At 38.1% G+C, this 63,652-nt stretch overlaps 2 protein-coding genes across 2 annotated transcripts in view; both read left to right on the top strand.

The window, feature by feature from the left end:
- Window positions 1-5,184: 5,184 nt before the first annotated feature.
- LOC145770599 (NBAS subunit of NRZ tethering complex-like) lies at window positions 5,185-49,492 on the top strand. The gene is made up of 48 exons (XM_082582287.1): window positions 5,185-5,281; window positions 13,733-13,825; window positions 14,249-14,391; window positions 18,234-18,405; window positions 18,698-18,936; window positions 19,788-19,932; window positions 20,085-20,165; window positions 20,675-20,870; window positions 21,672-21,871; window positions 23,253-23,404; window positions 23,863-24,058; window positions 24,619-24,755; window positions 25,200-25,337; window positions 26,232-26,345; window positions 26,626-26,760; window positions 27,309-27,515; window positions 28,270-28,534; window positions 28,856-29,011; window positions 29,464-29,625; window positions 29,915-30,056; window positions 30,432-30,596; window positions 30,817-30,884; window positions 31,402-31,606; window positions 32,103-32,278; window positions 33,500-33,621; window positions 34,124-34,274; window positions 34,513-34,552; window positions 35,466-35,527; window positions 36,902-37,066; window positions 38,586-38,768; window positions 38,980-39,063; window positions 39,942-40,106; window positions 40,484-40,578; window positions 40,846-41,049; window positions 41,256-41,361; window positions 41,714-41,917; window positions 42,380-42,480; window positions 42,720-42,801; window positions 43,237-43,331; window positions 43,763-43,922; window positions 44,053-44,198; window positions 44,610-44,802; window positions 45,098-45,203; window positions 45,923-46,049; window positions 46,361-46,481; window positions 46,657-46,785; window positions 47,043-47,188; window positions 48,985-49,492. The coding sequence occupies exons 1-48, from the start codon at window positions 5,219-5,221 to the stop codon at window positions 49,121-49,123; spliced, it is 6,876 nt and encodes a 2,291-aa protein (XP_082438413.1). The 5' UTR covers window positions 5,185-5,218; the 3' UTR covers window positions 49,124-49,492.
- Window positions 49,493-59,752: 10,260 nt separating this feature from the next.
- LOC145770136 (uncharacterized) overlaps window positions 59,753-63,652 on the top strand; it is a 7,723-nt gene continuing 3,823 nt past the window's right edge. The window contains exons 1-4 of the mRNA XM_082581723.1: window positions 59,753-59,962; window positions 61,416-61,541; window positions 62,573-62,706; window positions 63,284-63,472. Coding sequence (XP_082437849.1) covers window positions 59,849-59,962; window positions 61,416-61,541; window positions 62,573-62,706; window positions 63,284-63,472 — 563 coding nt within the window. The 5' untranslated portion in view covers window positions 59,753-59,848. The remainder of the gene's footprint in view (window positions 59,963-61,415; window positions 61,542-62,572; window positions 62,707-63,283; window positions 63,473-63,652) is intronic.

Raw genomic sequence — 63,652 nt, 5'->3', positions numbered from 1 at the left:
AAATTCAAAGTAATTTTTCAAAAATTTCTGAGGCATTCCAGTCCAGACGCTGGGTGTCGCCTTCGGCGAACACGCCGTCAAAACCCCCTCCCCTTTCAAATACCTAGCTACGCTACTAAATTGGATCATTGTCATTAGGGCCCGCAAAGCATATTCCGCACAGGGCCCGAAATACCCTAAGACCGGCACTGCCTACATTGCATTATGTCCAAAGAAAAAGAACACTAGCAGAGGAGAAAAGGGTATTCAATTCCAAATGGGAGTTGGGTTATTTCATGATGGAGACGGCAGCGCATACTATGATGTGTCTAATATGCAGTCAAGTGGTTAAAACTGTTAAAGGAAATAATGCAAAACAGCATTTTTGTCGTCATATGTCACACCATTATGCAAAATTGGAAGGCGAGTCGAGGAAAATCTGTGTCGAAAATTTGAAGAAAAGTGTGAGTCTGCCTTTTCACGAATGAAGTACCTACAAAAACGAGTACCGAACAAATCAGGCTAACTGAGACTGGTGTCTTAACTGGTGCTCGTATGCAAAATCAAGGGAGTTGCAATGTCGCAGACTTTTATTGAATAAATTCATTTCAAAATGTTTGATATTTCATGGTACTATTAGGTATAGCCTAAGTATGATAAGTTTAGTAAATATTAACGAATACATTCTTCTCTTAGATAACGCAAATTGAAAAAAAAAAAATCATTTAAAACTCACTGGAGGCGTGCTTTATAGAATTAATCGGAATGCGGCCGGCAATAGCAAAAAGGTTGTGCACCCTTGATCTACACGAATCAATTGGCTACAAATCCAAAACAAGTACCATCTTTTTCTTGTGATAACTTAAACTTCACCAACTTGTACCGATTCTCAGCAATTTACTTTATACAATAAAATTATTAAATATTTGCAAATTGAAAGAGTATGTCTTACTTTATTCACATGAAAAGTTTCAAGTTTATATCTTATCTACAAAACTGGCAATCGTCGTTCAAACGTAACATTTTTTGGTAATAGAGCTAAGTCGCTATGTTTTCTTGTTGCGTATTCCTGGTTGAGATATTTGAATGTTAGGTATTGGCAAAACTCGCTCTTTTAATGCAGTTTCGTTTAAAATTAGGCAAACTTTGTTTTAGAGACGTAAAGACTGAAAGCATCATTTTCAATATCGTGACGTCACACGCGTGCTAATCGTGACGTCACACGCAACCCCCCCTCCCTTGGCTACACAACTGGTAGGAAGGCTATGAGCTACCCTCCAAACAATCCCAATTCAAAGGGTTTAAATTGTGTTGCGTGTTCTTTGAACTGGACGAATGACAAAAACGGCTAGCATCTTGCTCTTTTCCTAGATGTAAGATGTATCAGTGTTGTCCAAATACGAAGGACGATTGCTCGCTTTATAGATAAGACATAAACCTGAACTTTTCAGTTGCATGAAGCAAGACATACCCTTTCAATTTGCTAAGGTTTAATGATTTTATTGTAAAAATTAAATTGCTGAGAATCGGTACAAATTGGTGAAGTTTAAGTTATTACAAGATAAAGTTAGTACTTGTTCTGGATTCGTAGCCAATTGATTCGTTTAGATGTATGATCTTCCTTTCCAACGATGGCAAAATTGTTAAAATCCGAGCAGAAACGAGAAAACTACGGCAAGTTTAGTGGAAGCACTATTTACCGATCACAGCAAACAGGGGGTGGCGTATACTGAATAAGGATCGATTCGCCTTTACAATGCATTGAAAAAAAGCTTCGCTGGGCGGTTAAGTTTGAACGACGATTGCTCGTTTGGTAGATGAGATATAAATCTGAAACTTTCTAGGTGCATAAAGCAAGACATACTCTTTCCATTTGCAGAATATTAATGACTTTATTGTAAAAATTAAACTGCTGAGAATTGGTACAAGTTGGTGAAGTTTAAGTTATCACGGGATAAAGCTAGTACGTACTTTGTGCTTGTGTTTAATTGATTCAAGTAGATATATAATTGCACTTTCCAACGATGGCAAAATTGTTAAAATCCGAGCAGAAATGAGAAAACTACAGCAAGTTTAGTGGAAGCACTATTTACCGATCACAGCAAACAGGGGGTGGCGCATATACTGAATAAGGATCGATTCGCCTTTACAACGCATTGGAAAAAAGCTTCGCCGAGCGGCTACGTTTGAACGACGATTGCCAGTTTTGCAGATAAGATGTAAACTTGAAACTTTCTAGGTGCATAAAGCAAGACATATCCTTTCAATATGCTAAAGTTTAATAATTTTATTGAATAAAGTAAATTACTGAGAATCGGTACAAGTTGGTGAAGTTTAAGTTATCACAAGATAAAGCTAATACTTAGTTTGTGCTACTGTTTAATTGATTCGTGTAGATGTATGATCGTGTTTTCCAACGATGGCAAAATTGTTAAAATCCGAGCAGAAACGAGAAAACTACCGCAAGTTTAGTGGAAGCACTATTTACCGATCACAGCAAACAGGGGGTGGCGTATACTGACTAAGGATCGATTCGCCTTTACAATGCATTGGAAAAAAGCTTTGCTGGGCGGTTAAGTTTGAACGACGATTGCTCGTTTGGTAGATGAGATATCAATCTGAAACTTTTCAGATGCATAAAGCAAGACATACTCTTTCAATTTGCAAAACAATAATGATTTTGTTGTAAAAATTAAATTGCTGAGAATTGGTACAAGTTGGTGAAGTTTAAGTTATTACAAGATAAAGTTAGTACTTACTTTGTGCTTGTGTTTAATTGATTCGGGTAGATATATAATTGTACTTTCCAACGATGGTAAAATTGTTAAAATCCGAGCAGAAACGAGAAAACTACAGCAAGTTTAGTGGAAGCACTATTTACCGATCACTGCAAACAGGGGGTGGCGTATACTGAATAAGGATCGATTCGCCTTTACAATGCATTGAAAAAAAGCTTTGCTGGGCGGTTAAGTTTGAACGACGATTGCTCGTTTGGTAGATGAGATATAAACCTGAAACTTTTCAGGTGCATAAAGCAAGACATACTCTTTTAATTTGTAAAAGATTAATGATTTTATTGTAAAAATTAAATTGTTGAGAATCGATACAAATTTGTGAAGTTTAAGTTATTACAAGATAAAGATAGTACTTGTTCTGGATTTGTAGCCAATTGATTCGTGTAGATGTATGATTGTGCTTTCCAACGATGGCAAAATTGTTAAAATCCGAGCAGAAACGAGAAAACTACAGCAAGTTTAGTGGAAGCACTATTTACCGATCACAGCAAACAGGGGGTGGCGTATACTGACTAAGGATCGATTCGCCTTTACAATGCATTGGAAAAAAGCTTCGCTGGGCGGTTAAGTTTGAACAACGATTGCTCGTTTGGTAGATGAGATATCAATCTGAAACTTTTCAGATGCATAAAGCAAGACATACTCTTTCAATTTGCAAATATTAATGATTTTGTTGTAAAAATCAAATTGCTGAGAATTGGTACAAGTTGGTGAAGTTTAAGTTATTACAAGATAAAGTTAGTACTTACTTTGTGCTTGTGTTTAATTGATTCGGGTAGATATATAATTGTACTTTCCAACGGTGGTAAAATTGTTAAAATTCGAGCAGAAACGAGAAAACTACAGTAAGTTTAGTGGAAGCACTATTTACCGATCACAGCAAACAGGGGGTGGCGTATACTGAATAAGGATCGATTCGCCTTTACAATGCATTGAAAAAAAGCTTTGCTGGGCGGTTAAGTTTGAACGACGATTGCTCGTTTGGTAGATGAGATATGAACCTGAAACTTTTCAGGTGAATAAAGCAAGACATACTCTTTCAATTTGTGAAAGATTAATGATTTTATTGTAAAAATTAAATTGTTGAGAATCGGTACAAATTGGTGAAGTTTAAGTTATTACAAGATAAAGATAGTACTTGTTTTGGATTTGTAGCCAATTGATTCGGGTAGATGTATGATTGTGCTTTCCAACGATGGAAAGATTGTTCAAATCTGAGCAGAAACAAGAAAACTACAGCAAGTTTAGTGGAAGCACTATTTACCGATCACTGCAAACAGGGGGTGGCGTATACTGAATAAGGATCGATTTGCCTTTACAATGCATTGGAAAAAAGTGTTGCCGAGCGGCTACGTTTGAACGACGATTGCCAGTTTTGTGGATAAGATATCAACCTGAAAGTTTTCATGTGCATAAAGCAAGACATATTCTTTTAGTTTGCAAAGATTTAATGATTTATTGCAAAAATTAAATTGCTGAGAATCGTTACAAGTTGGTGAAGTTTAAGTTATCACAAGATAAAGCTAGTACCTATTTTGTGCTACTGTTTAATTGATTCGTGTAGATGTATGATCGTGCTTTCCAACGATGGCAAAATTGTTAAAATCCGAGCAGAAACGAGAAAACTACAGCAGATATAAACCTGAAACTTTCCAGGTGCATAAAGCAAGACATACTTTTTGCAGTTGCGTTAGATTGGTACTTTTATTGTAAAAATTAAAATGCGAGCTGAAATTAGATAGCTACAACACATTTAGTTGCAAACGTTTCATATTTTTATTTTTAAAGTTTAATTGGGTAAATTTTTAGCTGAATTGATGCAATTTGGTAAATTTTATGTCATTCTAGGTAGTTATATTCAACACTCGACGTTGGTTTAATGTTTTTATTGTAAAAACACAGTAAAATTGTCAAAAAATCCATATCCATTCCGCTTTATCACCTTCATTCCGCCGCTTTTCAGCATCCTTTTTTTCACCCCTTATGTAGTAGTTGCGTCCGTTTTGTGACGTCATGTTGACTAGGGTGGCGGATTCTATACTTGCACCAAAAATTTTACATGTCACTAAAGTTGACAAAGTGTTTCGCACCTTTCAGCTATTTTGTACGGTATTATACGCCAGTCGCCATACGCATATGTTTGCTCAGAATTAGATTGTGCCTGTGAAGTGAATTTGGAGTGTAAATTGATAAAATGTTTTGGAGCTGGATTGGAGTGTGGTTTCATGGAGTTGAAGTAAAGTCGGGGTCTTTAAAGTCACATTCGCTCAACACTGGCACAGGACAACTTGTGTTGTGGAATTAGAAAAAGAGCATCACGAAGGAGGGTTCTAAAACTTGTCTCGTTGTCATATGCCAGACAATCATCAGGTCTTTGTAGCTCCTTTATTTCAGCCATATATATCGTTGTAGGTTTCACAGTGACCTGCATGTGATTAGTTGCTATGTCTGAAAAATTGTTGTATGATATTGTGCAATTACTAGAATGGCCACCAGAAGAAGAAAAGGTAAACAAGTTTTTAGTTTCATAATACCTTATATTTTTCTTGTGAGTTTTGTTTTTGCATGGGAACAGTTTACTGTGAAAGGAATGAAGCAGCAAGGAGCTACTTTGACCTTTAAACTCTTTCTGCATAGTGCATTATGGTTGGTTAGTTTTGAATATCTATCCTCGGATGGACAAAGCCTTGAAACGTTATTCCTGGTAGTTTCACGTACTTGTAGACTGCACAGGCTCTTGACGCAGGGCCAGTCACCGAGATTGGCAGAGTGAATTTTTCTGATTGTTGAACTGTTGTTGCCGGGAATTATTTCATTCACTAGGTGCCGCTGAATGTAAAGCAGTCCTGAAATGCGTTGCTCAAGCGCACAACCGGAGAGTCGAACCAGCTTCGTATGATCTTGAGCCGGGCATGTATCATATTTACTAAAAGCTGCTGGCATTCTTTTGTATTAAAATTTTAATTTAAATGCTCATCAGTTTCTAAAGGATGCACCTTAACTTAACTAGTCAATCTAACTTAACTAATCCTGTCAATCATTAGGGTGGGATTACCGTATATGGCTAGAGCGATTTCATGTTCTCTAGTCTAAGTATATTTAAAGCATATCATTAACTAAAATGCATTCTATCTTATATATTGACAGTTTTGAATATACAACATACATTGACCATGGCTGAGGCTATAATGGGTTCATCTTTAGTCAACTCATAGAGATTGTATATATACCGTAATATCCATTGTTTTCTCTTTCCGTGTAGGATTTTAAATGCAATAATACAGAGCCGGTTGGGAAATGTGCAGACATTAAATAGTATAATGAATTGTATTTTTCAAAAATATGTATATACCCTTTTTTAAAATCATATTCACAATATAATACAAATCTTTAACCACTTTCCATCGGCATTCGCGCGCCGTGATCGTGACGCGGTAAACGGCATTTTTTTTTTTTTTCGCGTTTCTGCATTTTGACTGTCTTGTACAAAAAGTAGTGTCTTGTATAAAAGCAAACCTTGTCAGTGATTGACATTTAATTATACATCAAAATAAAAAAAAAACTTTGTAAAATGAATGCAGCAGTGGTGTCTTGTATAAAAGCTAACATTTTTAGTGATTGACATTTCATTTTACATCGAAATAAACGAACACTTTCAAAAATAAAAACAGCAGTGTTGTCTTGTATAAAGGCGAACATTGCCAGTGATTGACATTTGATTTTACATCGAAGTAAACAAACACTTGGAAAAATAAAAGACAAAAATGTCCATCTTCAGCTCTGAGACGGTCAGGGGTGGGAAAAGATCTTTTTCGGCCAGGGTTTAGATCAGTGGTTCCCAACCTTTTAGATCTTGCGGCACCCTATCAAAGAGATAAATAGTTTGCGGCACCCTGGCACAACTGGATCAATTTTATGAGGTTTCTGTATTTCAAATAACTGTATGAAATAACACAGAAGTGATTACCGGTACAGTATTTGCTATGTCGGCAAACCCGGGGGCAAACATATCACAAATTCTTCTACAAATGGTATTATTTGACAAGGGAATCTTTTTTATTTCTTCCTCGGCCTTATTTCCGAGCATTGTTTTCACAATTGCACTGCATGCAGGAAGGATAATGCTCTCCGCTTTGGTGTGAGGCTTTGAGTTTTTAGCAATAATTTCTGCTACTAAACAACTGGCCTCTTGAGCTTTGGTAGATACTTTGAAAATTTGTGTAAATGCCTGGCTTTGCTGTTTTCTCTCAGCTAAAACTCTCTCAAAATGTATTCGAGGTTTATACGAGAGATGTCCATGTTTTTTTTAGTGAAGTGTCTGTTTAATTTTCTTGGTACCGTGGCTTCGTTTGACAATTTTTGTTTGCATAATAGACACTCTGGTAGAGGTTGTGCTTGGTCACCACACCAACTAAAGCCTATATACTCAAACAACTGTCACAGTAAAGACCAGTCTTTTTTGCTTTCTTTTTACTTGTACTTCCTACTTCTGCTTCTTCTGCATCATGATCAACATTGTCATACGCGCCGACTTCCGGGGGGCGGTGCCCTTGTAAATTTATGGTTGAAGGGCAACAAAAATGTCTATTACAAGTGGTGTTTCAAAGATAAAATACTTCGCGAAAAAGATTTAAATCATTTAAACGGATGTAAAGAATGCCGAAAGCGAAAAACAGCCTAACGTTGCTCTTGACTGCAAAACAGCAGCTGATCGCATGGCTTTCTCTGGAACGTGAATTACTGAGAATCTGGGTTTATTTTTTCGCTGAGACTTTTCGGTCATTTGTCCGAAATGACTTGAAAAATTTGGTCATTTTTTATTTTTTTCGGTCATTTTTAGTCATTTTTGGTCATATCTAGTCAATTGACTATTATATGTTTTCGGATATTTTGACCGAATTGACAATATTTTTTTCGGTCATTTTGCTAAAAAATCGGTCAATGACCGATAAATGACCGAAAAAAAAACCTAGACTGAGATGCGCACGTTCACAGTCACACACTGCTTATCTTCCCGTGCGTGAGGAGCAACTTCAAAGTCAAAACGCGTGGTAGCAAAAAAGCGAATGCGAGGTTGAATGTTTATTCTCATTTCACGAGTTATCCAAGCGTCCATTAGATTTTTTTGTGACTTCAAACATGAAATCGATTTTAGCAAACTTTATCGAGTTGAAACTACGACACAACGAACAATTACGTAAATACAGCTTAAAGAAAAAATGCATTTTTCAAAACTGTCATCCGTGTTTTGCTTCAATAAGCACTATATTGATGTAAATATTGTGAAAATATATACATCTCATACACTCATCAATATACACTCATCTATATGAAATATGACACTCCTGCACTACCGTGTAGCCTATACTCGAGTATAGGTCAATCTCGTATACGTCGAACCCCTACTTTTGAGCCGAAAATTGGTATTATTTTCTTCACCCGTGTATAAGTCGAATAGCTTATTCCGACACTACCATTCGATGGTTCATCTAAGAATTGGGATTGACATGAGGTATGGAAATTTCAAAGTAGATCGTGGTGTAACTTACGCTGTTGGAATAGTCACGTAACTATTCACGGCAATATTAAGTAAACCAACTATATTAGACGCGCTATTTTCAACGAGGTCTTCCAGCTGTAAGATCAATTGTGATTGAACAGAACGCATTGTTTTGTTCGCAATGTGTGATTAGAATTAAATCGAAAACCGATAAAAGAAAAGGTGTTTAATGAGCTTGGTCGCAGGTAGGGATGGGCAAAATAGAAGAATAAGCTATTCTAGAATTATTCTAGAATAATTTTTCGAATTTAGAATTTCGAATACCTATTCTAGAATAATTTCTTTTAATGTCAGAAATTGTCAAAAAGCTTTGTTTTTATTCTGATTTTATTGAAGACACATATTGAAAAAGTGGCAACGAAACGAAAAACAGCAGTAACTGCCGAGGAGAGCAAGTCTTTGTGGCAGTGAAGAATGTTTAAAGCTTCTAAATGCTCTCCAGCGAGCTGCAATCGCAGTTTTTATGCTGTTAATCCAGCACTCGAGAAGGATCTTTCTGAGGATGCAGAAGTGGCTAAATACTTCCCCGCAAGATCAAACAACCGCGGGAACTTTTCTTGATTTTTGTTCCACCATTCAATTGCATCGCTGTATGGCACTTTTGCCTTAAGGTAGGATCGGTTTTCTTCGGTAACTCAAAGCTGTTCGTTGTCGTCGTTAGTTGATGCTGAAGTATTCGTCGCTCAATAGATCATCCATTTCATTGGATTGCTGCATTGTTGTGGAACTTACGACACTAGGTGTAGCAGTAGCCTCACCCAGAGTTGAATTGTGTTCCATTCGTACGATGCAAATCCACAGCACAACGGTCTTCCGACGTTTACAAACCGCACTGGTAAAGAGCTGGCTAGCCGTTTTCGCTAGAGCGACTAGCCAATCTATCGCTGAGCCGAATGTAATATTGATCGGCGAAAAATCGATGAAAAATTTGGTAGTCTGAAAAGTGGATATTTTAATTTCGGTTTGGAAAATTCGATTCGAAATGTCATTTCAATTCGAATAATTAGATATTCGGATTGCAACTATTCGAAATTCTATATTGCCCATCCCTAGTCGCAGGTATTGCCTGCATTAACGACGTCTTTTACCGCTATTATCACCTAGCCAACCTGACATCATCGTTTTATGCGGCCGCTAAGGTTTGACATCGACTTCAACGATCATGGAATGTTACGTAATAAGAACGATTATATCTTACACGCAAAAATAAAAAAATCGATCTCTTAAAACAGCTCTTTCCGCTGTTTTGTCTTGTGAGCTTTGCATATTGATTATTGCTCAACAAGTGCATAAAGTTTAGAATTGACAAGAAATCATTAAAATTGAAAATTAAGGTTGAATCACTGTGAAATAAACGTATTCAAAACTTTGCTTCCGCCGACGCCAATTCAACTTCCGTAATCTACGTCAGCAATTTCCCGCAGCAAAAATGCGTTCATTTTGTAAACTGCCTGGAAAAAACAGCTTGTTTCGTGTATAAGTTCAACTGTCTTTTTGAGGTGAACATCACTTGCGAACATCTCGACCTATACTCGACAGTATTCGACTATAAAGACTTTTGATAAAAAACAAGAGAAAACACTTCGCCGTTGTTAACGCTTTGAAGGTAAGTAATTAGCAAAACGAGGTTAATAAAACTGATAGCTGATCATGATTTTTTGCGTTTTATTTCGATAACTTCACTGTCTTGATCGTTGTTATGCCCTCGCAGGAAAGGAAATTAATCGGCTTTGTTTTCTAACTGTTCCAATTATGACTTAACAATATCAATTTTTTTACGTCTAGGCGTCCTGCATGTGTAAAACTAATCGTTTCAAGCAGCGGTTTTAATAAATTCGGTTTGCGACCTAGGTGTCAGTATAAACAAGACAGTAAGCTTAATCAAAGACTATTTTAATTGAGTAAAATAGCGTTACGGTTATGACGTCATCACCTTTCTCGCCCCCCAAAGTTTTTTGAAAAGTCGGCGCCTATGAACATTGTTCCACATTTTTTTCTGTGTAATAAATTTCTCCATCATAAGTAAGTTATAAAGAACAAATTAATTATAACTTAGCCTTTTCTCGATTAGCTATGTATCATGCTTGTATTTGCATGTATCCCCATGTAAAAGTTTCCGATTTTATAATGGTTTGCAAACAATCTTGCTATTTTATAATCCTGCTGGGTCACACAATCCGATAATCCATCACTGCAATTTGACTTTGTGCGCCTTGAAACGCAAAATAAAATCATGAAACCTGGCAATAATGATGCGTTTCAAACGTTTTTATGGAAAGAACAGCAACGAGTCAAAATCTCTTTCAAGTTGTTTTTTGTGGGTGAGAAAACAAAGGCATACCGCGGATTAGAGTTAAAATAAATAAATAAATCGCGCATTTAACGGGTTAAAGTTAAAATAAAGAATGGGCCGCAGTATTGCAATATCTCGCGGCATCGTTGAGCATTGCAATTGGCACCCCGGTTGGGAACCACTGGTTTAGATACTCTGGAATTTCTGCTGATTCCAACATCTCAAGGGCTAGCATGACTTTGAAGTTTGGCAAAGTCAATCGTCCGTGCTCTTGATGGAGCATTTTGAATAGCAGAAATGAATTCACCAATGTTATGTCCACTATATAAAAAAACAACTTTTTGCACTACTTTGTGTGCTTTCTTACAGAGCAGCAGGTTGCTGAAAGCTGATCTGAACGATCAACTCCCCCATCCCCTGATTGTACGAAATCACACAAGTGGGTTTTATGATGGGATTTCCATTGAGGTTGGTTTTACCTGTTGGACATAGTTCTGATGAATGCCATGTAGAGCAGCTTTACGTCCTTCCACACCCAGGGCCGGATTTAGCTGGTGGGGGCCCGTGGCACTTTTAGATCAGGGAGCCTCGTACAAAAATTTTTTTTGCACCAACGACGCGAAAAACCATTTCTACCTCTGCAGTAGCATTAATCTAGCACTGTACAGCATTTTGCAGAAACTGCAAAGGCTGAAAGGAAAACAAAAATAACACAAAATCACATTTTTTCCACGTCGAAGGGCCCTTTAAAAGGGAAGCCCGGGGCACCTGCACCCTCTGCCCCCCCTAAATCCGCACCTGTCCACACTATTGCCATCACACCATTTGCTGTTTTGAACACGTGCTCTCCTCTTTTTAATTTTTTTTCCCGAAAGATTGCTTGGCATGTGCTTCCGCTTCAGCCTAACTGTACCAACTGTGTGGGTTTTGTTTTGCAGCAATGTGCAAAATAACTGTGGACTGCTGTACCAGTTATCGATAAAAAGATAATAACCTTTTCTAAGTACTGTAAATCATGGCATAAATTTATGACCACTTTTGTACTTGCTGGTACAGCACTGTCTCGATCCTGGCCACTGTATAGTTTGGAGTTCCAGGTGTATCCACACATACTCCCACTTGATTCGTAGAGCTTTAGTCCAAACCGTGCCCTCTTGGAAAGATTGTATTGCTTGAACTTTAGCTTGAAGTTTCTGCAACATGCTGTGTAGTGCAGTGCAGTGCTGGATTAATGCTACTGTAGACGTAGAGATAGTTTTTAATATTTTTTGCAAGGGGGGCCCCTGATCTAAAAGTGCCCCGGGCCCTCCATCAGACTAAACCCGCCCCTGTGGAAAAATACTTCGGTTTACAACAAAAGATTCGTGTTGCCACTTCCACAGCTAAGCAAACCACTGGAATACCTTCAAGTCGCTCATGCGAACAGCAAATCTGCTGAAACAACAGGTTACAGTAGCTCAGAAAGCTTACATCACAGGCAAATTTCTCACAAACAAAATTCTGCAATAACACTGATTTATTACAGCTGAATCACTGCCTCAAGATAACAGAACCATTAGGTGATTCCCCTTTCAACTGCTAGCAAAGGACGGCAAAAACAGACTACCCCACTCAAACCAAGAAAAATCTGTCGGCAGTTGCCGACGTCCGACGATTTGGCACGGAAAAAAACTGTCGGCTATAGCCGACCGCCGAGCGGAAGTGGTTAATATTAAATGATAAATCAAATCGTTAAAAAACCCACATATATATACTGTATAATACTAGATTTTGACTCAATTATTTTTTATAAAGTTCAATATCTCTATGAAGTAAACATTGGTAATATAAATTTAACTTATTTTGTAAAAATATAAATCAGAAGGAATATATTTGAAAAAAACATTTTTTTGCGGGGTTTGGAGTTAGGGTACAAAGTATGAAAAGAATGACAAACTCCATGCAATTCTACAAAACGGTTTTGTACAAGTAGATCAGCTTTCAAAAGCAAAGTAGATCCCTGTGGAATATGTGGCAAGAGAGTGATGAGAAATGCAATGCAAGGAATGTGGAAAGTGGGTACATGCAAGATGTGCTAATGTCAAGAGAGCCGCAACAAGATTGGCGAAGTGTTTTGTTTGTGGGAAATGCAGTAAAGGAAGGAATGAAGTGGAAGGCCATGATGATGAGTTCTGCCATGGCATCGAAACAGTGACAGACTTCTGTTATCTGGGTGATCGGATAGATGGAAGTGGTGGATGTGAAGCAGCGGTGACAACAAGGGCAAGATTGGGCTGGGCAAAGTTCAGGGAATGTGGGGAAATGTTGTATGGCAGAAAATTTTCACTAAGGATGAAAGGAAAAGTATATCGGAGCTGTGTGCGGCCTGCAATGCTATATGGTAGCGAGACATGGGTATTGAGAGAGAGTGAACTGGCAATCCTGAGAAGAACGGAAAGGTCAATGCTGAGAGCAATGTGTAGGGTGAAAACGAGAAGGGAAAAAAGGACTGAAGAATTGTTGGATATGCTAGAGATGAGAGAGACCATAGACCAAATGGCAAGGGCAAATGGAGTAAGATGGTATGGACATGGGATAAGGAGGGAGGAAAGAAGTTTTCTTAGAAAGGCACTAGATTTAAAGGTGGATGGGAAGAGGAAACGCGGTCGTCCAAGAAGAACGTGGAAACAACAAGTGAAGGATGAATTTAAAAAAATTGGACTGAAGGAGGAAGATGCAAGGGACAGGGTGAAATGGAGAAAAGGGATAAAAACAATTGCTGCGCGGAAACAATCGGCCACCCCCACTAGTGGGGAACAAACCGACGATGGATTATGATGATGACAAGCCGACCAATATGGGCCCAATTTAATTGGCAAAGCACGCATCTATCGCTGTCAACTTTTGCTACAATTGACTGCCAAAACATGCATTCTATAAACTTACTTTTTAGTTATGAAAAAATGTGTTTTTTCTGGAAATGTTTTTTACCTTCTTGTTATGTTATCTTTGTCTTTGCAGCTGATATGGTTACGGCTGATGATATGCTGAAGCTCAAGTTGACAATCTGCATGGTGGCATCATTTGGCAAATTGTTGATAAAATTCTTTTTTTTTTCTTTTTCAGATTCAAGAAACAAACAGAGAAACAAGCCTTTTGAAAGCTGGTTATGAATTAGTTTCTTTGTCTTCCAAGAAAGCATTGAGTTATTTATCAACTGTAAGTTGATTGTAATGTAGAAGGGGTGATCTACTCGGCAGTCAGCACAACACTGAGCACTCACTAGAGCACAAGCAATTGCCTTTCGCTAACCATGGCTATGTAACCTCCATGTTATGTTAGCCATTAAAACTATGACTTGCTAGAACTGGCTGCTGAGAAGCATATAATCTGTTTCATTAAAAAAATTTTTTTTTATAGTATGGTATATCAGTTTCACACTTTGTTGCACTTAGGTTCTATTTCATTTATCTTTTGATTATTAAGGCTTCCATTACTTGATATTGTTTCACAGTCAAACCAATATCATGCTGTTCAATAAACTTCCTGAAGCTTTACATTGATTTTCTATCTGACGTTTCCACCGTTAAGCTTTAGCGTTTTATTTATACTTGTAAATGTAATTGAAAAAGTTTTTTACAGCTGAGCATTCCACACAAAAAAGCTAACCAACGTCAAGTTCTTGATGCTCTGACCGGTCTAACACAGCGACAAAAGTGGAGATTTTTTGTTAGTCCAGATCACAAATATGTTGTTACTTTGCAAAAATGTCTGTTGGAAGTCAGGTAATGTGTGCTTGATGCAGGGGTTGTGTTGATTGGACACTTTGTTAATGCAAAATAAATCCTTACCAGACCTTTAAGCTCCTGGTGGCCTTGGCTGCCGACAAGTCATTTAATGGCCTCTGAAACTACGCCGGTAGGGTCTGCTACTATTGGGAGAATCCAATTCGAAGAAACCCCTATATTTGGAGACAGCCTTTTTCGAAGAATTGTAAAATCACAGCGGCATATGTATTGTATATTCAAAGGAATTAGCTTACAATAGAGAAATAAATAAAATGAATGATCACCCAATTTAAAAGTTAGTTTTAGCAATCTTGCCTTTTGTTGCTTAACATTAAGATTAACGTTGAAAAAAAATTAATTCGCTTTTTATTTTTCGCAATTTCAATTCAATTGATTTTTCTTTGTCGGAATGCAAAAGAAACATTATTGTGGAATAAAATAAAAAATTTTCTAAATAAACAGAAGGCGTCGTTAAATTTTCAAAAAATCTCAGAAAAAGGCTTTCTCCGAAAAAGGCTGTCTCCAAATCGGGATTTCTCCGAAACAGGCCATTCCGACTCCGGTAAGCCATGTTTGGTCGCCAGCTTTCACAAGCCAAATTAATCTCACTTTGTTGTTATTTGAAACTTTTTATCTTCAATCATGCTCTTATTTCAAACTTTTTTTCCACTTGTATTCATACGTGAAACTTATTTTTTTCACTTGTATTTGCACATTTTTTCACAAACTAGGCAAGATCTCTCACATGCCGGCAAGAAATATTGCTGATACAAGTTTCGCAAAAAGGCTGAGGGCCTGTTTGCGTTGTTCTTACCTGAGTGAACGCAAAACCACGATATCAATTAACGAGTTTTTAACAAACTTATTTTGGCTGCCGGACAGCAAAATTTTTTCGCCACAAACTTTCTGTTACTTTGGATAGAGTTTGTATTAATTCCATGTGAATGCAAACAATTTTCGTTAGCAAGTTTAGTTCAGTGGTTTCATCTTGTGCCTTATGTTCGTGAGGACAACGGTTCGACGCCCATCGAAGTTAGTATTTTTTTCTTTAAATTGATTTTTGCGGTGCACAAAAGCTTTTCAAAAAATAGTAGGGTTAATGGGTTAGGGTTGTTTCTTACTATTAGGGTTAATTTTTAATCAATTCGGAAAGTCTTACTTTTAGAGTGACCAGAATCAATTTCTTTTCTCAACTGTTTAAACTTGGCTAGACTAGGTGTGTCCAGGGCTGCGATTTTTGCCTTTTTCGGTGACGAGGTCACTCGACACGCGCCATCACTATTCGACAAACGCCGTGACTTACGGAAAAAAAAAAAAAAAAACGAAAAAAAAAAATGAAAATAAAAAGGAAAAAAAAATGAGAGGACTAAACATCGTCAGGTCGAGAACAATCGGGGGGGGGAGCATCACGTGATGCAAGCGTAAGAGTGCTGACTTACGTAAACTTTCCTTCGCCAGGTACTTCAAAGCAAGGTCTAAAAGCGACGCTTCACACGAGAAACTCCCAAGGCGTCAGCGCCGCCATTTTGAACACTGCGGTAGAATGCTTTGATCGAAGTTCCAACGCCTGGCATCAAACATTTCGCAACACACGTTTCGTGCTATTCGACACAACGGGTTTCTTTTATAGATGAAATAACCTAGGCTACGTTGAGTTGTCAACATCTATGCCAGTTTGTATTTCGCCGTTTGAGGTAATTAACAATATTGCTCTGGTAAAATGACTGTTGGATACTTGCAATGAATTTTTTTCACATGTAGAAAACAGCCTAGTTTCCGACCAGACGTTCAGAAATACAGATGAAAAAAGCCGCTATTTTTATGGAAAGAAACATTTTGAACACTGCGGGAAAATGCTTTGATCGAAGTTCTAACGCCTGGCATCAAATATTTCGCCACACACGTTTCGTGCTATTCGACACAACGGGTTTCTAACTTTCTTCGAAGTAGGCTACTTTTACTTGTCAACGTCTATGCAAGTTTGTATTTATGCCTGACTTATGCACTTGTTGTTCCAAGAATGGAGAATTTTTTTGCAATGTGAATAAAGAATAGTAGACAGATAAACACGGTTGCAACTCGACTTCCTTCCACTAAAAGGGTTTCTGTGATTACGTAATGAGCGATTTTGCACTTGCATTCACAAAAGCACACAACCTAGCTAGCAAAACCCGTCGTTTTTACATTGATTCAACGTCTGTAGACGTTGAATCGAAAAAACGAGAAGCGAAAAATATACTAGAGTAGTCTATCACGACCGCACTGTTTGATTTGTTGTGATGTAATAATACCAAAAGTAGCGATACGCACGCTGTTACGTTAATTCACCTTAAATAACTCAGGGAGGAAAAGTAAGTTAATCTTGGGTTACCTTTAAAGTAAGTTAACAGCACAAATCGATTTAAATTTCCTGGAGGGTTATATTGCGTAGGCTACCCAGACAGCAAAAATCATCATTTTACATTGATTCAACGTCTACAGACGTGAAGTCAATGCAAAAATAACGAATTTTGATGCCTGCGTATCAATGCCCAAGAAGAGATTTACGTTTGTTTTACATTAATTCGACATCTAGCAACGTTGAATTGAATTATCATAAAATAACTTTAATTGTTCAACCAGGTACCGGTAACAAATTAATAGCTCACTGCGAGATGATTGCCTCGATTTACGTTTACACTAACATAATTTCGGCACAATTGGGATACTGCGAGCAAACACGAGTCTGTTTGATAAAGAACTAGCTGTCAGAATCGGAATTATCAGATGCTGTATCGGAGGATGAGGTTGTCGCGTCGTCACTAGAATACTTGAAGACGCAAAACTGCCCGTTCATGAACGCGCGATGCCATATGATCGGAAGCATTACTTTACTGCCCAAGAACCATTTATCGAATTTCGTATTACTTTTTTAACTTGACCCCGTAGCTTTTCTAATTCCAATTTGTTTCCGTCATAAAGTTCTTTACAAATATTGCAAAATACCCGCTAACTTTTCCTTCTGTTTGATAAAATCTATGGCAGGTAAATTCTACTTTTTAACTGTATCTTCTTTCACCATAATTTATATTCGCAACGACATCGGTAAACAATAAGCATTCGATGAAAAAATAATTTTGCGTAACAATAAGCCGGTATTTATAAGGTTGCAAACTTTTTACAGTTCACAAGAGCATTGTCAGCGCATAAAATAGCTTGCGTGATGCTCTGGGCTACCGCCGTGTGACACGCGATGAAGAAGCGCATAAAATTTCGTTTGATTAAACATTAAAGCATACGGCAATTGCCGCCGTAATCCAAGGTTTGTTGATTTAGCGACGGCAATGTTTTTGCCGTTGTAGATACAAGCTAATTTCGAGGGCTGTATAGTGTATACATGTCCGGTAGGTATATAACTTAGCGCTTGATACTCCTTTGCAATCACTCAACCAGCGTGCGATTAAAAGCTTAAGTGACTCTGATACCACACAACTTGTGCGGTAACTCGCGGCCAAACGCTTATAATCTGACTCTTGTGACGTCATATTACTATTCGACAAACAAACGCAGAAATTTTGGTCGTTCGACAAGAAAGAAAAAATCGCAGCCCTGGGTGTGTCTCCAGGCTACGTTTTTTTTTTCAAGTTCAATGTTTAGATTTGGACCTGGGGTGCGAAAATTGGCTGTTGACTTTAAAAACCGTGCGAAAAAAATGAATGCTCTTGAAACAAATCAGCATGAACTTCAACACCCCTGGTCTAAAACCTGTTTGTTGCATTTTGCTTGATTACTTTTATGAGTGGAAAGCAAGAGTTAACAGAAATTTTCCAGCTACATTTAATTTGTTATACACGCTATAGATATCTGGATGAAGAACTTACAGTTACTGGGAAGTATTCACCCACACCGGCTGATTTTTGTACAAAGCAAGTGGTAGCTTGGGATGAGGAGAGTACAGTGTTTGCTGCCTCGCTTTATTATGGAAGAGTACATTTGTTTGACACAACATGTACTCTTTTATCAACAATAAAGGTTAGATTAATGTCTTGCATTCACTTTGTCCTGCTGAGTAATCACAAAGTTTAGAGACTGTGCTGTATGGTGATCGTACTTTGATCATATTATACTTGTCATAGTTATTTTGCCCTTTGTGCAAAATTTTGCTGATCCCTCCTCAAGAGACTGTAGAGATATCTCATATGTTTTGGAATTCCTCCACTACAGTACACAATTCACATATGTGAGGTCTTTTTTTTTACTTTTAGTGTACACATTTTTGTTAGTGTTTACTCAATTTTGATTTCAACTTTGTGTTGCTTCTCAGTTGACACCAGATACTGAAAGCGAACAGAAAACTTCTGGCAACATGCTTTGTTCTATGGTCTTCATTAAATCAAGAAGCAAAAAGCAAACTGACGAATGGGAATTGTTAATATTGACACAATCTGGTGCATTGGCTAGTTACTTTGTAAACTCAAAAGAATGCCAATTGAGTCACACTTTTAACTTTGGGAATGTCTATTCTCATGGCATCAGCTGTGCTTTTTTGGATAACTCAAACAGGTACTGTAGCAAGATTACTTATGTAAGTACAATCAGGCTAGATGGGCTGATGTTTGATTACTTTTTCTAGCAATGCAGTGATTGCAAAAAGCACATTGTAAAATCTAATATTTGTAAATAGAAGCAGCAAGGGTTGGTTCTGTAACACAGATCGTATGTGTCGCATAGGCATATAGTTTATGTTACTTTGTAGATTTGTACTGGGCTCATTCCATGTCAAGTGGCCCAGAGCTGCATGTCACCTCATAGAAGCTTGGATTGAAATTGTGCAGGTCCCTAGCTCACCAACCTGTAGATGTTTGAAATGAGGCAAGCACCGGCGAACATGGCTTTAAATTTGTCAACATTTTGGCTAAGTTTCTCCCCGAAATTTCGCAATTACTTAAAATTTCAATAACTTTATCATTTTAAACGTTATAATATTGACTGTATTTTTGTTTATAAAAATAAACACCATACGGTACGCAAAACTGTGTACAAGCTTTTCCGACAATGATTATTGAAGTTTGTAAAAATAAGCTTACAGTTTTCCTAGTTTTTGGGTGCATTCATTCGGACCAAGCTTTTCAAAATTCAACGCCAATTTTTTTCAAAAGGGGCGATAAATATTAGCATAATTTTACTAAAATGAACTGCTTGCTCACAAGGAGAGTCCGATAGGGAAAAGAGTATTTTGAGGATTTATGGCACAAATTTTTGATGTGCACATAAGCTACGGTAATATTGTTTGAAATTCCCAAATGGCTGCATCTTTTGCCTAATTTATCATGCATTAACTTCAAACTTAAAATGTCGGTCCATGTCTTCATGTGAACGTAATAAACGTTGTAAACCTGTGTTTTATTTTGTAGGCTTTTGGTTGTTGGCGGAAATACTAACTGTGAAGTTGATTGCGGCCAAGAAATCACTGGAAACCAGTTTGGGATCACCAAATGGAGAGTTTTGTCAGACTTTCCTTACTATACAAAAGACTTGAGCGAATCAATAAATTCTATGGTTAGTAGCCTAAATGTCTATGTATGTATATATTGTATATATATTTCATTTCCATGTGTGGTATATTGTATATTCCATGTTTAGTATAGTGTAGTGTCCAACTGAGCTAATTTGTCTATTAACCCTTTCTAAAATCAAACATCTAATTTCAGGAAAGGTTTAAAAAAGGAATATTAAAACGGGCTTACACTTACTCAAAAGACGCGTGGCAAAGGCTGTACACATCTTCAATGGTAAGCTAAGGTTTCTAGTTCCGTGTATTCTAATCTGAATCTATTGTTGTACTTTTTTCTATAGGATAACTTATATAATTTGCTAACATCAGCCCGGATTTTAACAGGTTACTAGAATGTGGGAAAGATTACCTCACTGGCAAAAGTTCATATTCGAAAGGGAACTAAATATTAATTCTACATACACAAATGCTCATATTATTTCCGAGGTTTGAGCTGTGCTATTAGTATTTATGACTCAAAATTTTAAGCACGTGCACAATTCTTCGTCTTTACTCGAAAAAAATACGATATTTTTCTATAATTTATGTCAAGAAAAAAGACAAAAACGAATTGAATAAAGAACACTGTGAAAGAGAGTGTACAACGTTTTTGTCGGCTAACTTAGCATAGTCTAAAACTAGAAGCGAAACTTAATCTATTGCTTGCAACTTAACTATTGCAATGCCCAAGGTTGACGAGAAAATTGAACATATCTTCTGCTATTGCTATATTCGTATATTGCTTAGAATGGTGTCTACACCATGGCGCTTTCGCCTGATCAAAAGAAAGTTATTGCCATCCATTATAACGGTGATCTCTCTTACTGGGATTTTCCGTCATTGAGAATGAAAGCGAAGTGGAGTCTTCAAGAGCAACCTCATCATTCGGATGTTAATCCAAGCCTGGTCTCAAGATTTGGTCGCAAGCGTCGTCATGACGACAGTATGTTCATGAAATTTATGCTATGCTTATCTAATCCATTTTCAATCGGATGAGGTGACACTGAATACTGAAAGGTTTGGGTGTTCATCAGGACAAATATCGTTTCTAGCACTAGTTTCTAGTACGACGTTCATGTGATGAAAGTAAAAGCAAAGACAAACATGTTGATTTATTGCTTCGCTGACATTTCGCGCACCATGACAATGCGCATCATCAGACCGAAACGTTAGTTAAGCAATAAACCAATCTGTTTGTTACTTTTACTTTCACTTATCATATGAACGTTGCAACTAGTGCTAGAAAGGAGATAACACTGTTCAACAAAACAAAATATGTTTCTTGGTACCTCAAAATATTGTTAAAACTTTAATCCTAATTTGAATCATATTTGAGCTCATTTTTAGAATAGCATCATTTTTCGCATCAACTGTAAGCCTTCAGTTTCTGGCATACCTTTAAATTTTTGAATGTTGTATCTTGCATATGGATCATAAACAACAAAGCATTTGTTAAAAGTCGCTTAAATGTATGAAAAATAAACTTTTTCACCTAATGATATATGATATACGCAGGAAATGTTAAAATAACCTTCAAATGTTAAAATAGCCTAAATCTTTAAATTAGTTTATAAAATCCTGAATGACACTCTTGTCCTCCTTGTAGTCTATAACCAAATATATCTAGGACTTGAGCAGTAACATTGAAGGTACTGCTGCTTTATCCTTTTTTGTAGCTGGCAAGCATTCCAATTGCATATCAACAACGAAACGCGACCATTAACTTTTGTTGATATTTCTCCAGATGGACCAATAAGTTTCTATCCGTTCGACGTATCGTGGTGGGATTGCGAATCCGTGGTCGTGTCAAGATGTTCCGGATGTCTGACCATCCTCTCCGTCGCACAACCGGACTTGGTTAATCTCTTTGGAGAGCAGTGTGAATGGATTACTCCATTTTGCCAAGTATCATCAACAGTTAATGAAAGGTTTTACATGCTGGAGGTTGGTGCAGTGCAAAATTCTCTGTGTAGATAAAAAAAATACCGTACTTACAACGTATGTACCGTACTTGCTGTAAAGTTTATTGTTACTTTCAGCTTGGTGACCATTTGGCCTATTGTGACAATTTAGGATGCTTTCAAAATATAGGACTTTTGTACGAACTGTTTATTAGGTGTTACTTTTGCGGAGTCTTTCATTTCTTACGAAAATACCTTGTGTACAATATGCTTGAAACATGTTGATGTTTTGAAGTCCTCTCACTCCTAAACTTTTTCAACGCAAAACTGCAAACTGAAAATGTCTGTAGGTTGAAGTCAGGGAAGTAAGGATTGGGTTCTGGAATTTTAACAATTTTTTTTCTATTCTTGTCCTGAAATTATTTGTCTTCAAATGCCAAAAAAATTACAAGAATAGGGAAGAAATGTTTTAAAAGTTAACCGCAAAGCAAGCCTACAGTATATCAATTGAAGTTGAACATACTTGCCCAGGCATTGGATATTTTGCTATTAAAAGTAAATTAGAAGTCGCTTCAAGACAGGTTGCATACAAGCTTATACACTCCAGCTTAGTTTGACAACTTCAGTTTATGCAGACATACGTTTTTTCCGCCAAAACACCCGGAAAGTAAAAATTGTTCACAAAAAAACTCGCATTTTCTATAGTATCTATCTCACATAATTCGGCCAGAGTTGCTGAGCCCCAATTATTAGCTGTTAACAATTTGAGGCTTATTTCGTTTGGTTTGATGCAAAATGCAGTCAAGTAGTGAGAGATTGTGGTGCAGTATTGAAGATTTGCCTAAAGCCTAAACTTGAAAATGAATCCAAAACCCTTACAATTTCAAGCTTGTTATCATTGCAACACCCTGTTCATCCTTGTGACAAGGAAAGTGCATTAAATGATTAGCAAAAAGTTCAAATTACAAAAATGAAATGTCAACTTTCCATATCATAACGCTACGATTAGAATTATCATATTGGCCGTAATTTGATTCCTATTAAGCTGTTCTGCCTCGTCATGTCAAAAACCTCATAATCATGAAGCGGACAAATCGATTTTCTGGTGATTTTAGACATCACAATTTTATTTATCCGAAGTTGAACGCAATCAAAAGTACTTGTATAGGATCTAGGAGCTAGGTGGTTAGTTTGAAGTTTATTATTTCATCAAGATCAGACATTATATTACCCTCACACGTGCAAACAATAAAAAATGATTAATTAATATATGGCATCGAAGTAGTGTGTGGATGTATCTATATTGTCACCGTATAATGCATTTGTGTAGATAAATTCCGTTTTTATGTAACTTTATTTGCTTAGTTATCGAAAAGTCAAGGTACGACAGAAAGCATTTAATCATTCTCTTCCTACTTCTTCAGTGCAACACAGAAACTGTGTCTAACAAGAAGAAATTGAAGACGAACGCAAGTGCTGTTGATGATGATGATGATGACGAAAGATCTCTAATGCAGAGAGCAATTCATATTGCCAAGCACTATACTGGCATGGCTACACCAAAGATCAAAGAAAAGTACGCTCCTATGCTTTTAGTAGAAACAACCCACATATTGAAGTTGATTTAAAAGTATGATTAATAGAACTGAATGGCGTTGACAAAATGATTTCTTCATTGTTTTGAAACAATTAGTTATGAATGCAACTTAACTATCACATCACTTCAATCGTTTTGATTCAATATTTTGTCTACTCGTTTTTAAGACTAATAGCAAAATGGTTGAAATGCTTCATCAGTCAGAGAAAAAGATGCGGAATCCAAAACGGAGAAACTAAACTCGTGATAGCAAACGTTTTGAAATTGAAACTATTTTTTATCCTCAGCCACAAAAATAATAGAAACATTGGCATTTTTTTACGAAGCATTGGCAAACATGAGTTTACTTTCTAGAGCTCTGTATATTTAGAAAGACTCACTCAGAAATATGACGAGGCATTTTCCCAGTGATATTTCTGTTCTTTTTTTTCACACAGACATTACATTCACAAGTATTTTTTGGCCACTCTGACAAAAACGACGCCGCAAGAACTCTACCAGAGGAAGATTGATGATCAGGAGTTTGGTGAAGCACTGTCCATAGCTCAGGTCTACAATTTAGACTGCGACAAAGTATTCCAAAGACAGTGGAGAAACTCTCCTGTCTCGAAAGCAACGATACAAGACTATCTGGTAAGATCAGCAAGATGTCGAAAAGTCGTTTTTATTGCATGCGTCCTTGACTCCTTGTCCCTGCTATATATTTAAATTGTTTGATGAAGACTCTCATTGCAAGCCGAATACTTTTTTTTGGAGTATTTTTCTTTATGCCTTTTTGTTGGAATTAAATAATTTCAAACCCCTTAGTGTTACTTGGCATTGTATGTTTGTTGCACAGCAAAATAAACTCTTTTCCAAAGCTCTGAACTAGCTTTTTGGTTAAAACTAGATTAGTTTTTAGATCGAAATCGCCAAGATCTGTGACAAACCTAATAAACCTACAAACCTGACAAACCAACAAAACCTAATAGGCAGATGAAATTGAACTAATGTAAACATTTCAAATGCTATGGACTATGGTATGCCATCTTAATCTTTATGTTCAATTTTAAAATGCTATTTGTTTTGCAAATGATGAACAACATTGCAGTCACTGTTTTTGAATTTTCTGAAATTCACCTGATATTTTAGGCTCTGTTCGTGTAATTCCAATTTACCATTCTGCGTTTTAAGCTAGTTGAATTCCCTTTCAGTCAAAGGTTGGCAATCGTCATTGGGTGTTCCGTGAATGCTTAGACAGGGTACCAGAGAGGATGGATGACGTCAAGGAATTGTTGGACTTCGCTCTTCAAGTCACTGACATCGATAAAATGGCGTCACTGGCGAAGAGGTGCTTTAAACTGTTTGGTTTCGTTTTCTAATTCATTATAAAATATTTGTTTGAGTTTGTGAGAATGTAGGCTACACCAGATGTGAAACCAGGTGATAGAAGCGACACTGGTGATTTTCCATGGAAATGAAACGGCCAAAGTGAAATTGATTTAGACTAAAAACAAGCTGGTTTGACTAAGTCTTACTTCCCGAGACACAAACTGCGTACCCGGTAGAAAGAAATCTGTACAAACCATTGAAACCAATAGCTTGATGAAGCTGCTTTCAACCTCCAATGTCCATCATCTGTTAATAATTATTGAAATTCTACACTGACCAGTTTAAACCGGATACGTCTTTTAATACATAATTGCAGTTCTTTATCAGTGTTGGAGGTTGATACGCAGAAGCAATTCAAGTGAGTACCTAGAACGTTGAACAAAACAAACAATTTATATCGCAGCGATCTTGTTACCGATGACGATGAAGACGGAGAGATCGACGATTATGATGGATTTGACTACGAAGTTCAAAAACAAAGAGAAGCAGAAAAGCGTCAACAATTTGAAAATAAGTGGATGAGACACGTTGATTTGGAAAAGTGAGTTTTTTTGCTAATCAAAAGAGTGAAAGTTTCATACCAAAATAACGCCCAGAACGAACACGGACGTTTTGATAGTTATATTTCCGATGGAGGTCAACTTTTTGAGCTACTACGCGTATGGAATCTACTGCAAGAGAAAAATCACACTCAGTTACTAAGCCTCAGGAAATGAAAGATGAAGCCCTCGTTATACTAAGGCTCTGGAACTAATGAGAGTAGGGTGGTCATTTCCTTTCTATAAGCAATCTTTCCTTCCGCAATTACGTCCACTCAATTTACTACACACTAGGTAGAGGTGAGCGGTATTTTTCAATAACCAGGTCAAACCGGGTCTCGAAGTAGGTTGCAAAGCCAGCGTCTTATCCGTTGCGCTATCTCCCCGCTTGAGAACATTTTTGTGTATACTGTAGATTGTAGGTAGAAATACTAAAACTTCAGAACTATACGTCTGACACAAGATTGTACATTTTGAAATAATAGTTTTTGCATCAAATTTACAGACATTTACTACTACAGGCATGTATAACAAAGTGTGATAATGTTGGCACACAGTGACTTCATATGAAATGTGGTTTTGTCATAGTTGTCTTCTCCCTTGGCCTTCTATTAAGACTTTGGTTTGTTGGCTGATTGCATTGAAATGATTTTGTTTCTCTCAATTTGTACCTTTCGAATTTTGCTTATTTCGTTTAATGTTTATGACCTGATTATTTTTCTATTGCATGTATTCTGCTCATCCTGTAACGATGGAGAAATGGTTGATAACATTGTGCAATGGTTTTATCTATTTATATGTTTTCTTGCTTTCTCAATCTGTATTTAGCATGACTTTGATTACACTTATGGTACTTGTACAAATGGCTTAGGTTTAACTGGGATTTATAATTTCAGCTTATCATTGGAGCAAAACGAGATGCTGGCTTGTCGTCAGAAAATCCTCAAGTTTAAAGATCGGCTTTCCACTTACATATTGCTAATGGGCGGCTATGACGCTGCAAATGAAAGGTAATTTTCTGCACATTATGACGTATGTTATGTGAAGAAAAAATGGAGATTTTGTTTGAGTAAGACTTTTTGGTGTACAGTAGATTTTTGCTTTTGAATTTAAAGTTGGCCAGAACTGACGTTTTAAATTGATCCAGTTTTGATCAGTGGACTGGTCATAGATAGAAAGGCGCACTGATTTTTCCACTTTAGCTCTATTCGATAACTAACTAACTAACTACTTATGGCAACTTCAACTATTGGGTGGTAACTTTCTTAATTTTCTTTTTTAATCTTTCAGATACACAGCGAATGACTTTGCTACTTTTCGAAAACGGGATTTGTTTGACCTTGCCTTGGATTATGTCAGATCGTCAAAGTGGGAACACCTGGATGTCCTATTGCAATACCATGCCGATCATCTGAGACCTCATTGGTAGGTTCACGCGGCCGTTGCTTCTGTATCACATAAAATCATTGAAATGCAAAAGTTGTCATGGTTTTGCAGTGTGTCTAGCTGAACTGACACTTTTCCGGAATATACATGCCACAATTTTATGGCTTTTATCTAGACTTTCTCTGGAAATAAAATGTATACAAACATTTCTCTGTTGTATTAAACAATAAATACTATTAATGCTACAAAAAGTGCTCAATGCCAAGCAAAAGCCAAGCAGAGCGAATTACATCAAAATAATTACTACTTTCTAAAACCTCTTCTACGGCCTGTTGCACCAACCAACGATTTGTTGTATTATGTACAACATTGCTCTATTCTTTATCACTCAAATTCTTTTGTAGAACCCTACCTTCCCAGTTCTTTCAACTCTATCTTTCAACTTAACTTTCAGCTCGTGTTTTTGCATTATTTTATCATCTCACCCATTGTATTGTGCATGCAAGTGACACCCACGTGTGCCTGCTGGTTTGGATTTAAATAATTATAAACAAATTACATGACAGTTGCTTTTGCATGCTGTTTAGGCTGCCTCTTCTTTCAAACTTTTCTGAAACCGTCTTCCCGGCCACCTACGAATGCCTGCTACCTGAGGTGAAGGATGGTCAGGTCGTTTCATTGCTACGTCATCAACATCGTCCCTGTGCAGACTGGTCAGAGACTACAGTCATGGACACTCGGCAGTGTGACGTGGAAGATTTTTATGAAAACAACAGTTTTCTAAAAAACTTTAGGTATTTTACAAGGTTTGATGGCTAGTGGAGGCGAAGCGCCACATTCATTCTTTATACGTAGGTTAAGTTTCTGACGACTTACAATGTTAGAGTTGTTGCTTATCCACTGAGGTTTGTTGTTGACTGCAATATTACAGCAATCCTATGACCGCATGCTTGCATAGGCTTTGAACCACCGACGCTTGTGATCGCAGGTGACAAGTTGAAGCATCATCATAATCATAATCCATCGTCGGTTTGTTCCCCACTAGTGGGGGTGGCCGATTGTTTCCGTGCAGCAATTGTTTTAATCCCTCTTTTGCTGCATTTAAATAATATTTTGGAGCATAGATTTTCCAGCCGGATGCCCTTCCTGACGCTAACCACAGTTATTGGCGGTGGGCCTAGCCTTTACTTAAAAAGTATTTCCTGCAAGGCAGCAGGATTTCTAACAAGTTTTAGCCAACCAGTCGAGGTTGTTGCCCATGAGGTGGGACGTGGACCCACTTGTTAGTTTGGTGTGTGATCAAGACCAGTGTTCCCCGAGACCCATGGTGTAACAATCCATGGCGACTGCCCAGGGTTCAAAGGTGCTACCTGTACCACACACATACCTTTTTGCCGTTTTGTCATTGCGCTGTTCCGTTTACTTGAATGACTGCATTGCAAGTTGTTGCTGACGAGCTCTGCCCAAACTTCCTTTGTTTGACTGAGTTTCCAGCGAACTACTCTGCTTTACTAATGTTTGAACACCGTAAATTCATTCTGGTATTAGCGTGAAAGATGTTACCCCCCAACTGGCCAGCGAGTGGTACCAACAGAGAGCTCGACAGATGGAGAAACTAACACAACAGACAGAAGAAGCTTTGCAACTGATAGAAATCGGCGTCGAGAAAGGAATATCGGGTTTGTCTCAACTGCAGTTTGATCTGACGGCGCTGGACAATCTCGTGTTTGAATGCGGTTGTGAATTCGGTTTAAGTTTGGACGATCTTGTTCAGAAGTCGCCGTTGGAGCGAATCCGTCTCATGATGGCCCAGGTAAAGTGAAAGGCAAATATCTTTGTGTTATAATGATATTTTTTTGAATATATTAATTGTCTGCACAATGAAAGAAGCGCACAATCGGTTGTAAAAGCACAGATTGTAACCCATTATTTGAAAACTTTAAATATTCCATTGTTTTGTTTCAAACTTTCTGAGACGACATTGACATTTTTACAGTAAAATTGTGGTTTTATACCAGATAACACTTCAGTTTGGCTTGCAAAGAGTTGTAGATTGAATAAGATTGTGTTTTTGTATTGTATTAACGTTTAGAATTTTTGCGTCATTACAAAAACAAAATCATTATAATTCCAGTCTGTCCCGACCACTTTTGTACGAGATATTCAACAGTTGGTTCTGCCATTTGTCAAGTTCTGCGGCCAAGAAAAATTATTAGAAACATATTTGATAGAAAGTGCTCAACAAAACCTGGTGCTGCCCTTTCTTGTTTTCAAGTACATGTTTACCCATGTAAGTGAGTCAACTATTGTTGTTTGCATGAGAATTGTGTTTTCCTCACATGGCATCTTTATTTTAACAGTTCAAATGGTTTGTGATTTGAAAAAAATTAGTTGTGCTGATCGACGAAATCTTAGAAATTGTTTATAATTATTTTACTCATCATCATCATTAAGGTCCTTCCTCTCGTCGAGGGTTGGAGGCAATGAGGCGCCAAGTTTCTCTATTGTGAGATTTTTCTACTGCAGTTGTGTAATTAAGTCCTGACCAGTCTTCAATATCATTAGTCCAAATTCTTGGTTGTCTGCCCCTATTTTACTACCTATTTTTGCCTGAAATATATTCTGATTGTTCACATTTCATTAGCGTTTTTTATGCTGTCAGCTTTTTTAAGCATTGTTCAACTGTTCAGAATGTTCAGATAAAGAGGTAACACTCCACTTTTTTTTTGAAAATTTTTGCAGAAGCCGATCGATTGCAACTTTCACAGCAACAAGGACGTGGTTGCCACGGCGGTGGATTGCATATTCGCCATGGAGATTCCAGAACAGCTGGACATTGCTTATCGCATCGTTGCGTGCTTACCGAAGTGTGACGGCCCTGATAAAACGGAGATGAAAGAAAAGGTATTTGAGTGTGTACCTGCTGATTGTTGCGCTGAGCGGTGGAATAACTGAATGGATATGTCACTTGGCTTCAAACCATACTATTTTGGTTTGACACCGCTCGATTCCATGGAAGTTGAAAGAAACTTAATAGCAGTGGTTGATGAAAATGAAGTGCATGAGACGTGGCCTGGGTTTGAGACAAAATATTCTCTGTAGGCTCATTTAAAGTGAGCCGTCATTCTGGTCATGTAATATCTTTCAAGTCCATGTTGAAAGATCACAATGTTCAACGATTTGTTTTCAATAGGTTGGAGGTTTGGAGAGGAACTTGGATGTTTGTGGCATCTTTGCCAAGCACAAGGTGCCGATGACGCCTAGCAAATTGCGAGAAATAGCGGAAGATCGAAATCAAGTCTTGCTCTTGTTTAAAAGACTGACTCGGACTTTAGGTGAGTGACTAACTGACTATTCTTTGTTTTGTGAAGATTGCCAATAGCAACGGCTATCAGTCACGCAAACTTGTTCTTGAAATCCGTTTTTGTTGGAGCTATTTTTTTTTATGTCACCTGCTGAAGTTTGTTGAAGAAGATCTACTAAAGTTAGGACTTTGGCAATAGTTTTCTTTTTTGTCGTGTGTACTTTGTGAAGAACTAGAGAGGCGTATTTTTGTTCCAACGAGGAACTGGAAGGTATGAACTGGTAGTTTGTTCAGTGGAAATTCCTCTTACAGATGTTATCAATCAAAGGTTTTTCAATATTGCTATGTATTTGCTGGGGTTAGCGGAAAAAGATTTAAAAAAAATACTAACTTTTTATCTTTATAGCTCTTCAAGATATTCTATCCGCCAGCCAAGTAAGTAATGTCTTGGATGACATGCTCTCCATCTCTTCTGGGATGTTCACCTCCATGATCGATCAGACCACTTGCATCCATGTGCTCATTGAGAGTCTCCTCACTTCCGGGATCACGGAGAACATCCGTCTAGCTGGTGAGTTCCCAGTGGTTCTTGGTTCTTTATTTAATAAAACCTCACTCGTGATTGAGTCAAGTAAGGTGATATTGTACGTTTCTCCTTGAATCTGGAAGGAGTAGTTTGCATTTCCCTGTTGTCTTTTTGGAAAACAATCGTGTAATATGACGTTTTATTGTTGGTACAAACCGAAATGTTTTTATTGAAAAAAAAAAAATGTTTTTTTTCTCTGCTCAAGGCAACGTCATGACTCGTTCTGCTGACGAAACACGTTCCAGTAGCCGCAATTTCCAACTTCCTTATAAGGTAAGAGCTGGGTGAGTTGCGCTGCTGCTTACGCTCTGACAAAGCGACTGATTTTTACAAAGTTGAAGGCATTGAAGCAACGGGTTTTCAGAAGGCAATATATCTTGAAATTTAACTTGGCCCTCTTGCTAACTTGGTTTCTCGTAAAAATACAACATCTTCATATGGATTGTAGAAACAGTCATTTGCGAATTCCATTTGTCTCATAATGGAACCATTTATCTGCGATGTATGATGCACCACCAAAAACATTTTCCTAAAAAGAAAGCGATAACCCAACAGCTGTTAAAAGATGTCACTGATTCCGCCACATCTTACGCTTAAAATATATTTAGTCGATACTCCAATTGCGAACAACGCTAAGTTCGCATCTGAGCAAACATCTTTGCAATGAAATAGTTTTTTTTGTGACTTTTAGATCAAACTAGACAATATTTGCGATTTTTAGCAAAAGATTGGAATACACTTAAATCACCTATAATAAGTTTCCGCCATTTTCGATACAAAACTTCCACAGGATTCCGTGGATCTCGTCCTGCGATCCGCGAGAGAATATTTTGATGCTGCCTCCATCCCGCTACAAAACAACAAGCTGCTGCAGACGTCGCGTCTCTGCCTGCAGTTGATCATCGATCGGCCGTCAGAGATACGAGAACAACTGGACCTGATAGAGGCTGTGTCGCTACTGTCAGCGTTTGGACTTGAAATGTTGCCTTTAGAAGGTATGGCCTTGGTCGATTTTAAGTATTGCTGATCAAATGTTAGGAGAATTAGATGAAACTAGATTTCAATAGACAGGTTTAAAAATCATGGACATTCTTGGTAAACATCAAAGCTAATTTTGATTAATTTGATCTTTGGGGTGATAGATTCCTTTTCAAGTGTTATTCCAACAGCTTTATGTACTTCAGTGGTTTTAAATAACTATCCCAAGATTGGTAACTTGAAGTTTTCACCAGGGGCCGTCCAGGTTGATTAAAATGTAAAAAACATTGGTGGTAGATTGAAGTTGAAGTTTTTGACATCGCAAATAGATGCGTCCACCTCCACTCCATACCCAGTCTTTGCGACAGCCCAAAACGTTTGAAACAGTTTAAGATGGTTTCCACAAGATTGGCATACTTGCGGTTTACTCAGTAAAATGTCTTCAACCACCAGACATAGCCCTGGACGCCGTACGGGAAACAGATTTTTGTGTCTAACCAAGTTTTTTTTCAGTGAGGTTGTGCAAAGATCGTTTGGAGATAGTGCAGAAGATCCTTGATCTTTCACCAACCAATTACTTGAAAGAAGAGCCGATCTTGCGTCTCTCTTCTTTGATGAACATCAGCGGACATGACAAGAAGGAGCAGATCGGGCGAACAAAGTGTGCGATCGTTGAAAAGGCTGTGAAGGTTCAAGACTATTTTTTCTTCTTTTTTTGTAACGTCTTTTTCTATACTGAGTCAGTTTTATGTTTATTCGACCATCATGTATTGTCACTCTATGATGAAAAAAGAATGTGAAATTAAAATAATGTTGCATAGAAATGTAGACAATCTGCTTTGACATTTTACAACTTAGGTAGACATCGACCTTTCAATATAAATGGTTAAATTCTTGAAGTCTCAAAATTGTCATTTTTTTGCTTTGATGCGTTTGTTTGGAAAACTCAATTATATCCAAACAGATTTTAGGTGAAGTCTTTTAGTGCACATCTTTAAGGTGCACACAGTTGGGTGTTTACCAAATAGGTGCGGTTCACTGTGGCGCCCGGTCATTTAGGTGCTATTCTCAGTAAAGTCCATTTCATTAGGTGCTTGATGGTAGTACTGCAGATTGTATCAGCTTGGCAGTTAGGGCAATGCTTTTCACACAAAATGTTATATTTTTTTGAAAAGCATATGCTACGATACTTAATAATAATTAAACAAAGCCGTTCAAAGTCTTGTCGATGATGCAATTTTCTCGCTAGAAATTAATTTTTAAACTGAAGTTGATCCGCATCAACAAAGATATTTTATTCTAAGCAATATTACTGAATAATTATGAATGTAATTTGACACCTCGAATAGCACTTAAATGACCGGGCGCCGCACCTAAATATCCTGAAGCCACAGTGCGCGCACCTATTCGGAGGCACCTGACTGTCTGCACGTAAAAGACGTGGACCCGTTTTGCCGCTGATCTCAACTGTGGCGCTATTTTTAGCCATACGTAATCTATTGTGACTAAAATTGTGTGGATAAAAGGTACGTTTGAATTCGTTTTGTGCGGTGTTACCGATTTTGGGTTCCCTTTAAATCAAGCAAAGGGATAAAGATATTTTAATTTGGTTATTGGTGGGTTGGAAATTGGTAGAAATTTGGCAACACTGTCTCGTTGCTTACCATACACTAGATTGCACATTCTATGCTTTGAAAATCTCTGACATTCTTTTAATTGAAGTAATTGCTAAAAGCGAGCAGCTGATTTGGCTTAGCGAATGCGACATTTTAGTTAGCCCGTTTCAGAAAGGAATTATTTTCCCACCTTATCAGTGCACACCGATCAAAATTTTACCGTTTTTTGTTAAAATTATCATAAGCCAGCAAGTTTTTTGAACAAATCAAATTCAGTTTAACGTTTCACCACAGAGCAACGATCTGAAAGCGGCCGTTCGATTGGTCAAGGATCTCATTGCCATGAACTACTCGCATGCTTGGAGGTTATGCGCTCAACTAGGAACTTGTAATGGAGTTTCAGATCTACAATTCAGGTAACGACGTTTGTTGCGCAGTATTAGTGCAACACTTTGTAAGAATGCCGTAACGTTGCTTGTAGGATAACGGCAGTTAATGTTTCAATTATCAAGAATGTTCAGAACATTGTTGACCATGTGGCTACTGACTGCAATGTCACATTGTTTTATGGCGCAGGTTGAAGATGCAGTTTTGGTGGAAACGTTAGGATTCAGTTCAAACAAATGATAGTGTTTCATAAACTTTATAATAAATTAAAATTGCTTTCACTACGGCAAATAATAATTCGATAGTGACCAGACTCTAAAGACTTAAAAGTTAAAGCAATAATCTCTGCCCCTTTTATACTTTTTACACTAGCCACCGATACGCGTAAAGTCGAGAAAATTCTTTTTGCATTGGCCCTGAAAAGATTTTCATGTTTCTTAGTTTGAGATTGTTTCTGTGTGTTTTTTCTTTGTCTTCTTTCAAAAGGTTTCATTTTAAAAAATGATTTGAAATGTTTTCTTTCTCCTCTAGGTTCAGCTGCATCTCTTTTGCATCCTGCTACTGCGATGAGGAGAAGCTAGCGATGATGACTGACGAGTTGTGTAAGATAACGGCTCTTCTTTTGGAGCAATCTCTTGAAGAACAAATGGTTCAGTCGGAAGAACAACGTCACAATGACGAGGTGAAAACAAGTTGCTGTGTGTTCTTGTCCTTGATACTGCAAAGCCCAGTCAACGGAAACAAGTTATTAACATCATATAGTTTCATTGTTTCGTTTTTGCATTCATCAACTTCTTTGCTGAAAGATGCATTTGGTAGATGTGCATCGTATTTATGGAATGTTTGAGGGAGGAATCTATTCTATCAATTTTTTAATTCCTTTTTGTGTTCTCCCACTAATAAATGATTGTTTTTCTTAGATGTCTGAAGACAACACAGTGAAGATACCAGACTTGCCTGGTAAGCTGTCTGTTTTTTTTTACCTAAGTCTTAGATTACCTTTTTACAACGCATATCACAGTACGAAATTTAGTTCAGTTTTTCTTTGTTAAAGCAATCATCTCTACGTCCTCCTCTCATTAATGACAACCCTTTAAATGAAAGGCTACCACTAAAGCAGGTATGTCCAACCTAAATGCGTCCTTCGGCGAAAATTTATGGTATTTTAGAAAAGACTGAAACTACACTACGTTAAGAAAATCCAGCGTTAAAATGTAAGTGGAACACCACGCAAATACTAAAACTCCATTGGATTTCTTCATTAAACAAACTCAATGTGATGTTTGTCATCCACGAGTATCAAGGTTGTGTGGGGATAGCACTGGAAGAAGTTATTCACCCGGACTTCGGTTTTCACCGTTTCATCTAAGCTTTGAAAGATCTCTGCGTGGCATTTGAGTTTGAAAGAATTAATAAAAACTGAAATACAATTTACTTTTACTTTGATGTGAAACAAATACAAGACATAATGACAGGGCAAGTCTCAACTGGGCCGCGTGTGGTATAAAGCTGCTCTGGAGAATAGTGTAGATAATAGAATCATTAATTAACAGGCACTGTAGGGCATTATGTAAGAATAAAAGGTATCATGTTAACTACGATTTATCTTAAAGACACCGTTTCACGATATTGTAAGGAATCAAGAAATTTTCCGTTTCAATCTTTTCCTGGTAAGGTGATGATTTAGCGTAGCCTGACACCAAACGAGGTTGAAATTCAGTTTTCCTGATTATGACGAAAGAACCTTCAGGTGGCTGTTGCTGTTCCAACCAACAACAGGTTTTAACTTTTGAAAAGGTTTCCACCCACCAAAATTCTTTAAGTGAATAAATTACTAACAAGAAAACCGAAACGCTTTAAAAATTTGTTTCAGTATCAAGAACGTTGAAGGCATCAGCTGATCTGCTTGCTGGGACTGTCACCGCCACTACAGGGGTAACTGCTGCTTTCAATTATTTTTATTTCGATTGCTGATGTCGTGATACTTCACCTCAACTTATTATTTACAGTTTAGCTTAATTTTTAATCACAATTTCAGGATAAAAAGTTTTTGTAAGAATTGAAGACTCGAAATTTTTGACTTTCAGTAGACTTCAGAGATGATTGAATAAGAGAAGTGAAAGTCAGATCAAGATTGAGTTTGATGTAATGCTTTTAGATAACTTCTGATGTGCACAGTTTCACACATTCCTTCAATTATGGAGAGTAGCTTTAGGGCTGGTTAGTTTTGATGTCAGTACTTGTGCCATTTGCGACACAACTTATTTATAGAATAGTTTCACAACCCTGCAAACATCAAGACTAAGCAGGGTTGGTTGATTTAAATCAAATGTTGATTGAAATCAAACAATAAAAATCAAAAAAATCAATTAAAAAAATCAAATGATTTTTTATTTGCTAAAATAAAAATAAATACATCAACAAACGTTTCACTGCTTCTCTGTAATACAAAAGTTATATTTATAATATACTTAAGGCTATAGGCTATGCATGTTTTGAAAGGCAACTTAGTTTACTTGGCAGTTCACAAACAGTGTTGTTCACTAAACATAGTTTTTGAGCAAGTTTTTTACACTTTTGGTCTGGTTCAATCAGAAGTTCGAAATTGATTGGGCATTGCAAAAGCTGGCGAGCTTGTATTTATGTGCAAACTTCTCAATGCAAAATAAACTGCAATTTTGTGTCATCTGAACTTTTATTGTTTTGGTATGGTACGTCGGTAACATAATTATATTACACAGTTAAACTTTCTTTGCAAAAAGTCTGGTTGTAGGCTATGCATCAGTTGAGCAAAAAAGCAAAGTGATGTGTGCTCAAACATAAGGAAAGATCTTAGTGTAGTGAGATGACAGTCTGAGACGTACCTCAATCTCGATATGCACGTTATGATTTAGTATAAAGCAACATATCACACCTACTTAAAAATATGTGCAATAGACAGGCTAGCCTACAATATGATAATAAAAATGATTAAACACTTGCAAAGCAAAGCCTTTCAATCAATCAAGGGGTTAAAAATAATTCTGCTATCTTGCTAACATGATCTCTTCCCCCAAGTAGACTCGACGCTTTTTTATATAAAAAAATCATGATTTTTTTCAACCCTGAGACTAAGGCTTCAAAAATGAACGCTGTAAATTGTAATAAATATGTAGTTGCCTCTGTCACCTCTGTGTACTTTGTAAGTGGGTTTGAACTTTGTAGAACCGCTGCATGTTATATGTATTGGGTGCATTGTAACTATTTTATCACTACAATTGCATCATGTTTCCATGTTTAATCGTTGAAATAAGTTTTGATTTTCTTAAGGTTTTCCTGAGTGGTTTATCACTGTTGAAGAAGGAGTCAATGTCTTCCCTATCTTCTCCAACCACCGTGGACATTGATATGCAGGACCACGGAGATCATAGTTTTGAAACACAAACGTGTCCAGCTTTCTACAAAAGCATTCTGCCAGGAGCTGATAAAGATATAGTAGGTTCATTGGAATGTCCACACAAGCAGTTTTAGTTAATCAATAAATTAATTCTTCGTATGATGTACTACCCTTGAGTGTCTCTCTAGATTTATCTAGTTCAGGGGTGGGCAAAGTTGTTCAAAGAAAGAGCCGCTCGCGGATAAACCATAAACACCAGCGAGCCGCGAAATCAGTTGACACAAAATAACATAACAGCAATAAAAACACAATGATTGCTTATCCATATGAGTTTTGTACTTGGCTCACTAATCTCTGAAAATTGGACGATAAGTTGTTAATGCTGTGCGAATTAATTCTTCCAATTGTTCATTTGTCAAGATTGCACGATGTTTTGATTTTACAAAGTTATAAATTCTTGTAAAAATGAATAAGTAAATTCTGGTACTACTTCTCAGCTTCAACTAATCGCTGCTTATAGCGACTTTACTAAACTTCCAATTGTTGCTGACTGAACTCAAAATGAGCCCGGAGAAGCACAATGTTGCTTTTGCAAAGTCACAATTCCATTGTTTAACAATGGCTACAGTAAAAGAGAGACTCTTTTTTGATCTTTGTGTTGTATTGGCCGCAAATTAGATTTTGAAGGCAGTGTAGGCTGAGTCACAATTTTAATTTATAGCCTACCAACCGATTTTTGCGCCTCTATCAATGTGGCGCCCATGGCTTGAGCCATACCTGCTATACCCTAGGTACGCCACTGCTTGGTTGACAGTCCGAGATAATATATTTATAAAGTATAATCTTAATTTTTTGTAATATTACGATTCAATACAAGAGCCACAAAATTTATGCTGAAGAGCCGCATGCGGCTCGCGAGCCGCAGTTTGCCCACCGTTGATCTAGTTTATGCAAAGAGGCTGGCTCTTGATTATTTGTTTTGTAAGTAACCTTTTAACCGGGAGTATGTTAAAATAGATTATGTTGCAATTGGATTTCAAATTTTGTACAACTGCTGGCCAATAATGCGACAAGAAACTAACAGAATAATGTGCCAATGAATGCAAATGCCACTTTTCTTCATTTGTGCAAGTTGCTATTCTGCAACATTCCAACTCCACCAATCAGTAGACCTAAATTTTCATGACGAAATAAAGTAAAAGTTCAACACAAACATAATCAAGTGAATTTTGTTTGGGTCGTATTGATAGAAAATTAAGTCTAAAAGCAATGAGGCTGTAAGGCCGAAACCGTGTGCCAATGTCTGCAGTTATGGACGCTCTTGGTTGACGCCGATTAAGCCCTTTGCTGGAGACACCCCGCTGTTGCATTGCGCATAGCTCTTTGGCAAAGTTGGCGAAAGTAGAAATTATATGATGTGTGGTTTGGTAATGGTCTTGAACTTAATAATTAAGTAGTAATTGAACCAGTGAGCCTTCTGCAGTGTTGGAAAACTTCTTCCATTATACAAAACTGTGAAATTTTGTAATAATAATTCCCTCAACTAGTTATTTGTGTTTGGCCGGATTGATTTTTGAAAATTATTTCAAATTCTAAACTTTGATCGCTACATTTTAGTACAACATGGAAGGATACTCCTCAATGAACCAAGTGTCTCTTCTGCAACATCAGACCATGCTCCGCATCAACAAGCTGGCCAGTATGGAAGACAGGGTTCTGGATAACCTAAAGACCTTGTCCAGCCTTTCTTTAACAAAAGACCTTCCTCTCGCGTTGTCGTATCTTTTGGCCATTGCAGATGTAGGTATTTTTGTTAGACTGCTGAACTGATGACAGTAAAATCAAAGTTATTTATTGTGATTTTATAAAGCAAGCTACTTATCCTGACAAACATTTAACATAGCAAACGTTGTAATGAACTGATTTTGTTATTGTTTTTTTGTACCAACCAAGTACGCTGTTGCATGTAACAGCAGAGACACACTTGTATCTAAATTATAACAATGCTCAGGCAAACGATGTTGAAGAATGCTTTCAGACTCTTCCACTTACCTCACTGTCTCTTCAATTGCGTGTGTATTATCATTGCCTGAAGGTAAGAAGATTTACGTTTTAGACAGATGTTTTTTAGGTTGGTGTTTAACTGCTTTTATAATTTTTATATTAAAATTGATGCGTGGACTAATTACTTCCAATTCAATCAAAAGTTACGTATCAAAATCACTAGAGTTGCCAGATCTTTTTTTCGAAGTTTTCGGTAAGGGAACGTTCAAATATTACGTAACGCCTTCGAGGGGGGGGGGTTATGCAAAGCGTTACGTTAGCGTCACATCGGGGGGGAGGGGGTTCAAGCAAAATGTTACGTAACGCTTTCGAGTACGGAATGGTAGTTTTTTGTGCTGAATTCGTAGTGAAAAAGCGTTACATGGGGGAGGGGGGGATTGAAAAAAGCGTTACGTTGGCGTTACATGGGGAAGGGGGGGGGTCAAAAATTCGGAAAAAAAGCGTTACGTAATATTTGAACGTTCCCTAACATAATAGCCTTTATGTACAAGTTTGTGATTCCATCTGCAAACTCCTCCGTTTAATGTCAGTGATATATCTATCAACATGTCCGTCAACTTTCCGCTCACAGTAAGACGTTTGTACATTGATATATTACGATACTGCATTGTGGTTTATGTCAAGTGGTAATGGCATGGTTCAAGTCAATCAAAAGGCTAATATAAAAAATGACTCTCTTTGTTCATGTGATTTGAGTTAAAAATATAGCCAGTGTACCTATTCTGGCTATGCTTGACATTTCCCTTAAATTTCTCCTCAAGGGATGCAAATTTGTCTATTGGGAAACATAAACGTTTAGTAAACGCGCTTTTCTGTTTGTGCTTAACGTCGTTTCAATATTACCACAAGTTTCCCCAAAGTTCTGGTATACTAATTTACTGATGATCTAATGCTTCTTTTATTATTTAGCACCTTTCCGATGCCTTTTCTGTGACCACCGAGTGCTTGCCGATCTATAGAACATCTCCTTTAGTTTTTCTCAACTACGTCATTAAGCACGTCAGCATTCGAAGGAGCTCTTCCACACTTTCTCCCCTCCAACAAGCTGTTGGAAGTCTTGTAGATTTTATTCAGGTGCATTTTTCTTGGCTCGTTTTTAATTTTTAAAAGGTTTTGGTGCGTTAGATAGATCGTTGCATTTTTGTCTCTTGACTTGTCTCGGCTAACGTCCGGTTGTTAAATGATAAGTGGATGTGAAGGTAATAAAGCTAATCTTCGTACCTACCTTCAAACATGTCATTTCACGTCGATCTTATGTTTTTTCAAGCGCCAATCAAGCTCTCTTGGTCACTCAGCTGACATTACGTGTAATAATATGGTCAATTTTGTTTAGATTTTCTTTCTAGTTACATTTTGGTGTCAGTTTATTGCTTTACCATTATACGTCGTTTAGTTGCTAGACTGGTGCAAAAGGTATGAAAGTGATCAAAATCATTCGCTTTATGTCATAGGGAGAAAAACTCTCCGAGCTTGGGCAAGACGTCGACATAGCTCGTTGCATGACGGATAATGACTACATGGATGACATCATACATGGCCTGGCATTGTAAGTGTGAAGAAACTGATGACCACGCTCAAAATCTCTTGCGCACGAATGTGACGTTGATCTGCAAGCGCGTAGCGTGAAAACGCCTGTGCGTCAACGAGTAGTGTTAAAACCACGCGTTTTTCCTCTTTTCTACACTATTTGCCATCATTGTATACAACTGTGAAGCAACAATGGTTCCCAATATTCATTGTGAAGTGAAATGAAACTGTAGAGTTATGGCTGCTGATGACCAAGCTAAGCTGTAGATTTGATTTGTTCCACCAGAACCACGAGCGAAGATCAATTCCTTATCGCAGTGTTGCTGGCCGATCAAGGGCAGTGTGACGTATGGGAGGTGCTGGTTGCTCACGTCGAGTTTTTGTTCACCGAAACTGGAACCACGATCAAGCAGAATGAATTCTTTGACAAACTAAATCGTTTACAAATGGTTTCTGTCCTTTTGTCGCGAGAGCAGGATTTATTTAAAAGGTAAACCTTGTGGTTATGTTATCGTGGGGTAATCATTGATCTCTTTTTACTATGAGTCGTGGATCAGTTTTTTGATGCTTTTTAACGATGCTTCTACCAAAACCACCTAATCTTTTGATTATCTTGTCACCATATTTGGTTGACGTAAGACAATCTTGTTCCATCTGGTTTGGACCGGATTGTGAATCTCTTTTTGTTGACAACAGGCTCGATGCAAAAGTTTTTCCTTTAATTGACGGACGAGACCATTCAACTTTGCTTTGCTATTTCAACTTATTGAACGAATGTGACTGGAATCAACTTAAAGAATTGGTTTGTGTTACCAGTTACTTATTCTTACATAACACAATCGCATATACTTATTTACTGACTTACGTTCATCTCATTTCTTAAACTTAGCATATTATACTATGTCTAATGTTTTCTTATTACTTCACAAATGTAGATACCTCTGTGTGTGTATCTACATTTGTGAAGTATACAACGATCATGCTGCTAAAAGCGAAACTCAATCTGTTGTTTTCTTATTATTTCTTATTTCCGTTTATCTTGTCACAATGAGTTGTTATGTTAAGCCCGAATTAATTTTACGGTTTTAGATTTTTTTGTCATTAAGTGTCGGCTGTTGTATGTTGACAAGGAAGAGAATAATTTTTATTTCTAGGAGAGTGTCAACGAAATTTGCAAGATGTCGCCGCAAACTCATGTGAAATGTCTTCAAAAGATATCGAACTGTTCACTTGACCTGGATTATAAGAAGCTGATACAAAGAAACGCATCTCCACAAATCTTGCAATTGCTCAAGGAAGGCCTGAATGGAAATAATGTCACAATGCTCTCAAAACTAATTCCAAAAATACCATACCAGGTAACCACTGTTATTTATTTTAAAGTGACTGATGCTGTTGTATTGCATTTGCTTCATGACGCAGATATCTAATTCAATGTCCAATTTAGAATGTGTTTAAATTTCCTTTGCTTTACTCAAGCTTTGCGTTCCTGCGTTGAATTTCGGAATGATCTGTTGAATAAAAAATTATAATAGCAGAGCTTCGATCTTTACTTCAAACATACGAGGCGTGCAAGCCGTGCATACAAAGACTTAATGTCCAATTGAGGCTCTTTAGTCTGAGGATGAACAGATAACTTTTAATTGATTCTAGGTGAACTGCAACACGCAAACGTGAAAAGAATGTGAGGGTGTTAAAGAAACGATTTCAAGTTAAGAAATCCATCATTTCGACTTCAACGTCACGTCCTAAAATATTGAATTAATGCAAAAAACAATGTTTTCCTTTTCATGGAAAAAGGTTTGCTATTATTTACGCAGAACCACAGCATCACAGCGAGCTCCATAATACTGTGTTGGGTGGAAAAGCGGTTTTGGCAAATTGATTGTGGGCAAGCAAGTGGAGAAAACTGGATGAAAAAGTGCTTGTTTATGCGTTATTATGCTTTTGACTACTTCGGACATGTTTTTGTTTTTAAAGTGTCGGTGTGCTACATTTATTGGACGTTTTTGCATGCATTGCGCACGTTCCTATCACACGTGTTTACAAGCCAACCGGATAAAGTGATGTGTATAATAACTTATAATATTTACATGTTCTTGCCAATATACGCATCGTAATCCAAGACAATTTTCGCGTTATATTTTATATATTTTTCAGACTGGAACAGATGAACAAGTGGATGATCCAACTGGATGTTGTGGACTTGGATTTGTTCTTTGAGGGATTACTCTTTTCTCAGGTAACTGGCCAAGTGCCGTCAGGTGCATGAAGTCGCATTCTGTTCTCATACTCATCGTTGCAATGGCCACTTTGACTACTGTTGCAATGGCCACTGTTTCTTTATCTCCACAAGAAGTTTAGTTGGTAACACAGCGTTGCGTATTACATTCTTCATTGTTGCCGCAAACTTGATGTGGCTGACAGACTGCTTCAATTCTGTTCAGAACAAAGTTGAAATACGCACAGCCTTGTAGTCGATATTTTGTTGATTTTAAGTGAACCGTGAATTGAATTTGATTGTAAGAGAAAAGTAAATTTAAGCAAAAATTACGTAATGCAATAAAGACGTGGTATTGCACAATAACTTGTACTTGCCATTGCTTCAACAGTAATTGTGAATGCTCCTTTCCATGCACGGAAAATCCTAATAACTAAAATGTTCTTTGCTCCGCAGGAATCACTGAATATCTTCACTTACGAGTTGCGTTTTCAGTTGTTGAAGTTTGGGTTGAAATTCATTAAAACGCAGATCGAAGCTAACAAAGCCAGGTAAAATTCAACATTACACACAGTACTTGCATTGTATAATTGGGAGATGTTGCCTGAATTGCTGTTTTTCATGCATCTAAGCAATTTTTATTTTATCTAAGCAACTGGTTGGTGTGGGTTTTGTATTAAAGACAGAGGATATCAAACCATTAAGTGACCTATGTAGAGTTTCTATGTGGAGTTAGCTTGATCAAGGTACTTAGTTATCAGCTTTTGATTGAATGGTTCCTCAGAGGAAACACCGACAACATCATTTCAGCAACAACTTATATATGTCTGTGACCTGAACTGTGCTTGTGACATCTTCGGGCTTTAAAAACTTTCAAAATTTTGTTGCTAACTGTTTCGATCCAAGGAGCGGTTTTACGGTTAATAAACTTTATGTCGTGCCATTGCCTTTTAGATCAGTTACAAACTGTAAACTTTTTCAGTAATTTGCAAGATTTCACAAACTTGAAAAAGAAATTGGACAAACTGACAAGCCATTTTTCAATATTTTCCACAAAGTTTATGAAAGAAGTTATTGCTCTGGCAGCAACAGACCCGAAAAAGAGGGAATTTCTTGTCGCCTACGACCTTTCCAGATCCGAGGTAACTTTTTACATGTTGAGGTTCATGCCATGCAACCATCGTCCTGGTAGTTTTCTTGTAATTAACTACAATGGAATTCTTTACAGAAGTTTTGGTGTCAAATGCAGTCGTGTTTAATCTGTTCTTGCAGTCTGACAAGCTTCTCGCCATAGCAGTCCAATTAATGTTGGAGTCAGCCACTTTCACGAAGCGATTCCTTGCTATCCTTTCAGACGTTAAATGGACTATTGAATTCATTCTGAAAACTTGCACCGTCCAACTCACCAATCAGCTGAGGTAATAGATGTTGTGGGTCTGTTTAGATTTCTATCGTACCAATTTCCACATTATTGTACGTTGTCATTTTTCTGGAAAAATTTCACACCGTCAACCTAACAGCCTCGTAAAGCGCATCTAGAGCAATACATAGCCGTGATGGAAATAGCGCTATATTTTGCCACACACACTCTCATTATTACCTTTGCAGTACCACATGCAATCAAAATGAAATTTTTCCATTGCTTTAGTTTCTTGTTTTTGTGACGGCGTTTTAATACAACAGCAGCAATGCAGCATGTATCATGGAGGTGCAACAGAAACACAATTTAAGACCAGTCCTATAATAACGTCTTATGGAGGCTCGCAGTGGCCAAGTTGGTTGCGTTACGTCTGAATTCGCATTTATATTATTCCTCTATTTCGTTACAGCGAAACAAGCGATGATTCAGCAATAAGAAATGCACTGTCATCACTGGAAAATCTTCTTTCGTCCATAGAAGAATGCAAAGGAAAAGAAAAATCAAAGTTGTTAGATCTCGTCGTATCGATAGTTCAAGACTTTTGCAACGATAAAGATGTTGACATAAAACTTAAAATAGACGTTCTACAGCTGTTGAGAAAGGTGATTATAATATAAAAGAATAATTTACGTAATTATTTCTGTGCCGCCCCCATGAAACGACTGAAAGTTCTTCTGAGATTTTACCACCGTTCTTGTTTCTAATAAATTGATTTTGGCTTGATGGAGTTTTGTAACAAACTTTTAATTGAATGAATTTAGCACAAAATTTTTTGTCTTTGGCTTGTTTCAATATATGGTAAACATATAATTCATATTTGTTTGGTTTGCTTTCTGATTTATTCTAAAATGTAGCGTACGGTAGTACTTCATACGTAACAAATACATTCGCTTGCAGTCTGCGTCTTTGAGTCCTAGCCAGGTGGACTTCCTGCTTTTTCACAGAACATCTGAGTTGATACGGACAGGCTGGGGAGAGGCGGTCGCTGATCAAGCACTTAAAGGTACAACAAATCATTTTGTATTTCATTTGTTAAAAGATGTAACACTGTTTGAAGTGTATGGTGTCAGTTTGAGCGACGTATTTTGCAATGCCCAAATTGGATCTGATGAGTGGAGACGTCATTGGAAAGTTGTCTGGCCTGGTGAGGTTTCATGCTTGCGCTATAGCAGTATGGAGAGTTGGGATCCAGGCTGGGCTGTTAAATCGGGTACTGGTTGGTTGCGGGGTTAAGGTGTAAAATCATCTGAATCTTACCCTGATTCTGCCACATTTGCATGGTGATTTTAGTTTTTTCACTTGAGTGCGCATTGCATATTTGTGCACTTTTTTATTTTTTGTGTTCATCGCGGTTGGTAGCGCTTTGATCTGTATTTGATCTCTGTTCTTAAATCAAATGCCCAAATGTATATTCTTATCATGTTGATATTTTTAGACGAAAGTGTGAAAATAGTTTTGTCATGAAACACGAGGTTCGTTCATAACGGAAATTTAAAATCGTTTTGGTTGTTTTTACTGGGTTGTCGCTCCGAAACGCGCTATTAGAAAAAATAACGAGTTGATTTTTTCTTGATCAGATTGCTCAGATCTACTTACCCCGTTAAATGTGTTTGTTCTTGTTTCAATATCCACACATGAGTGTAATTCTACTAGATTGGATTGTCTGAAGGCTAGTTTCATTGTTGCTCTGAAGCTTTACACTTTCTTTGTTTCGTCATGCAGACATTAGCAGCTTATCAAGTGACGTCATTCACATCAACATCGTCGACTTCTTGCTACAGGATAGCTGCTCGCTTCACCAGATTAATAATTTATCGAAAATTGTCGAAATCTTGCGCCAAGGCAGCAGGTATCTCTTTGCTATGAAGAAGTTTGTTTTTTATGCATGAAATGTGTATTTTTTAGCGTTACTTCAGTCATTGGGTTTTAGTCGCAATAAACGATAGCTTCAAAAGGCACTGCATTGGCTGATCATTCTTGCCATGTTTTTTAAAATTCATATCTGTCTTTCATTGTTGAAACTTTCTTAGCGCTCCATCAGCTGTAGCAGTTTAAGTTGCGTTTTGAAGTGTTTCGTTGTGTTCTTTGGCTTCTGTTTCTGCATGCTTAAAGTTTGAGCACGTATACTAAATCAATGTGATAACGCAACTTCAATTTCAGCTCTGTGTCGCCCACCAGTAACGAACTTTGGCTCAAAGTTCTTCTTGCTTACACTCAACATGGCGTCGAAGGGGGTGAGGAAATTATCTCCAAAGCTAAACAACTGAACGTTTCTGAAAAGGTGAGAACTTGTCGCATAGTCGATCGGTGACAGCCCTAGTTCGATGTTCCAAAAGGCACTGGTTCAACACCGCTAAAGAGCACCGCTAAACTGCCTATCGTGTTGAGACATAGATCCAGTATATATTCCTTCTGTACAAAAACATGAAAAACTTGCTGACATTCAATCTTTGTAGATTGCCTTGCCAGTATTTGAGAAGCTTCTATCGAATTCCATGGTGCTTGCTGCGGCAAAGTTAGCCTTGATCGCAAACTTGTCCGCTGTGGATGAAAAACTCCGAACCTTGTTGCAAGAAGTGGATGAGGTGACGTTTTAACGAGTAGATCTTAACCAGATCGTCTTCATATAGACTACATGTGTCGTACGCGATAAATGCCATAGCAGTCGTGCCTTATCAGAGCAGAATGATTTGCTGCAAGTAAAATGGAATCTTCGATCCACGGACAGTTGTCGAATCTTTGGTCATGCTCAGCGACCATGCATCAAGCTTCTTGTGCTCTGCAATCGCTTGACTGGAAACTGTTGACATTTTTCATTAAAGCAAGTTTTTGTTTACTCCAGGTGAACGACACCAACTGCGACGACGAAATGTTGATGCTGCTCATCAATTCCAACAAGGCATTGCTGACGTTATCGACTCTCTACTATCACCGTGTGGTTGAATACTTAATCTCGGATAGTTGTGAAAACGCGAAAGAGGTGAACAGGTGAGGATGGTGTGGCGCAGACAACCTTGATAGTGTCTGCTAGTAGTTTCGAGGATTATTAGCTTTAGCTTGATGCTTTGCTTTGTGGTATTCTCATGTTACAATTGCCGCGTTCTGGAAGGTATCTTTTAATGTCTTTGATTATTGTGTCCCTACGAAGGAAAGGAATGACGTTTAAAGTCTGTTGTTCCTCAACCGAACCAAGACACTGTGACGTTTCATCGATGTGTGACGACTGGATAGTTAGATGATGTCTGGCATGGGACACACGGCCCTGTTGCTTCGAACGCTTTCAACAAGAAACTAAAAATCCCAAATTTAAAACGAGTTGTTTTGTGCAAAATTGAAAATAAACTAGGGGCACTGGGCAGCAATTGAATCGATCATGCCAGAAGAGACTTGAATGAGAGCGGACAAAGGAAAAGGTTAAAGACGCCAATCATGAGAGAGTGCAGACTCGACGACCTCCTACCCCATTTAGGGCTACGGTCTTTCGCATTCTCCCATTGGATGCCCAGTGCCCACTGTAGGTTATTGTTTTTCTTATGTACGTTTTGTTTCGCATCCAAACAAAAATAAATGACTATCCATGAAAACTAAATTCTTCGCACAGTTTACGGTTTAGAGTGAAACGATTAAAATTGGATAGCTGGGAGTTTGAATCTTTTAAGTAAAATAAAATGCTATCGTTCCTGTTCATTACAAAAACATAAAGCTTACTTTTTGTAAAAAAACAAAACAAAAAAATCAACCATAGCAGCTAAATCAACACAGCAGGAGGTGGAAATCTGCCAGCCTCAGCGCAAAGCTATGTACTATTGTACTTGCTACCACAGCGAGTATGAAAACGAGAATCGATTGGTGGTGGTCAGCTCGGCGCTGATGATGCCTGCAGACCGATGCTGATTACTGGTCAACTGCTTACCGCACTTGACTGGCAGTCTATACAGCAGAGAATGTGAGAGAATTTTTGACAATGTCACCGTAATAAGTTAATCAAGTTCAATGAAATTTTCCACAAACTTCCCTTTACGAAATATCGATTGTGTGGTGTATTTGATAGCTTGGTCATATAACAAGCAAAATATATTTAATTCAAAAGAACACGTCACAAATGCAACATGATATCGCACCAAGAGCAGTCATTTCAGCTTCCAGATAGGCCACGTATTCTCGATACGCAACGTTCTTGCTAATCTACAAAAAGAATTAAACTTTTCTGCAAAGAATAGCAAAACAACTACACACAGAACACTTTGAGAAACATACTCATACGGAAAAGAAATAATCAACTACATCTGAAGAAAACAGTAACAAATATGAATAAATGCAAAAAATATCTTCAAATACATTTCAATTGAATACAACAATACAACATGGTCGAGCAATGAGCATATTATAACAATATATTTTACATATTTACAAATAGTTTAATAGTCAAACGTTTTCGGCTTAACTTAAAACCTCATCAGGAATCTGAAAAGAAAGGGCAACTAATAACTACAAAAGAATTTGCACTTGAAATATATTGCATTTTTGTAAATATTTTCAGATTTCTGATGAGGGCTTAAGCCGAAAACGTTCGATTGTTAAAACTATTTGTAAATATGTAAAATATATTGTTGTAATGCTCAACCCTGTTGTATTGTTGTATCTGGCCTGTTTTTGGTATAAGAAAGCAAACTCTCTCCCGAAACTATATTTCAATATTGAACTTTTGCATTCTGAGTGAATACTAGAACTCTGTGCTAGCGAGTTGTAACAAGTTGTGAGCAAGCATTCTCTCGTGGTTACAGGTTGGTCCGGCAATTGCAAGACAACGGCCACATATCGGAGGCCGCCACATTACTGCTCAGATACCGCGGGAGCCACACTGTGTTCACCACGTTCGGTTCATCGATATCTTTAATATCAGATTGGTTGACAAAGTTTTAATTTTTTTAGTTGTACAGAAATATTCTAAAAGAAAAAGTGCGTCTCTTGAACTTTTAGCGTTAGATTGCAATTTATCGTTGTTGATTGTGGTGCAATGGTGTTAGTATTGTTTGAATATTTTTTCTCAACTCATGATTTATATTAAGTTCAAGCGATGAGCATATGATGTTTAGTTTAGTGGCAACTTGTTTCCAAGTTGGATGCATCATCTGCCATGAAGTTTCCTACTGTCTTTCCACGTGCAAACTTGTTTTCTGTCAATTTATCTGCAGGTGAAATGTTAGTACATTGTCGTCTCTAGTTTCCGGCGCAACGTTTTGAATGACGTCTTTCGCGATGAAAAATAAATCGAACTTTATTTATGCTTCACTGATGAAGCTTTAATGGTAATGAAGAAAATGATAATAATGATATAATATGAGCCAAGCGTCAGAACAGAGCGCCATACAGGTATGCAATGATGTCTGTCGGTGTGCAGTGCACATCACAGGTACAGTAACAAGTTAACAAATGCTACTTGTCTTGCAGTTTCAAGAAGTGTCTTAACCAAGGTTGTAGTGGGTAGGCTAACTACCCGGGTGGGCTGTTTTTATTCTTTTTTTAAAAGACGTAGCTAGATCTACAAAATCAGTGTTGCTAGATAAGGAATTCTGCTCCAATTCTTCAGAAAAAACTTCAAATTTGTTGAAGAAAAAAAACTTGTGGCAACACCTGTGACGGAACAAAGCTTTTTTTCAAAACTTTCAAATGGTTTATTTCAACAACTAATAATATAAATACTGCAAAGTTTGGGTGTTCATTGAGATTGTTATGGCAGACTTATTCTTAAACCAGTCACTGTGCGACCGAGCTATCAGGGCGGACACAACGAGAACAAACACTGGCTGTCGGACATATTAACAACCTGGGACAATAAAAAAGGTGTGGACTTAAGATTTGATGCGCAACATTAGGCTACTGAGAAACGCTCAAATCACAAACTCTAAGCGAGATCTAGGCTACAACTAAAAATGTAATGTACGGTAGTACCGTATAATGCTAGGTCCCATCTACTGTAGGCAACAAGCATGTGGCATTAGCCTAGCTACTGTCATTTTGTTTCAATCAATTTTGTAGTGAGCTAGTGCAGCTCGATGATATGGAAGAATGTGGATTTCACAGAATTAACCTATTATCCTATGTCTTATCTGCTTAGCCACTAAGTAGAAGGCCAGTAGCCTAGTTAGTTTCATCGGTCATGTGTTGTAGGCAGGGCCATTAAAGATAATTTAGGCCGGTACCAGTGAGACTCTTAGCCCCCAAATTCAGACACATCTATAAAAATATCTAACGAATACGAGGTGGTTTCATCAAATTCCTGGGTCCAAAAGTAGCCTACCCACTGGACCGCCCTGTCAATGCTACTGTAACCTATATAGGACAATTTGGTGTCTTTTTTAACAATGTTACGTTTGATAGTAGGGCTAGGTTAGCTTATGAACAATTTCGTAGCGCTGCTTTGAATGAGATTTTGGAGTCTTGCTAAGACATGTTTCACAGGAGGAGAGTTGAGCCACAATCGGAAACTTCACCATGCCAATCTCAGTAACCGGCCTGCGACAGTGGTTCAAAAGCATGCAAAAAAAATACCAGGAATAACCTAAAGATTGGTTTGGTTGTGGTTTTGAATCTTTATCCTCAGACTGACGAACTCTTTGATAAATTATTCCTGGTAGTTTCGCATACTTGTAAGGCTTTTGACGCAGGGCCGGTCACCGAGCTTGACAAAGTAAAGTTTCCGATTGTTAAAATGTTGTTATCGGGAATTATTCCATCCACTAGGTGACCCATGAGTTGCTCAAGGACACACCCCGAGAGCTGAACCAGCGCCGCGTGATTTTGAGTCGGGCGCTTAACCACTGAGGTAACGGGGCGAACTGATTCTAAACCAACTAATTAATTTTGACTACGTTACATGGCATGGGCTACAAGTGGGTGTGTGCAATCGTTCATTCTGAAACAACAAAATCAACTGATTTTAAAATGGCTATAGCCTAATCGATTTCTCTATAGCTTAGACATTAGGGTGGAGTGAAAAAAGTTTTTTGTTTAAATTGAAAAAAAACGGGGTTCTTAAATCCCAACAAATGATCTAAAACTTTATTAAAAATTGATTTTAGGGGGTTGCCCCCATTTTCCAGCCGGCAACCCCCCAATTTCTGTTCGCGAGGGGGTAAAATTGCCCATCTCGGCAACCACTGGTCGTAGAGTCTCTTGATATATAGCTCAAAAGCTGCCAAAACATCATGTTTCTATCTGTCCTAAGAAGAAAGTTTGCTCTATTTTACAATACAAAACGAGTTATAGCCAAAAAAACAAAATATACACACATTTTTGTTAAAATTCAGCATTTTTTCTGACAAATTGTGTTTTTTGAAAAAAAAAACTGATTGGTCACAGCGGTAAACCATAATCTCTTCGTGGGAAAATTGTAACATAAAGTTCCCGGATCCGTTTGTCTGCATGTAGTGACCGAAAAAGAAACACTCCTTGAAACGTCTATTCAATAAGTGTATTCCTGTAAAATTAGATTACTTGGATAAAAGACGGAGAATTTGTCCAGCTAGCAAGCACCAAATAAACCAGTTAAATGTGCGACCGACTTCCAACAAACAACTTCAAGAATGAATCAGAAAAATTTGTGATAACTCAAAGGCACGTCAGCAGTAGTGTGACGCAATATTTCATGTTTAAACAGGTTTCAACAGGTTTGACACAAGTCTTACGAACGATGGTGCAATTTTGGCTCATGTTTTAGGAATTTCCATGACGTAAGATTCAGTAGACTTGAACGGTTTTTATATGACGTTTGATTAGGTGAACAATTGTCTGGAACATAGCCGCCCCTAGTTATGACAGTCTGACATGGCATAACTAAAAAAGAATTGACGACAATTGTGAGCCAATGAATAAAAACACATGATACACAAATTGTTTGAATCACTCACGTTCAAGTTAATACGCAAATACAAAGAGCATGCAAAGAATGAACAGCAATAAGAATAAACACGACGATACATGAAATTGGTACCATAGGTAGTAGGTACACCCAAAAAATGACGCTATATACAATGGTTGCGATAATAACCGACTGTTCTGGGCTCAGACAAGTGTCGGCCACCGCAGACAAAACCAGGCTCAAACCCTAACACTTAGGTGTTCTTTACGGGGGCGAGGCACGAAATATCCCTCAACACATAGTCTACTTTCACTTTCCCGTACTCTCATCATAGTTGCAGACGGCAACTTTAGCTCTACGAACCACAGGCTTCCCTTTCCTAATTTGTGGAACTACCTCATGCACCTTCCCAAGTTGATACTTTCCACGTTTACCAATGTCCTGGAGAGAACCTACCACTACAAGTTGACCAGGCTCCAAATTCTCGGCCATTTTTAGCCATTTTTTCCGGCCCTGAAGACCTGGCAAGTAAAAATCGATCCATTTACTCCAAAACTGCTGAGAAAGTGACAAATTGAACCGATAATCCCTTCTTAATTGGTCACGATCATGTGGTTGCCCAACAGCACAGTATGGGTCTAAGTATGGGGTCAAAAGTGAGGCAGGGGTGATGACAGTAAAATCCCTAGGGTCGTCACTCAAAGATACCAAAGGGCGTTCGTTCACGATCCGAACGGCACTGCCTGTGTACGTAAGCAGTTCAATAAAATTGGGCTTTCGAATTGAAGAGTCCAAAATGTGAAAAAATGCAATTTTAAATTGTTTAACCATTGCCTCCCAGGCGCCACCTTGCGCCAGAGCATACGGAGGTATAAATTCCCAGTTTATCTCTCTCTGTCTCAGGGCGTTGTGAAATTCAGCTGATTCTATCAACTCGGGTAACTTTATTTGAAAGAAGCATTTAGTCATATCAGCCATGAGACCAAATCTACCAAGCCGAAATCTAGCCAAGACATCTACCAGAGGGTTTAACAAGTCAGGACCCGAAAACATTACATCATTAACACAAGTTCCTCGAAATTCAGACTTGCCATCGTAAACAATGCGCTTTTTTAATTGTGACGTAACAAAGTATGGTAAATACCATTCAAATCCCTTGACATTTCCTGCTTCACCAGTACGCTCAATATAGCCATTTGATTTAAGATCTTTCATGGTGTCAGTAAGGAAATCACGAAGTTCAGGTTGTTTTAAAGCCTTCTTCCTTAAAGCAGCAACTCTATCTGACGCCAACACAAAATTGTTAGGTAGATCAATATCTTCCTTCAACGGAACAGGTATCTCAAATCGACCATCTTTCAACTCAATATTCGGTTCAACAAGTTCTCTAGCCAAAATGTCATTGCGAGACAATTCACAGGTTTCATTTTGCAAGGTCAAATCCTGAATGACTTTATTCAGGTCTGCTATTTCCATATCGCGAGACTCAATTTTACGCTGAAAGCCAGAGATGACATCCGACTCTGAAGACGTCTGCACTCTGCACACTTTAGCAACGCTTTCATCTAAGGGTGACTTACCACCACAAGCCAACCAACCGAGAGGAGTGAGCAAAGCATGTGTTTCACTACGATTTTCACCAACACGCTCTTTTTTTGCACACATCAAATAAGCGTTGTCGTTGCCAATCAGTACATCTACAGTACTACAATCATTCAAATGAAACATATTCACGTCATGAAAATGACGGAAACCATTTAAATCTTGTTTATGCGGTAAAGTTTTAACATCGTCAGCCCAAGCTGGGTTAACCACCGAAGTTATATCACAAAACAGTTCATCTGTCTCTAACGACTGGATGTTGAGTTTGACAAGGTCAGCACAAGTAGCTTTCTGACCAGCCAGGGTATCCATTTTAAACGACGCTTTATCGTACGGTTTAATATCAAGTTCACACACCAAATCACTCGAAACAAACGTCAACTGCGAACCAGGATCATGCTGACAATACACCAACTTCGATTTGCCAGTCATTGGATTCAAAACACGAGCAGCAGTAACGCGGTTAAAAGCTGCTTTAACATTTCCAATCTTAACATTACGCACAGGAACTCTGGCACGAGCACCATCTTTCCCAACAGAATCCAGAGAATCACGTGACGTCACATAAAAATCATGCAGAAGAAAATAGTGTTTCCTATCGTTGTTAGGCCCACACTTACGACAGTTATTTGCATGAACGCAATCCCTAACCATATGCTGGCGCAAACAATTCAAGCATTTGCCAGCTTTCACAATGACATCTCTCCGATCTTTAGATGTCAAGCGCAAAAATTCTTTACAATTAGACAAAAAATGATATTCAACTTGACCACGTGACGAACAACAAATGCATGCCGGCAGGTCTTTACGTCTAGCCTCACCACCGCGCGGTGCGCCAACAACAGTCGAGTACTGCGAACTCCCTGACATCACATCATCATGGGGTTTTACGGACGTCTGCCTAACCGGACATGAAGGCAATTTTCCTTTGCCAAACTTTTTAAATTGCTGCGACTCACCAGAATCGCCCATTAGCATAATGCTAAAATCAGTCGACTTACGCGTTTCCTCCCGTACTACAAATTCAAACAAACTCTGAAAAGTAGGCTCATCAGTGCCACCATACTGATCACCTAAAAAGTCAAGATAACGCTGCTTAGCGTCAAACGGGAGTCGCTTAGCCAAATCCAAAACAAAACGTCCTTCCAATTTGTCACGCTGACCATAAGCTTGCGCGTAAAGCAAACACTGCGATAATTCATCTTTAAACTCTTTCAGATCACTGGAAGAGGTCGAAGTCAATATGCTACCATAGCGATACTTTCTAATTTCTGGTTCTGCGAAAAGACCTCCACGAACCCCAAAACGCTGGGACAAGCGAGCTAACGACATTTCTATCCTGTCTTCCTCTGACAAGCCAGGGGTGTCAGAAACCAAATTAGCAATCGTTTGCGCAGCTGTTTTAACACAAGCTGCTTGTAACAAAGTCAAACAAGTCCCCTTAAAGGGCGAAGCTGCCATTAAGGCCGTAACACGATTTTTAAAGAAGATAAATGGCATATTATTACCATCGTAACCAATCAAGGCCGCCTTATCGAAAAACGTCCTACTATTTTGGTATTCAAAAAAGCAATCCTGCTGTTGAGAACTCGATTTAGCGGGAGAAGACAAGCTATATCCCTTAAGGGGCTGAGTGGGCTCAGTCACATGCACAGCCCGATCAGACGCGATACGCCTCTCACAACCACCCAAATTACGTGTAGCTGGGCGATCAAAACCTAGCGGCGCAGAGAACTGTGAAGGGGGCAAAGCATTACTACTAATGGCGGCCCCGTGACCTGTACGCTCTGGGGGAGGAGTTCGGTTGTAATTTGCAGACCTTGGCTCTACAGCATTCGGAAGACCCTTAGCCGCGGCCCCGAGACCTCCTGAAACAGCTGGAAAACGTGTGGATTGCCCTGGTCCACTCACAGGTTGAACGGGCGTTTGGAAAAGGTTATGTAAATTAAACTGCGATTGATGTTCATTTCTGGAATGTCTAGAAGAGCCCTTCTTAGAGCTACGCCGAGAGCCCACCTCTGATCGATATTCAGCTAAAACTACCTCTTTATACGTTGTTCAGCCCTCAACTGAGCGTCTTTGAGTGCGAACTCAGCAGCTCTCGCGGCGGCCTCAGCTGCTTTCGCTTCGGCCTCAGCTCTCGCGGCAGCCTCAGCTCGAATAGCCTCAGCTCTCGCGGCAGCCTCAGTTCGTATGGCCTCAGCTCTCGCGGCAGCCTCAGCAGCTCTCGCTTCGGCCTCAGCTCTCGCGGCAGCCTCAGCAGCTCTCGCTTCGGCCTCAGCTTGTATCTGGAGCTCCTCTCGTCTTAGCTGCAGGTTAATTTGTGCCACTATCCGAGACGAAGTCATAGACATCCTAGTGCTTACATTTGAGGCGCTATCCTCAGGATGTATGTCAGCATCCAACATATCTGAGAACTCACTTTCTTTTTGTTCAAAGTTATTTTTTAACGAGTTAAATTCGGGATCTACCCTATCACGAAGTTCTGCCAAGATTGCAGAGTTAAAGATTTTAGTCAAAAGAGCATGGAAATGCCGTAATTCCTCTTCTAAAGTAGATAACTTAGATCTAAAAATTAACAGTTCCTGCTTATCACTCAAAGAACCTAGGGCTACAGAAGTTCCCCAATTTCAGTCAAAATATCCCTTCTAAGATGCCGGGCCTCTCGAACTGACTTAGCCTCATCGTTACTGGGTCCCTCCCCAGAATGGCCTGCCCGACCGCAAAGAACATCATCAGGCTTAAACTCAGTCGAGTCTACGGCGGTCGAGTCCCTGTCGCCACCGAGTGTAGACATATTAAATGTTGGGGCTAAATTTAACAATTAAAAAAAAATTAAGTTACACAAACACACAAAATTATTAGGCTACAGTAGTTATAAAAAACTTAACTGCAAAGACCGTAAAAATACAAAAAAGAATTTAAATGCACGATACCGTAGCTGTACGAGTATGAAGTCCTAAAGTCCACAAACTTGCTTGGATTCTTCCACTTGAATCTACAAGCACAGATGGATTGTCTTTAATCTTCTTTCTTGCCAATGAATGTCAAAGTTATTTTTTTCAGTACCAAACTGAGAAGAAATGTCTTTACTTTTCTTTGCTTCCGTAAGAGTGTAGACTACCAACCAACAAATCTTCTTTTATTATTTCTTGTACTTCTAAGTAGTTCTTCTGCACTAGCTGACAACAAACACGTCGTTTATTTTTATGCCTTCAAGTGCTTCTTGGCCTACCAGCTAACAAAAATCGTCTTTTATTTTTTGTGTGCTTCTAGTGCTTCTTGGCCTACCAGCTAACAAGAACTCGTCTTTCATTTTTTATGTGCTTCTAGTGCTTCTTGGCCTACCAGCTAACAAGAACTCGTCTTTTATTTTTTTATGGTCACAGCGGTAAACCATAATCTCTTCGTGGGAAAATTGTAACATAAAGTTCCCGGATCCGTTTGTCTGCATGTAGTGACCGAAAAAGAAACACTCCTTGAAACGTCTATTCAATAAGTGTATTCCTGTAAAATTAGCCCGCGGCTATCGAAATCGAGATGCAACGCCTTACACCTCTAAAAACTGTCACTACGATACAGATTACTTGGATAAAAGACGGAGAATTTGTCCAGCTAGCAAGTACCAAATAAACCAGTTAAATGTGCGACCGACTTCCAACAAACAACTTCAAGAATGAATCAGAAAAATTTGTGATAACTCAAAGGCACGTCAGCAGTAGTGTGACGCAATATTTCATGTTTAAACAGGTTTCAACAGGTTTGACACAAGTCTTACGAACGATGGTGCAATTTTGGCTCATGTTTTAGGAATTTCCATGACGTAAGATTCAGTAGACTTGAACGGTTTTTATATGATGTTTGATTAGGTGAACAATTGTCTGGAACACTGATATATAGGCTATGTTGCACAAGATATAGTAACACACTGATAATACCGAAGATTGGACCAATAATCCAAAATATTCACAACACAGTCCTTTTAACATCAATTGCAGCAGTGCAAAAATATCACAAGTGTTTGGTGATGAACTTCAAAGAACTCATGTTCATTTTGCAAAAACAAGTTGCTTTGTCTGGTGTGACATGTTAGCGACATGGCCGAGCGGAACTGCTCGTGGTTTTCAATACTGCAGCGGCAAAGCACGAGTTTGATTACGGCTGGAGGCAGATTGTGTTTGACATATATTTTGGTGGCTGGAGACTCGAAGAGTGGTAAACTCATTTCCGTCGCCCCCAAACTTACGTTTTTTCATAATTTTGTTGATTTGTAATTCCTCAGTTGAAATATTTCAAGTGTAAGCTTTGTTAATCCTAAAAGGCTCTGTTTTTTAAATGACAATTCAGGCCTTCTGATGGCACGATAATCACAAAAAAATTGAATAGGTATGTCAATTGAATTAAAACGACTTATTTAAAATGCATTTTTGTGTCAAATTTTTTCATCAGTTTACGAGACTTAACTTTTTGACGAATGAATCCATCTCGTCTTTCAAATCCTTAAACTTGTGCTGATGCTTCTGTTGCGAGCTTTACATGTCGTTCCACTGTTTGATAGTGGCATGGATAAAACAAAATCAGAGTCTTCTCGCGGCATTCTTCCAACTCTGCATCGGTTAAGTGCTCAATTGCTGGAGAAAGTTGTTGATAAGGTTCAATATCAACTAACTAGTGGTATGCCTTTGCTTCCAAGTTCAACTTTGGAACACAGAACAAACGAATTGGACTGCAGTTCAATGGGTTGGAACTGCTATGACTTTCAATGTCCATAAGTGAATTTTTTTAAGCGGCATGTTTGCGAATTGCAAGCACCTTGGTCACACCCATGGATCAACGTTTCCTTCAATAATTGCCCAGCACATTTTATAAGCATAGAAATGGTCCGTACTTAAGTCATTCACAACTTCGGATGGGAGCTTTGGAAAGGCCAAAAGTGGTGGCGAGAGCTCTTTGAATTGAGTAACTGGCCAACAGAATGTAGTTTTTTCCAATTGGACCTGCAAATGTGTCTGGGCCACTTGTAGCACCATCGAGACCTGCAAATACATGTCGCAAAGGCAATTCATCCATTGAAGTGGCTTATTCAGCAACTCTTCCAGGCCTCGAATGCATACGTTGTGTTTTCCTGTCATTGATACAGTGCCATCAGTACCAACAACTGCCAGTTTATTTTGCAAATCTGTACCTTGTAATGAATTGAATAGATGTTGAGCTATGGTTCTGCCCTTGCCATCTTCAGGAGAAAAATTGGGTGAGGTAATAACTCCCCGGCTCGCCAACTGCAGTATAGTGTTCTTCCAATTGAACAGATCTGTAGTGCTTTTCGTTTGGACCTTGCACAACCGTTTGTGTTGCATATTTACGTCCATCAAACTATAGACCATTCACTATACTGAAATTTTGTTGCTCTTCTTGCCGTAGTTCCTCCCTGCATCTTTCACATTCGGTATTATCAGTGTGTTACTATATCTTGTGCAACATATCAGATTTTTTTTTTTAAAACTTATGACAGATCACAATTTGTCAGAAAAAATGCTGAATTTTAACAAAAATGTGTGTAGGCTATATTTTTCTTTTTTGGCTATAACTCGTTTTATATTGTAAATAGAGCAAACTTTCTTCGTATAGGACAGATAGAAACATGATGTTTTGACAGCTTTTGAACTAGGCCTATATATCAAGAGACTCTACGACCAGTGGTTGCCGAGATGGGCAATTTTACCCCCTCGCAAGCAGAAATTGGGGGGCTGCCGGCTGGAAAATGGGGGCAACCCCCTAAAGTCAATTTTTAATGAAGTTTTAGATCATTTGTCGGGATTTAAGAACCCCGTTTTTTTTTCGATTTAAACAAAAAACTTTTTTCACTCCACCCTATTGAACATTGTAGCATGATGATGCACGATTTGCTTTTTAGGTTAGCATTGATTCTTAGCGTCGGTTGCTTGATGGTAGGAGACAGCTGCAAGCCCTGTTAAAGCGTCAGTCAATGTGTTGTGACCGCAGTCGGATATCAAAATAGATATTGCGGCGTTCACTCGCTGGGGAAAAAAGATATTGGGCCACCGAATAAAAAGAGGGAAGCACACAGTGCTATTTGACTTTGAGTTCAGCCATTGCCAGATAAACTAAGTTATTCCAGAAACAGTTTACTTTCCTTTACCGCCGCCAACACAAAAACTAAAAAGATGGAGGCCATCAAGAAGAAGATGACTATGCTCAAACTGGACAAAGATTGTGCAGTTGATAGAGCAGACCAAGCAGAAGCTGATAAAAAGCACGCGGAAGAGAAAGTAGTCAGTGTAAGTGAACTTTAACTGTGTCGTCTATGGCGATGGCTTTTTGAGGTCGCTAGTTTGAGAAGACTGAGGTAGCGTTTATGCTTCAGTCTTCTCAAAATAGTGATCACGAATAGGAACATGTCCGTAGCAAAAGCTTGGAATTTGTTCGTGCTTTTGTTCAATGTCTCAGATATGGCATATGCTACTCCAGGCCGCAACCAGCAAATATTTTCGCGGGGGGGGCATTTAATTTTTTATCAAAAAACAAACATTAAAATAATGCATTGTGACATTTTTATGTTAATGTCCACACCCATTGATAGAGTGTGTGGCACTACCATGTTACGGTTCAGTGATCATAACTTATGTCAATCACGTTTTTGTTTAGTACAGCATTAAAGGAAACTAGCCTTTGTAACCTTTTCTCATTTAGCTATGACTACCCAAGGAAGAAAATTACGATAATACAGTAATGTGTTCAGTCGTAATGTGTCCAGCCTAATTTATCGAACAAAATCGTTAGCATGGCTTCCAACCAGCGTAGCCTACTTTCGGTTTCGATAGTCTACAGTATGGCTGTACGCATACTGCATAGAACGCTTAAAAAAATTTCAAAAAATTTCGTGGGGGCAAATGCCCCCAATGCCCCCCCTGGTTGCGGGCTTGTGCTACTATCACTGAATTGTATGAAATGAAAAAATAAAGTTCAAATTATCTCAAGTGGTAGAGATTTTAAATTAAAGATACGGTTGGGCAATCTTCGTGCTGGCAAAAACAGAATCTTGTGACCTCACTGGATGTCAAATAGTGTATTTTAGAACGTCAGTTAGACGTAGTGCCAACTCGGCATTGCAGCTAACTGAATACGAAAAAAGAAGACATGGTTAAAAGCTGCCATGATTAATTCAGTACCAAAATGCAGTAGATTTAAATTAGCCAAATCTAGGCTAAAAAAAACAACTGAACTATTATCATAGCGTTCTGCATCTTCTCATTATTGCAGATTAATTATTCTGCTGTTAAGTTAGTTCTATTTTGCACTAAATGTAGTTTTTCCCCTGTACGTGTATTTTTCCTCTCTTTCTCTCTCATGTAACTCCATACGGATGTGTAACATGTGTGCATACCCGAAGCAAATAAATAACATAAAGTAATAAATCATCAGCACTCAGCAGGCTATGTTTTGCTTGTGACTTCATGAAAGTAGCCTACTATTCAAATTATACTCTTTGCGTTTCAAAACTAGACTATACCGTAGCCTACACGTTAGTAAGGTTTCCTAAGATCACCCAATCCCGGTCACAAAATGTTGGATTTCCACCATAAAATGTATAACTTGTAGGCTACTGCTATTGCTGCAATACATTTATGTCGAAAAGGGGCAGTGAAAAAAATCTGGCTTTATCAATGATATTTCAATGCGGATGACTGAAATTGACATTTCAGGTAACTTTAATACTTTTGTCTTCATTAGTTCGAGGAGGAATTGCAAGTTCTTCAAAAGCGATTGAAAGCTACAGAAGATGAATTGGATACCTCCCAAGAAAAACTACGCGACGCGAACGAAGAACTTGAAAGTGCAGAAAAGAAAGCAACTGATGTGAGTCTATTTTATACAGACATGAATGAATTCATCAGTAACATCGTTTAACATCAATCTAACATTTAAAAGTAGTATAGCTTTGTGATAACAACACTTGGTCGTTTGTGTCTTATGACGTAATACGCCAGTTGCTTCTAGTACATCACTTGTGGCAGCTGTTGGTACTCTCTTGCGACATAATGTGGTGAGGAGTCGTGTTGCGTAACTTTCTTATTTGGTACGAAACTGCATTTCACTGAGTTAATTTCATATCTTAGATGCGTTAATGTTCAATTCTTTTGGTCATTGCTGTTGCATGTCGTTTATTGCAATTTTTTTCCAAAAGAACCTTGATGCTATTCAATTTTCTAGCCTGTTATGTGATTTAAACTTTAATCGATAAACGTCAAGTGACGTTGAACCAACGTAAACATGAAAGGTTTGCTGATGGGATGATGAGTAAGTCCAAACTAATTTCAAAGTCTCGTGAGACATCAAAGTTGTGCAGCTTCTGTCTTTTCCACTCGCCAGCGGTGATTTGTTTTCGTGAAGTGATTTGCATCAAAGTTAAAACAAAATGAAACATTTCAAAATTTATGATGATAGTTTTAATACCGTGACGTCAAATTAGAAGCACCAGAGAGTTGCAAGTGCTGCAAAGATATTGTGGGCAGTTTATTCTAATTATCTTTTAATTTCACAGTACAATTGTTGAAAATGGCATATTTTGATTATTTGTTAAAGATTAACAGTTAAAGTTTCAAGAAAGCATTACAAATAAAAACCAGTTACATGGGTGGAACATAGTTACTAAAACTTTTGGCACTTTTCTTTCACTAATCAAAAGTGGAATCTAGCTAATTTGGATTGGAACTTATACTCCTCGACTCTGGTTGTCCAAATAGGGAATCTAACATTATTTTTTTCAGACGCCATCACTGACCCTGGCTTCTGTTCTTATTCAGAAAACTGCGTTGTAGTATAGGAACTGCTTCAGTTTTTTTTTATAAACCCATTTATCTCTTTTAAATCATTCTTATGTTTTTCAGGCTGAGCAGGAGGTTGCTTCGTTAAACAGGAGGATAACTCTTGTTGAGGAGGAGCTTGACAGAGCACAGGAGAGGTTGACGATTTCTCTTTCAAAATTGGAAGAAGCTGAAAAATGTGCAGATGAAAGCGAAAGGTTGATACAAATCAAATAAAATATTTCGAAACGCAAAATTACTTATTTGGTAACTGCAATGTAACGTCCACCAATGATACCCAGAGTTCACTTTTGACTGTTTCGTGATTGATGTGTTTTACACTTCCCGAAAACAAGTGTTTTCTTCAAAGTGACCAAATTGTACAATGTAGGCTACATGGATCGTGTTTTTATTGAAAAGAATAAATGTTTACAAGTTTCTTTTTACAAATGGGATTTTGTGAAAGCAATTTCAGTCAGCGCCAATTTGAGATTAAAAATCTAGCGGTGTTGTATCATCAAAAATCCAAAACATTTACAATGATTAAGTATAAAACTAAATTTTGCGCAATGCATTAAATCACACGCATGTGATCACTTGTTTAAAATACAACTTCAAGATTGAACTACTTAGGCTACGGACCTAACCTAGTAAAGAAACTTTTTTGTCAAACTGGAATGTCTTTTAAAAATTGGAATATTCTGTTTTGTTTTAATCTAAAGTTGCTGAAAAGGTTTAAGCCTAAAATGTTTACTGATGACTTTTCCCAAATAAGGAGATGTTTTACTCTTTCAGAGGACGAAAGGTAATCGAAAACCGTTCTTTAAAAGATGAGGAGAAATTAGAGATGCAAGAAATCCAACTGAATGAAGCAAAGAACATTGCTGAAGATGCAGATCGCAAATACGAGGAAGTTGCAAGGAAACTGGTGATGGTGGAAGCTGATCTTGAACGCGTCGAAGAACGAGCAGAGCTTTCTGAAAAGTAAATAATTTGTTTCATTTCGCTGCCCTACCCATCACTTCATTGCATCCTCAGAGAATAAGCTGCTGACATATAGAGCACGAATCGCCAATGTTTTCACCAACCCCAAGAGCTCGGTGTAAGGCACACGACTTTGTGCACTAAGAAATTGTAAGATCAAGAGGCACTGGTTTGGCTTTC

This window comes from Aplidium turbinatum, chromosome 5 (assembly GCF_918807975.1).
Source record: "Aplidium turbinatum chromosome 5, kaAplTurb1.1, whole genome shotgun sequence".
NCBI lineage: Eukaryota > Metazoa > Chordata > Ascidiacea > Aplousobranchia > Polyclinidae > Aplidium > Aplidium turbinatum.
The sequence above is the reverse complement of the archived record's forward strand: the minus strand, read 5'-3'. Positions and strand labels throughout refer to the sequence as shown.

Excerpts from the sequence above, each read along its gene's own strand:
- LOC145770599 (XM_082582287.1), top strand. The coding sequence starts at position 5,219 with ATGTCTGAAAAATTGTTGTATGATATTGTGCAATTACTAGAATGGCCA. Across the intron at positions 18,937-19,787 it reads TTTTTGGATAACTCAAACAG|GCTTTTGGTTGTTGGCGGAA; the intron begins GTACTGTAGCAA and ends TTTATTTTGTAG. Across the intron at positions 47,189-48,984 it reads AACGCGAAAGAGGTGAACAG|GTTGGTCCGGCAATTGCAAG; the intron begins GTGAGGATGGTG and ends TCGTGGTTACAG.